The sequence below is a fragment of the Mizuhopecten yessoensis genome, unplaced genomic scaffold (assembly GCF_002113885.1).
Source record: "Mizuhopecten yessoensis strain PY_sf001 unplaced genomic scaffold, ASM211388v2 scaffold7283, whole genome shotgun sequence".
Classification (NCBI taxonomy): domain Eukaryota; kingdom Metazoa; phylum Mollusca; class Bivalvia; order Pectinida; family Pectinidae; genus Mizuhopecten; species Mizuhopecten yessoensis.
In genome coordinates this window covers 186,329-254,435 of record NW_018406970.1, presented here as the reverse complement: position 1 = coordinate 254,435, position 68,107 = coordinate 186,329, and the positions used below count along the sequence as shown (strand labels likewise).

General features: G+C 38.0%; 1 protein-coding gene across 1 annotated transcript; it reads left to right on the top strand.

Moving 5' to 3' along the window:
- The first annotated feature begins 8,268 nt into the window (after window positions 1–8,268).
- On the top strand, window positions 8,269–34,125 carry LOC110453418 (lens fiber major intrinsic protein-like). Its single transcript, XM_021502362.1, has 3 exons — window positions 8,269–9,863; window positions 29,380–29,460; window positions 33,416–34,125. Exons 1-3 carry the CDS (start codon window positions 9,294–9,296, stop codon window positions 33,626–33,628), a joined length of 864 nt encoding a protein of 287 aa, XP_021358037.1. The 5' UTR covers window positions 8,269–9,293; the 3' UTR covers window positions 33,629–34,125.
- The last annotated feature ends 33,982 nt before the right edge of the window (window positions 34,126–68,107 follow it).

Here is a 68,107-nt window from a genome sequence, read left to right as displayed (position 1 = left end):
TATATATATAACTACCAAATGGGACTGTAGCACGATCATTGACTCCCCTAGAGTATATATATATAACTACCACATGGGACTGTAGCACGATCATTGACTCCCCTAGAGTATATATATATAACTACCACATGGGACTGTAGCACGATCATTAACTCCCCTACAGTATATATATATATAACTACCACATGGGACTGGAGCACGATCACTGCCTCCCCTAGAGTATATATATATAACTACCACAGGGGACTTTAGCACGCTCTTTGCTTACCATAGAGTATATAGCTATCACAGGGGACTGTAGCACGATCCTTGTCTTCCTTATACTATAAAGCTACCACAGGGGACTGTTGCCCGAGCTAGCAGGAAACTGTAGTAGATCTTTGTTGCTTATATAGGGCATAACTAGCACAGGAAACTGTAGCGGGGAATTGTTTTCACATGACCTTGGACAGACGGACAAACGGACGTAGTGACGGACGATTGTGGATAATTATGATCGTTTCTTTAGGACCGTACTTATCTTCCAAATGCAGTCAAAAAGGTACACTAATAGAATACCAAAGAATGTCAAATAATGGCAACAAAATTATCAAAAAAAAACCAACAGTTCGGAGTTGGGACGACATATGGATACTAGACGCTCGAGAGTTGTGTTCATGAGCCATTTTATATTACTTCCTTGTGAGAAATTGCAGAGTAAGGCTATATAAAGTTCTTTACATTTACATAGCTTTCTGAAATCTTATTGAACTACCTTTTCGATAATTCAATGGGTTATTTATTTTTTCTCTCCATATTTTACCATAATGTTGACCATATTTTCAAGTTTTGGTACGTTACCCGACCATGATTATTTCGTCTTACTCTTTTATTTTTATCAGTGCATGTATATTTGCTTGAATATTCATAACACAGAGAATTTCGCAAATCCAATTACAAAAAGCCATATTGATATAATATGTTATACATGTCTCAATTAACAGAAAAGAAATATGTTGATAGAGGTAAATCAGGACTTATTATGAACAAACAAATTATTAACACGGAGACCCTTGAAAGTAGAACAGGAGGAAGACCAGGTGTTCCAGAAGGGTAAGCGTTCCCTGCTTCCATCAACGACACCAGGCATGTAAATAAAGGTCAAATCACAGGTATCTGCTTCAAAAATGTGTACATGTAAAGATATTTACTATATCCTCCCCGTTTTCGGGGCAGATACTATGGTCAAATCAAAGACATGTCATGTGAGAAACGGCAGAGTAGCGAGAATTTAAAAAAATAACGGTGATATCCATATTGCCCAAAAATATTATAAGTACCGATAGCCTTATTCTTTAAAATTTGTTAAAACCTACATTATAAATATATTCCCTTTGTTGTGGGGAAACAGAATTCTTTGTTTCTCTTCGATTGACCGTGTCTCACGAGGAATTTCGGAATCCAAGTGCACTATCATCGACGACCATTTCCGTCGAAGCAAATGCTTTACTGAACGTAATATGTTGTTTGACAATAGAATGTCTAAAACATTGCACCACCTTGCCCACCATCCTTGAGCAAGGAATTGCATTTTAGTCCGTATATTCCAAAAAAAAAAAAAAAAAGGGGGTTTTAAGTAAAAAAAGCATCGTGTTAACTTAAACGATTAAAACAGATACTTTCCTTGAGCTAGGAGTAAATGCCATTTTTTATTTGTAAGTTAACTTTTATAAGCAGGAAAACAAATCAGGACCCGGAACTCACTTCAGCCACAGGTGCTCAACACATATTATATGATATACATGATATTCAATATTTTAACTATTACTAGCAACTTCTGGCATATAAAGGGCGTCCTGCACCTTTAAATTCACGTAAGATAGAGAGGTATTTGAATTTACCAAGTTTGAAATGTGTCCAGAAACTATAACCAAGGGCGGGTCCAGGTGGGGGCGTAATGGGTGTACGCCGCCCCCCATTTAAACAAAAAACAAAAAACAAATATCGTAATTTGCTAATATTGTATTGAATATGGCAATTTATCATATTCAATCATGTATTCCACATTAAAGCCTACAATATTTTTAGAACGAAAGAACTTGTTTGTTTTGTATCATGTGTGTCGTTCAACGAAACCAGAACTTAATCTAAAATAGAGAGATATTTATCAGTCTGGCTACTTCATAATTTGATGCTAAATTGTTGAAATCCAGAAGCTTCTGAGCTTCCCCATGGACCCTCTACCAGGGCAACCGTAATTAGGCCTCCCGTTCATAAAATCCAGGCCTAGGACTATTGAAATGTTAAGTAACGCCTTATACCCTAGAATTTGGAATTTCTCGTTATTGGTCTACTGCTGTTAAGATCCATCCAATCATTTTAATATACCATTGACAATTAATGGAGAGAATTCGGCATTAAAAATGTCAAACCCTGACACTTTAGCTATAAAATATACATGCTCCGAGTCAGGAACCGTTACATTAGTGCATTTCACAATTATTTTATGTATTTTAGCAAAAAAAAGGTCCAATTTTTTTTTAGCCTCGCTCCGCTCACCGACAGATTTGATTATACGCCCCCTCTTTCAAATATCCTAGAAACGCCCCTGATAAGTGAACTCAAATGAGAACATTTGTAAATTTCAACTCAAATTATAAATTAGAAAGGAAATTATTGAGAAGACAAACCATTTTCCATTTGAAAATTAACTAAAAGCACCCCTGACTTGATACTCTGGAGGTTTTTTTTAAACGATTTAAAGTGACGATTGAATTTCTGTCATTTTTCATTCTTTTTTATTTGCCTGTTTAGTTTACACATGTTTTGAAAAACAGAAATGGAACTATTTTGGTTTTTAAGCTCATATTGAAAACAGCAAATTATATTTTTGATTTACCCTACCCCTTTTGGTACCCCCCAAAACTCACTTTTGATCAAATTTTTACCTTAGTTTTTTTTTGTGCATGTAATACAATAGGACAGCTTTGAGTAAATAAGGAGGGCAGAATTCGAATAAACAGGGGCCCGAAAAAGGGCCTTATAGACACTCATCCTTTTATACAAAATTAATGATTAAAAATTCATACTTTTAAAACAAGATTCTACGATCATGAAAGATTTTATGCTGTTATCCATTAAATGTCATCTAATATTTCAGTTAAAAGTCAAAATGTAAATATAGACTACATCGAAACATTTGACTGAATTCGAGTGAAATATTTATTTGAGTAACATTTTGGTCTTTAACGTTAGGTCAACGACTGTTTCATGATTCTTGGGCCAGAAGTCCAATTTCAGCTAAATGTGATGCGGATATTGAATGTTTATCCTTCCGCATTGACGGACTATCTTTCGTCAGTATCGCTTCCTGTCACCCGTACAGAGCCTGAATATTTAAACCTCCGGAAATTGATTTGGTTTTCCAAGACTATCGCATTTCGGATTAACCATATTTCCATGTTTTATTAACTGTTCATAGTTTCAACAGAGTATAAATGCACTGATTAGGGAATCGCTTGTCATATCACACTAAATTATATTAGTAATTTTAGAAGACAAATTGTACATGTTGTGAAAGACGTCTTCCTTATCGACGTTTTGGTAAAGTGTCTCCGATGGTTTGATATGTCTCCAATACGACTATTCAATAGAGCGTCTTAAATCGTTCGATAGTGTCTCCCTCTCCTTTCGGCCGTCAATAAAGTGTTAAATTGCACAAATGGGTTTCAGTAGCATGCTGAAAATACAACAAATGTAAGTAAACCGCAAATTGTTTTGAGAAAAAAAATCACAATTTTCAAAATAAGCGTTAAATGGAGAAAATTAAGGCCTCCTGTGCGCTACCATCCGGGCCAATAAAAGTGATCAGAAAAAAATTGATTGGTAGGTAGACAATTTATGTTTTGTTTTCAAAAATATTTTGACAATTGTTATATAGAGCAGGAGTTCCGACTTTAACAGTGCATATCACTAAATGCTCATAAAAAACCTCAGGCTAGACACAAAATTCTAGGGTAGGTAAGGTTAGTGGAAACACAAGATTTGTTTTTATTTGACCTAAGTTGATGGAACTTGTTTCACAATTACGTTGTAAAATATTTTTTTATGGATGTTAACATCGTAAGCTAAATACTACCTAGTATTTAAATCTTCAACAGGTTTAAAAATATGCATATTTACTCATATACCAGGTATTCAAATAGCAGGTTCGGATTCAATATTCGTCGAAGTAAAGCAAATCCATTACCTTAGGCAATGCATTCCTTACTCGGTTGTTACACCTTTTTTTATAATTATCTTTTTATTCAGATTTTTCATCAATGCAATGTACATGTACAATAAATAGCAAAACATTCACTCATTTGTATACTGGCACATACATACATAAACTTATATCTGTTATTTCCACATTTGTCATAGAGTACATACATTCTCAGGATGATATTTAACCACACTAGCATAAACTTACATACTCATTTCCGTCTATTTTTACATTTTAACATTTTATTACCCATATATATATATGCATCCATCCATGTGTCTTACATATATATGTCTCAACCATTCATTACTATGTCTTGTGTAAAAATAGAACACATATCAACCTTCATCACATATGGTATATATCTTTATGCTGGAAACAATATCTGCACTAAATTATGTATAACCGCACATACTGTATAACTCATGGCCATGTCAAAAACGCCCATGTCCATGCATAAAGATAATTAATATGATTTCACCATACTCACATGCGTTGCACTCACACAAACCCATATGCATGATATGAGACATTTTCAGACATTCCTGTATCTAATAGTACTGATTATTGACATATTAATTTATGCAAAGAGAAGAAATATCAGTCCCACACAAAAAGGTAAATGAGAAATTCGCACAGACTGACTACTGAGTACATTGCATTGTCTTTATAAGAAAGAGGAATTCAGATAGAGATTGAGAAAATAAAAAGAAAGGGAGAACAGAGAACATAAAAAAAGAGAGAAGGGTTGTTACACTTTTTAAACATAAGCTAGGGCGAAATATTTTCCAACCTTAACATTTGTTCCCGTATAAGAGAGACTTACTCAATGCTGAGAGCAATTAACACATAACGTATTCAATGTACATAGACTTAACACACCCGGCTGAAGATCGATTTTGGTTTACGGCACCAATACCTTTCTTTCTCTAAAACATCTTTAATTATACAAAGCCATTGGTTATAAACACGCCGAAAATAATTGAAAAAGACTAAAAATAGAACTGTCTCAGTATGTAGGTAATTGCATTCCTTACCGGGGAGCAAAGGTATTTACGTACGGAGATTTTCGGTGTAATTTTGGATGATAAATTCCCTAACAATTGACGTGGTTTTGCCAGAGCGCTGTATACTTCCTGGTTTAAGATTGAACTGGGAACGTTCAGAAACTTTTTTCTCTGAATGAAAACTGTTTGGAAGAACAAAATCTCTGGATTAATGGAATATTGTCTAGTTCAACGATGGAGCAGAATCAAAACTAGGTTTTGTTTATTCGGCGACGGCAGCGGCGGAGCCAAACAGTAACATTTATATCCTACGTTAAGGTTTTGTTTTTAGGCCACCTCTCAGAGGTAAATAAGGTATTCATTTAAGCATTGAACTGCTTTCAGTTGGCATCCACAGCCAATATGAATTACCATAGGACAACGGCAAACTCAATGAAGCACGTTGGATTTGCTTTCATACAGTTTGAATTCATATTGCCTATGAGTGTCAACTCAAGATAGTTCAAAACTTATTTTAGCCATTTTCGGAATCTGTTAATCTCATTGAAAATTCAATTACACTTATCATTTTACACCATTTAGTTCAAATAATGTACGTATCGTGTATGTTTGTTAAATGAATAGAACAGCCATCGCCTTGGGAGGGTTAGTGGTGTCCAACATAACATTGCGTTCATAGCCACTATGAATGCAAACTGAATTTGGTAGGGTTATATAGTGGCAATGCCATACGATGGTAAATATACCGGGATCGTTGTTACAGATGACACTCTGTATTACATTCTTAGATGCGGATGCTGAGCTTGACTTATATATTTCATGGGTCATTGACTATTGTTAATAGGTTTCCTCCCAAACAAAGACCCCCGCGCGCTAACATCCGGACCAACAAGAGTGATTAATATATGTTGAAATAACTTGTTTCATAATTGTTGTAAAATAAGTAAGCTTATAGATATAATAGGAAATTTTCCATATAACCCGTGTTTGATGTGGTTCCAAAAAGTGCTGGAGAGACTTAACTGGAACGTAACTAAACTCGGAATGCCTTTAAAGGTTTCTTTTGGACTTTGATATTAATTATATTATTTGTTTTAATTTGAATTGATATTGATTTGCTGACAAATTTTCTTTTCTAATTTGAGTCAAACGACTTCGGTTCTAATAACGCTGGTATTCACTACTATAAAATTCTAGATAACCTGAAATGATATTAACCGTGGCGAAACCGTTATTTCATAATATTTTCAATTAATAAAAAATCAATATATAATCAATAATCGTAAATTTTCAATCGTAGGTTTCTAGGCAAAGTTTTCTCCATCTTCGTGTTTTACATCGTACATCTTGGCTGGGAAACGTGAGCATGCTTACCAAAACTGTTATGTTAAAAGATAACAAAACACATCAAAAGTCTTTTAAATATTGATTTCTCTAACAAAAATCATCAGAAAACAAGCTTTCATGTGTTTTTCACAACTTGTCTCGTCTCGTGTATGTAATCCAGTCAATGGTATTTCCAGAAGTATTCTGACATATTTTATAACACAACTTGTGTAAACTTCTGCTCACCATCACTTGCAGAACACTCGGAGGTGTTTTAATAGACATTTACTATATATATTAAATTCATGGAATATATGTCTAACGGTACGCTGTAATTAAGATAGTTTGTCATCAAATGCACCGTAGAGAACTAATATTGTTTTCACAATTTGCGCGGTACAGAGAATCCGCGAATAAAACCCAGCAATAAACGTTCAATGACCTTTGCTGTTAATAGGACGTTAAAACAAAAGATTACCAATTCGAACCAAGAATCATTTGTCCTGTAATACTACATATACAATACCCTCTAAACCGGAAATAAAATCCATTTCTCGTAAATTAACATTAAATATGTCTGAAATAAAACCTGACAGCTTACACTTCTAGTAAAACAACACAACATAACCAACACTCTCTCAACCGGAAATAAATCCCGACGGCGTACACCTCTAGTAAAGCAACATTCTCCAAACCGGAAGAAAGATCGACCCGACAGAATACATCTCTGGTAAAGTAAAACAACAAACCAAATTCTCTCTAAACCGGAAACAGGACCCGACGGTGTACATATCTGATAAGGTAACACTACATACCAAAGTATACTCTTTAAACCGTGTAAAACACTTCGACAAATCTCTAGTTAAAAAAACCCCATACTAACTGATCTCTAAACCGGAAGTCAAACCCGCCTGCGTACGACTCCAATAAAGTAACATTATATTCCAAATGCTGTCTTAACTGGAAATAAAACTAGACGGCATACCGTTCTAATAAAAATTACATTACCCACCCCATACATTTTTAAAACGATTACACTGTGTCAAAAATACGTTCACTATGCGCTATTATATCATTGATATATATGTTTAATTTAAGCAAGATGGCTAACCATCATAATCAAAAACATACATTTAACCCTAAAAACGTAAATATCCAAAATAATATTACGAGAAATTAAATCTGTTAGTATTTTCATCCTCGCTAATACCTTTCGTCACAACTCCCTATTAACGAAAGGAAACGAAGCAGCGTACAATTTAACGAGAAAATCGCCAGACGTATGGTATACATGACGCCAATAGGACACATCAAGGCAGTGAGTCAGGTGTTTGTCGTGCCATTTTACAGCAAAACACCGTATTGACTTGAAGGTCGAAGGTAATAACGGCTTGCTGGTTTAGGTTCAGCCCGTTTCGTATATAAATCACCATTTCCAATAACTAGCAAGGTGATATGAAACGGGAGCCGACTAGAGGCCGCGTAATGTGTCAAGTCAACGACTATTTACATCGAGTAAGTTAAGAAGCCGGTTGATGATGATACCGTGGAGATATACACCGGTGTTGGTAATCGATTCCAGGAGTTCCAGGAACCGCAGTGATACACAGGACAAGCCCCTACCAAAGTTTGGCGCACCAACTTCAAGAGGTGCCAGCTATAGCTCTAGCGCTCCGGAGTACCAACATCATAGACAGTTTGGACACTGGTGAACGCGCATCCCATCCGTCGCAATGGGATACTGTGGAGCACGTGCTGTGATTTGGGGGACTATAGAGAAAACGGACACATCTAGCATTCTGTTTTCGTCTCAGCAACCAGTAACAGATAAACTTGATACAGCTGCTGCATCGATTGATTGACACCTTCCGTTACTGGACCAATTCGTTTTTGATAGAGCGTTCTTCACAAGTTAAAAGCTAAGCAGGGGGTCACGAAATTACCGAGTTTTGTAAATCTGTCTGATGCAAAGTGAGAATTACAGTCATTTGCTTGTATCATTTTCAATATCGCTCAACAACGTGTCAGATTCGAACGTTTTGTAAGACATTTTGGTAATTTTGAGATCAATGGAATAGTTTTAGGATGGTGGTAAGAAAAGGCGTTCTTCTTTCGTAACATCAATCGATGGTTCGCTGACATTCCCCTTGTAATCAGCCTGTTGCTTATGGAATATTTATCGATATGTCTAACAGTAGGAAAACCAGTCATGTTTTTATTGCATAACAACAATGCGTTGATGAATTAACTGGATCACAAATGTCTAGTATCGCCGATCTCTCAGGACCTCTGGAATTAGCCTCTCTTCCGCGGTGTCGTTAATGACGCATGTTCGACCTTGTGGGGCAGGCCAGGAGATACATTGGATCTATAGGCTAATAACATTTCGCATATAGACAATGGTAAATGGAATGAATACACACTGCCATCCTCCGGTAGTAGTTTGATAAATAAAACCGTTCAGGGGACATATATATATATCTATACATAACAATTTACAAATTTTAAATGGATTTTATTCAATTTCCTCAGCCAGCTTAACGTTAACCTCACTAGGATTTAGTCCCTAGAGTACCGAAACACAGGTACGGTACCAGGCGCGTTTGACGTGAATTCTTGGCACAAAGTTTGCGCCCGTGTAGACTCTAACTTCGGACGTGCATTCCCGGTCAAAGGTGTACCATTCTGCACTTGCATTTCAGGAAGAATTGTGTAATATGGGCTTAAAGGAACAATGGGAGAAGACAAAAGCCGAGGTACAGACAAAGGGTTTCTGGAAGGGTGTAAGATGTGAGTTTCTTGGAACTCTTTTGTACGTTGTGTTCGGTTGTGGGGCCGCCATTCTCCGGAATCACCCTATCGAAGCTGACTACTACTATTCGTACGAAACTAAGACTGCTGTTTCTTTCGGACTGTCCGAATCTGTTCTTGTCCAGTCCTTTGGCCACGGAAGTGGCGGTCATTTTAATCCCTCTATCACAATCGCCATGCTGTGTGCACGCTACATAACCATCGTGAAGGCCTTGACCTATCTTCTGGTCCAGATGATCGGGGCATTGGCAGGGGCCGGAATCTTGTACGGACTGACCCCGGCCAAGTACCAAGGGACCCTCGGGGTGACAGTGCCACACAGAGACGTCGATAAGGGGCAGGCCTTCGGGTTCGAATTTCTAGCTACCTTCGTCGTGGTGTTTTGTTATTTTTCTACACTGGAACTTAAAAAGGATGTACTTGTGCCGAAGGCGCTCACGTGCGGACTAGCAGTGTGCCTTTCTCAGATATTTGCAGTAGGTATACTTTTTTCTCTTTCATTATAATCTGTAGCAATTTGGAAATTAACTGAAGATTACTAAAATTGAGCTTTTTTATTTTTTTATTTATTTAAGGTAAATATCTGTAAGTATTGTATGTTTACACCAGTGGTACAAACGAACACGTTTAAATGTTTGCGAAACATCAAGTATCTTGTTGCAGCGACTAATTTGTAAAAAGCCTGATTAAGTTAAAGATTCGTTAACGCAAACTTTAATTATGCGATTGAGAAATAACTGAAATTTTACCAATACGTTTTGTTTCCTGTTTTTAGATGATCTATTTGAATCCGTATTCTTATAATTAAGATTTGAACTTTATTTATTTATTTATTCCAAAAAGTTGTATTTGTCGTTGAGCTGAACAGACATTTTGGTACAATATGTAATTAGTCATTACTTATGTTTCGGATCTTAATTATTATGTTCTGTATAAAGCATAACATTCGTTCTCAATTTCTTTGATTAAGGATCCCCGTACCACTGCCAAAAACTATATCTATAAGAACTGGAAATGAAAACTCGTTTACCGACATGACAATAATTTAAAAAATACATTTTTGAAAACAAACCCATACCTCGCAGAATCTTTTATGAAAAGATAATGAAGACGAAATACTGATCTTAAACAAATCTACAACAGTGTTCGGAGAATAAAATGCATTTAGGTCATGCTCGAATTTGAACCTATGACCTCCAATTTATGAATTAGAAATATAAACTTGTTTACCGACCTGACAATAGATTTAATAGGTCATTTCCAAATAGAAATACATACCGTACGGAACCCGTTTGAAAAAAAACCTGAAGATGAAAAATAGTTTTTAAAAAAAATCAACACTAGTGTTCTGAGAGTAAAATGCATTAAAGCCATGTTGGTATTCAAAACCCTGATCTGACAGTTACGGTTCGCACGGTGCCACAAACCAAATGACCTAAGTGATCAGCGGTAGATCCCTGGCCATTTCCCAGTACAGTTATTCAAGAGGATATTATTGCATGTAAAAAAAACAATGGAATTATCTTGTGTCTTTCCTGCATTAGAACAAAGATGCTTAAAGGACACCTTAAAGCGAAGACTACATTTGTAAATACCTTAAATGTTTTGAATACATTTCTAAACGAAATGTAATCACTGCATCTCTCCGTCGAAATGCTGTCTGTTATCACTTTGGTGAAACAAAACACATTATAAATACCCTACATAACTACCGTTAACTGTTACTGTGTACATCACTGCTCCCGCTAATCAAACGATGTTCAGCGACTTTTACGACAATCTCCATACCGTCCGATCGCCCGAGTGTAACAAGGACTTTCGTCGATAACCCAAGATAGTAGTTTGCTGTTTAGACCTCGGCTCAAAGTTTGTCTTAAATGTTTCCGATCCAATGTGGGATCGTGTCAAAACCATTAACCCAAAAAACATTGTATTGACCGTATTCCCATGTAGAATGTACTGTGGCGTTGTTTCATATATCCAACGAAGAAGAGTTCCAATATTTTTCGGTTGTTCATGGTTAAATCCTTTTTTTTCAACCAGAACAAATTAATTCGATCTACGGATATCTTAATTATAAAGCAGGACGTTTTCTGAACAAATTACTGGGAATAATTTCAAAATGTTTTGTTAAATTTCTTACAATGGATATAGAAGGAGAAATTACACAAAATAACAGGAAAATAACTTTTCAATGCCGGGAGATAGCGGAAAATGTGTGGGCTGTACGCCTTAATTAACATATAGTCATAAATCCGATGAGTGTAATTACTGTTTAAGTATGAAGACTAGAACACAATTTTCTAACTTTATAACTCAAAACAAGGTGTATTGGGAATCAAAATGATATCTGAAATCGGTAAAATGAAATACGTGTACATTTCAATGTGATTTTCATTCGAGACCAAATCCAATGTTGCAGAAACACACTTCAGTAAATCCAACAGTGTGAATTTATATCTAAAAAGAGATATATGCAAATATTTATAAAGATAAAAAACACCAAATTAATGAGTATCAGTCTTTTGATTTAAACACATTTTATGCCGTTAATAGGTAAAAGTTATTTCAAAGGCCCGCTCTACAAAAGATTTACATAAATTGAAAAATAGCATTAAATGAATTACTACATAAACAAAGCGAAAGAACAAAAGGAAATAAAAAGGAAACACCACATGTTATGTAAATGTAATATACAAAAGACTTCAAAAGAAATTACAATATTACGAAAGATAAAAGATTGAATGAAAAGTGAAATTTACGATCACTTTTCAAAACTTTTCCTCGATTTTGATGCAATTGCACATTTCAGAAATATTGATTTCAAAAGGCCTTCGTTGTGCCGACCTCCTCAATACTATACAAGATACGTGTAGGCCACATACATGTGTGATTACACCTTTCAAATTTTATAATAGTTACTGTTTGACAAAAATGAATTATATTTACCTTGCACCATACCGCTGTTTCGTCCTTCTAGGTTCTAGGACTCATCGGCGATGCCCAGGTCCTAAACGTGGGAATTCAAACTTGTCTTAACTCCTGTTGAAACAGAAAAGTAGGTGATTCAATTCTTTTAATAGTGTGAATTTCAAAAAATAAGACAGCTGGTTAATTTAAAATTACTCGAAGTAATACTGTTCTCCTCCCAAAACTTCATATAGTCGGTTGATCGCAACGATAATAATCACGCGCAATGGAGGAACATTTAAAGAAATGTTTTAAACGTTCAACATTTTTGTTTACATTACTTTTTGAATAATTTATATTAATAAACTTTATCTATTTCATTTTCAATGATTTTGAAACAAATTCAATCACTCTTGTTGTCCCGGATGTAAGCGCGGATGGGGTCTTAATGCGAGTGAAAACCGGAGTACCCACAGAAAACCCATGTAAACGGGCAGGTGACCCCATGCCTTTTCACGTCCAATCAGGGAGTCGAACCCCGGTCGTCTTAATAAAAGTCGATTTCACTTTCCACTGCTTGTTTTGTTTTTGTATTGTTTAACGGCCCATCGACAATGTAAGTCATGTAGGGCCAACAATACTCTAAAAAGAGACATTCGCTTTCCACTGCACCACCCGACTGCCCGCTTGGAGTTGATTCAGCATATATCCTTAAAGTTTAGAAATAATGAACAAACAACATTATGTATTGTAATAATCATTACTCAAAAATTAGTTTAAACAGTATGCTATTCAATATATGGCAGTGACAAAATAATAATACAAAATCAATAAAGAGGATTCGAAAACAAGTACATAAGTACTTATATTGATTCGTCTCCTTCAAATAAACCTGGCAGTAGGACGGCACTCATACATATTTTGATAGTATAACAGACAAAGAGAAGAAGAAGAAATCAGGGAGGGGAGGATGGAAGGGGTGCATCAGGAAATGAAAGAAAGTGGTTATGAAGAGAATAACGAGAAGAACTGCATTACTTAATTGAATGTGGTTGGAATGTGATTCATGAAAAGGTAACCCTAATGAGCTCTATATAAGGATGCATTAAATACATGTACATTGGACATCTCTAAATTGCCTTACGTTGATTCCAAAGAAAAAGTTTACTGATATCCTGCAAAATGCAAGAGTGTTGTAGTCTGTATTAATTCCAGTATCAACAAAACTCATTTAGTCTAAATATCATACTGGCATGTCACAAGTGTTGTCGAACAACATAGGTTTCAAAGTTAATGTACATTGTTTAAACAAACGCAAAAAATACATAAAAATAAAATAAAATGAATAAATCTTGCACTAAAATCGTTTCTACTTACAGATACATTTTTCGACAGAGTCAAACATATTTAAGTTATATTGATCTGGCATATCAGGATTTCCATACAGCAGCAGATTTAAATTATACCCATGAGGAAGATTTCTAAAACATTGTAATCTTAATTGTTCGAAGTTAGGACAAAAGAGGAGAAAGTATTCAGTAGTTTCAGCAGAACGATTACAAGAACACATCGGACTTTCAACTAAGTTACGTAAAAATAAGGGATTTTTAAGGGAACTACAGTTCATCCACAGTCGAGCGTGGTGAATTTGGCCAAATCTACCTTTGCAGTAGTAGTAATAGGACGGAACACGATTACTGTGATGATAGTCGACATTCACGGACTTCTTAAGGTTAGTGAGTGATGGGTTATGCTTAACGTCGTCCGGAAGAGCATTCCATAAGTCAACAGAGGAAGGTAGAAAAGAATCTTTATAGAGTTTAGTACGACATCTGATTTGACAGAATTTATTCGCGTTTCTAGTATCGTGAGAATGAATATCAGAACGAGAGCGGGAAGTATGTTAGTTAAATAGGAGGGACACTGACCATGAACAATCTTATGAAGTCGTGTTATTTTATGTTTTCGTCTTCTTTCAATAAGACGGTCCCAACTAGTTTCTAAATACAATCTCTCACGACTTGTTAATTTAGTAGCCCCAATTACATTCCTGGCTGCTTCGAGTTGAATATTTTCTAACAGTTGGCTTTGGCCTATCGTTATATTGTCCCATATCACGTCACCATATTCTTACAAATTTAAAGGTCGAATAAAAGTAAAATAAATAGTTTGAAGCGTTTTTCTGTCAATAATAAATTTCAGTTATCTTAAAAGGCCTATTTTTTGAAGCTTTGTAAATTATATACTGAACATGATCAGTCCACCCTCCATTAGACGAAATAAAGACAACAAGGTGTGTGTGGCATGTTACCACTGTTAGTGGGTTGTAGTTCATAGACAAAAGGGGATGAAGTAAATTTCAAAAATGGTATGACATTCGCGTTGTGACATATTTGTTTACAAAGTTATGAGGCATTTAGTGTGACTATCGCAGGTCGGTGGTTTTTCCCTGGAAACTCCGGTTTTCCTCCACCGCCAAAACCTGGTACGTCCTTAAATGACCCTAGCTGTTAATAGGACGCAAAACACAAACAAACAAGCAATTCAGCGTTAGCCCATCATTCATAATTCAACCCCATTTACAAAGGGGGAAAAGTGTAAAGCGAAGAAGGTTTTTAGAGTATATTGCCAATGTGTTAATAACTTTATCTTAATTTTGGAAAATATAAAACATTAAAATCGATTTCAAGTGTAAATTACAACTGTTAATTAAAAAAACAACGATCTAAACAAAAGTGAGCACAGTTGATTAGAATTATCATGCTATGTCTCCTTTACTCTAAAAATGTGCATGGAAATATCAAATCGCCCCTTTCTGCCCTTTCTATGTATAAATAAATAAATACCAATGTAAAAAACGAATCGTTGAATGTCTTTATTTCCTTCTTTCTAAAATCTCGTTTAAATATTAAGTGTCTTGGAGAGTATGTAACGTGCCCATGTTTCCTTGAGCTTGAAAATGTTAACTTATCTACGGCAACAAAACAGGAAGAAATTCCGATAAGGTAAAATCTATTCCTCCTGTATGCTACTAAAATGACACATTTTGGCACCAAGCCCGCGATCTCGGTACCGATACGCTGCAGTCTTGTTGTAGCTCCTCTGGCACCATGGAAAACACCGCTCTCTCTGATCTAGACTGTACACAGCAACGCAGCCATCTCCAAGCCTTTGCCTTAAGAGAAGATGCCGTCTGATGATAAGAAAGTAACTTTTAGTCGAGTTTCCAGTTTTGTGTCAACCATGTCGAGGTTCGAGTTTCGCGTCAACATTTAAGAGTTTCGTGACAACAGTTTCGAGTTTTGAGTAACATTTTTGCGCTTCTAGCCAACGTTGTTTTGGTTTCGAGTTACGAAAAAGTCAACTCAAAAATGTTCACATGAAATTCGAAAAAAATCACTCGAAAAAAGAAAATGTTCACTCGAAGTTCGAAACTCAACAAAAAGAAATCCTACTTATAATATTGTAGTGTATTGTGGTCTCATTCCCCTTCCGAGACAGGGGTTACTAAACGATCGTAAAATTATGATGTGCCGCAGTTATATTTCCCCCGCGAGACGGGAAAAGACGAGAACCGTAATATCGTAATGTATTACAGTCTCCTTCTCCTTCAGAGACAGAGTTTCAGAAGGATCGTGTTATCTATTGGGATCTGTTTCCCTTAAAATTACTGTCGTTATCGCGATGCAAGGACTATCTTCCGATCTGAAATTGTATTGAAGTGTATTACAGTATGATATCACAGTGAATTGTAATGTTTTTTAAAACTCACATTGTTTTGAAGTGTATCGCGATATCTCATTGTATCGTAGTGTATTGCAATCTTAGTGTATTGTACATGTATTGTCTTGCGATCTCAGTGAATTCTGGTGTTTTAGGATTTCAAACGGTTTTTGAAGTGTATTGCAATCTGAGTGTATTGTAGTGTATTGCGATCTCAGTGTTTTGCAGTGTATTGTAATCTTAGTGTATTGCGATATCTCAGTGTATTACGGTGTTTTTTGTCACTGAGGTATCATAGCGTATTGTAGTTTTACGATATCATAATTATTATTGTGAATCCCATCTCATTTAATATTGTATAGTTTTTTGGTCCAGATGGTGAATGTAGTGTATTGTGATGTCGCATTGTTGGAAGGGAGAACACGCTGTGCTGTGATTAGTTACCGTTAACCCATGCCAGTCGCTGAGCCAGAAGATAACAACAGTGTGTTTGTTTTATACTGCAGAATTTTTATGACCAGTCACTTATCATAACGGCTCCGTCAACCCCTGGGAAGCGCACGAAACGTAACGTTTCAGGAAATGATATATTTTATGCTTGAAATCTGCTTATTTTTTTAGTTATTATTATCACTTTTTTGAATTTTAACGTTAGAATTGATCGATTTGGCATCGCAAAGTGCACACAGCAGCCTATCAGTAAAAGTCTGTTCTGTTTCAAAAGTCACGATAAATAAAAATAAAACTTTTGAAAGCATTACTCAATAAATTTCATTTTTTACATTCATCTGTGCATGGCAACAATGATTTGTCACACATACAGGCAAAAGCTCGAACCTAACATTATTAAACAATGGGAACATTGTTTTTACAAGAAACAATACTATATTACACAGAATCGATACTTTATTGTACAGAAACAACACTGTACAGGTATACATGGAAACAACACTTTATACACGGAAACAACACTTATTTCATCAGAAACAACACTTTAAACACGGAAACAACACTTATTTCACTAGAAACAACACTTTATACACAGAAACAACACTTATTTTACCAGAAACAATCCTATATTACACAGAAACAATAATTTATAATACATAATACATGAAACAACACTATTCATCGAAATAATGGTATATTACACAGAAACAATGTTTTTACCATGAGCAACACTTAAACACACGGAAACAACACTTTATTACTAGAAACTATTCTAAATTACACAGGCGATACCTTATTCTATACCTTAGACTATATATTACACAGAAAAAAACACACACTTTATGTTCAGAAATCACCCTCAATGACACAGAAACACCACTGTATTATACGGAAAAAAACCTTTATGTTCAGTAAGAACACTTTATTACACAGAAACAACACTTTCTTATACAGAAACAATACTGTATTACAGGAAAAAACACCTTAGGTTCAGACGCACCACTTTATCATACGGAAACAACACTTTGTTGTAAAGAAACAACACTTTATTACTAGAAACAATAATATGTTACATATAAACGATATTTTATTACACAGAAACAACACTTTATCATACGGAAACAACACTTTATTGCTAGAAACAATAATAAATTACATATAAACGATATTTAATTATACAGAAACAACACTTTATCATACGGAACCAACACTTTTATTCTAGAATCAATAATATAATAGAATATAATTTAGGACCTGCATTTTAATACAGAAAAAAGACTTGATAACATAGGAACAGCATTTTAATGGACAAAACCAGCATAGTTTTACACGGAAACAACAGTTTATTGTACATTAACAAAATTTTAAAGAGGCAACACATTGTTACAGATAAACTACACTTCATAGTACAAAAATAAACCTTTATTGTACACAATTTATTACACAGAAACAACGCGCTATATCACAGAAACAACACTTATTTACACAGAAACAACACTTAAATACACAAAAACAGCATATTATGGAGGGTAAAAGATAAGGAGGAGGGTAAATTTAAGGAGGAGGGTAAAAGTTCAGGAGGGGAGTAAAAATTGAGGAGGAAGGTAAAAGCTTATGAGGAGGGTAAAGTTAAGGAGGAGGGTAAAAATTAAGGATGAGGTAGAAGTTCAGGAAGTGGGTTAAATCAGAATAATCCGGAGGGACTGCGCATGAAGAATCACACAAAGTGCACTAACGCTAACCGGAAATTACAGTCGTTAACGTTATTGATAAGTTATTTATTGTGACCGCCCACAAAGAAACCCACCTCTCACACACACATTAAAAAGTGTTCCAATTTGCTGGGTCTACAAATTGCTGAGTCTATCTTAAAGGGGCTGGTCAGGGGAAAAAATACAAAATAAATTGGTCTAAATGCGTTCTCTGGCCTTCAAAAAGTTATATCACGGCAATATGATGGTCCAGTTCTGCTTGCAATGTCCAGTTTTGACCACAGAAATATCGGGGAAGCCCCGCGTAAATTTAGCGCAGATCAATTTATATATGTCACGTGGTTGTTTCGAAAGTGAGCCAGTGACGATAACAACAATAGCCCGCCGTCATGTGCCATGTCGGACTCAACTAGCGGACAAGACAGCAATACTATACGTAAAGAATTGTTTTCAAAGGTCATTTATGATGCAAGTGTAGTATTCCTACCTATATGTTGTTGTTATATATAACGGTATTGATACCTCGTGCCTGTCATGACTTTTGCATGCATCTTTTTCTTTCGCCGCGATGTTTACATTTGGCCTTGTTGATGTCGCACGTGCGGTAAAATTACATCACTGATCTTGGTCAATTGAGAGTTTTAGACTGTCAGGTGACGATTTAGGATTTCTTTAATATCATTATAATTTTTACTCTTAGGGAGTGAATTTCAGCAAAAGTTGTATCGGAATTCTTCATAAGAAGGTATTTTAAACATGTGTATGCCATTTTAGCAAATATGACATTTTTTCCCCAACCAGCCCCTTTAATTTATAACAACATAACATATTGTCCACCCCTACTCTAAATCCTTGACCCACCGCTGGATGACTGGTAACGATACAGTATCTATAATAGCTAAGCCCCCACATATAGAGACATGTATATAAGATCTGTCTATAGTTATGGTAGAAGTTGTGATTTAGTATTCTTACGTCTGTGTGTTTCACGCAATCCCACAATAAACAACCGTCAATAACCAAACGTCTATCTGACGCCGGGGGCACATCGATTTCTCATCAGTGTCCATACTCATATCTACATCTCCATATTTATACGTCCCTGTCTACTTACATTATTGTATATTACAATAACAGCATAGGGTACCGTTTATGCATGTAACAACAGTGTAAGGAATGCATTTTTTAACATTATACCGGTGGTAGGGAATGTATTGATACACATATCTCAGTGTAGGGAATTATTCATGTATATTCTACACGTGTAGGGAATGTGTGTGCATTAGAATATTGTAGAGAATATATTTATGTAAATTATACCAGAGGTAGCGAATGTATTAATACACATACACTGTATATCGTTATAGGAAATTATCCATGTGTATTCTATACGTGACCATTATAATATTTATGTATTTATGCAAATTATACAAATGGTAGGGAATGTAGGCTCCGCGAAAGAGGAGGGGGTGTTGGCCTGTTGCACTGTACACCTGAGACATGATCGAATGAGGCGGTAATTGTGGGGTTCCTTCCGCGTCCTATTATTTGAGAAAAAGTCGAGAGGGCATATTGAACCTCTTGCCCCATATCCCCGCCCCTGGACCACTTATTATTTTCCTCTTCTCTTTTCTTTTCTTTCTTTGATAGTTTCCTATTAACATTCAAGTTTTGTGTCATACGTACTTGGGACATTAAGATTTACGTATACAGGTGTGTTCCACTTTTAACGCCCTTGCAACAACTACGGATATACGACGACGGGTGCCTGGGGAGACATCTACACAAAATACGGAAGACAGAGAAAAGCAATATAGATCTCATGTGATACAGAGGGGGAAGTAGACCAATTTGGTTAAAACAAATCGCCGATTCCTGCCTGTAGTATGCCCCATATTAGTCGCCTCTAACGCTAACCCGCAGAAGGATATATCAGGTATATTCCCCCCTCAAACCTGCAGGAGTTAACAATGAAGTAAAACGGTCATTGAGTGGCACATCTTGCATTTCTGAATAACATGGTCAAATAATCTAATAGCTGTTACAAATATGTGACCCCATAAACATTCATTCGTATCTATGTGAATAGGTTATATCGATTGTGGACTAGTCTCTTCGACCAAGTGAAACTTTCATTATATCCATCGCAACCGTGCGTGACTTGCTCATTTATGCATCCTCCCCTCGGACCCGAGCCTATTTTCTATTTTTCGCTTACGCTTCTAATAGTTACTTCCCGTTCCGGTTACGCATGCGCCGAGCGTCAACGTCAAGTTTAGTTATATACATTAATATCAGACACGTCGAAGTTGACACAATGTTTTTTGGTAGTTTCAGCCAAAGTTTGTTTTTAATATAGTATATATTTAAATATGAATAATTGACTTTTTTTGATATTTTGCGATTTGTTTTGACAATTGTATGAATAAATCATCTAAGCGAAATCCTCCCTCAAATATTGTTTAAATGCACTTAACTTCATTTGAATGCAATAACATCCCGACAGTCGCATTCACGACTTTTCTCATGGGTTTGATAAGAAGAAGGTGAACGGAAACTGATAACCTATATCTCTTGCGTTCCGAGAACATATAAGCATTTCTGTCAACTGTATAGTGAATAGTAAAACAATTAAATTTGTGATGCTACATGTAAAAAGCACAACTTAATATCATTACGAGAGAATCGGTGTGGGATTCCAAACGATACTGTATAACCTCTGTGAGAGGTGACATTTACGAAATATACGCCACACAGCCTCTGATCCCAAGACGAAACAGCCCCCACGCATTCTCTCCGAGATTATATATAGCACTTCACGAAACTCCAGCATCCGGGGAAATCAAGACATTTTTGTAATCTCGTGGTAACGACAACCGCAACGAGATTTGAGTTATTGTCAACAACGCTCGCATTTCACATCCAGGCGTAGCTGATATAGATGGTGATGTACAAATACATTTACCTCGCATAAAATTTCATATGCTATGAAAATGGCGATGGTGGAAAAAATGTTACAAGTTTATTATAGAATTTTGTTTTCAAAGGAATCAATAACATGAAGTTATGCAAACGATTCATATTTTGGAATCTTTCTTTTCATTCCGTATCAATTTTGCGACATCGCTGTTTTGTTTCTGCCACTTCTCGTTATGTCGAAGTAACGGTGATTGCAATTTAGCCCTAACAAGAATTCATAGACGACTTTTATTTTTGGGCATCAAAACGCTGAAAATATTCAATGCTTACAAGCAGTATTTTATTGACGCGTATATGTATCATATACGCTTCCACACACTAGTGCTGATAATCACCACCTTAAAACGGCAATGTGCATTTGAACTTTATATAAAAAGGAAATCAGAACTGCTATTTAAACACTTACATCCAAGTCGATGAGAGGCTTGTAATATATGTCTTTTGTCACAAGTTAAGTATACTTAAGTCCTCACAGCGAATGTCGGACACATAAAGACATATCGACTGCAGACGTATCTACCATTCCTTTGATAAGTGGCATATGAGTGTCAGTTGGGTCGCATTTTTAAACATTTGTCTGATAAAAGCAATTATCTATGTCAGTACTGTAACGTCGTAATAGCCAGTCCCGCGGAATTGACTTCCGGTAACGCGCGCCTCGATACTTCACTCCAGACTTGTTTTCGATAATAACAATTTCTTCTATACATATATAAAAACGAATGGATCAAAAAAGACAAACAAACCTGATGTAGTGGTATCATCTTTATTTGCACGCTTCGTGGATAGCGATTACAGCTATCTCAGACTGTCAGACTAAAAGGGTTCCCGACATTAGTCCTGTCTAATAAACATGAGAGACCGCTGGTTATGACACGGAGGTTACCGACCCGCTGACAGCATACAGCCAGATATATTATAACTTACGTGCACCCTTGTGACAATTATACCATTACGCCCACCTCAGAACCAGTAAAAAATGAGTGGTTTATATTTCCGAAATAGTATCTGAAAAGACATAATTATCCTTGCGGCAATACAGGAATATATAATTAGAGCACGTTGTTACCATAAGGACATTGGTCGGTCCAGCGTAATAGATCGATCACTTTACTGTTTGTCGTTTTCGAGAATGATTTTTTCTTCCTTAATTAGGTCGGGTTTTAAATACGTGATAGGCACAGGTCTACTTCCGGTAAATACCGGTTTTCTGACAACAATTACAACAATGAGTCAAATAAATCAAAGCATTGATGTACAAATGCATAGTAGTTCTTCCTTTCACGAAAGATGCGCAAAACAGTTTCAATATAAACATATTGACGTCAAATATGCCACATAAACTTTATCAACAATGTAAGCCTGCGCAATGTATAAAAAAAACAACGTAAGAGACGATTGAATTTCATATGTGGCGTATTGACATTATTTAAAGCCTGAACGCATTTTCATATTTAGCATTGTGAACTTAAGAGACACTCTGAATATCGCAACACAAGGCAATGTGAAATGAGAGTCATGCTTACATAAATTATTGGTCATGTGTATTTATGAGTTATTGAGCTTTTGTACGTTGTTAAATAAGTCTCGTTGTGATGTCGGTGGTCTGGTGTTTGCATTGACCTTTGTGCTTTGTATTGTTATAGCCGTTGATTGAAGCTGTCATTCTAGTTTTTAGACCGTTCCGTAGGTTTTTCATTTTTCAAGAATTCCTTATTGTAAGTGAATTGTTATTTTTCTTGGTATTGGTATTTCTCGACAGTCTACTATACTACTTTTTAGTAGAATCGTCTCTTCTAAATACCATTTTATATGTAACAGGAGAACGAGAAATGCAGCGGCTATGCCGAGATTCGAACCCGTTACCCTCCGAACTCTAGACGGACGCTTTACCAATTGAGCTTACTGGTCATAGTCGATCGACCCAGTAACATATTATGTTTTACAAATATAAACTAAATGATGACACGGACTTTTATTTACACCTTTCTTTCTCGAGCTTAGTACACTCAGATTGCGTATTAATGATCGTTTATGCAGTGAAAAAAAGATACGGCGGATTGAGACATATTTCTGGTGTCTGACTACTTCTATGTTTACTCCACGGTTAAACGTGATAGCAGACCGATGACAGCCCTTGCTTGGTTCCTCAGAGATCTATCATCTCTAATTATACAAACAACGGAGCGCTAGGAAATGCGCATTCAAGTGTACTTGTCCGTAACGTTAGCAATGGCGGTTTCGTTCTTGAACATTCGACCGCATCACTTCCCGTGCAGTGTGACAATGCGCGTACATAATGTGTATAGGGTAGTATGAACGCAGTTGACAAATAGTATATTGTTTATAGAGCGCATGTATGAACGCAGTTTGCAACGGACCGGAGCGGAGCGCTTAAGGTCCAGGGCACGTGGAATCCATAATTGTAGTTAGCCGCGGTGGCAGAGTGGTTAAGGCATCTGACATAATTATATAATCACTAGATCTCTACTGCTAGGTTACGGGTTAGACGCTTACGCCGGGTAGTCGCGAGGTGCTGGTCGCAGGTCAGTGGTATTTCTCCGGGTACTCCGGTTTTCCTCCATCGCCAAAACCTGGAACGTCCTTAAATGACCATAGCTGGTAATACGACATAAGAAAAGTACAAACGAACAAAAACAAATCCATTATTGTATATATTTACCTCCCGCAGTTATCGCAATTTATTTAAGACCTACTGTTCCCCACATTTACCAAATTTGTAAATAACCAATTAAAATGTATTGGTATCATCGACAACTTGTCGCGCTCAATAGATTTATTTCCAACATTAAAGTTTCATCAGTACAAAAATGTTCCTAACGTACATGGCTCACAGTCTTGTGTAGGACATGCACACCCTGCCCAATTCTGCTGATTCTAGCTGAAATCGATCAATATGCTTTAATTGCTTCTTACACGGAAAACTAATTTACTCCAAAAAGGTTCTTGAGCATTGGATGAAATAAATATTTCATTTAAGTTATCTTAAGTAATTACGGTAAAAGTACAACTAATTAAACCGTTTTCGCCGTGAAAAGCCCGGAGCGCGTGCTTCTTATGCATCGATATAGAATATGTACGGTACACATTACACCGCAAGGTGGCGCTACTATGACATCGCTTTAACGGAAGGTTCGTATAGTTTCATTACTTTCTTTGGAGACGATGATACAGAAAATGTATGAAGATATAGATTATCTTATAATACGTATTCGAAAACAACTATTAAGCATTCGTTTGCCCCACATGGCCCTTGTAAAGTATTTGATTACTTTAACTTCGTTTAGCGCACAGTGCCCATGAATTGTCGTAGAGGGTAATTTTTATGGTGTTTAGTGACTTTAACTTTCGTTTTGCGCTAAGGAGCCCATGCATGGTGCTTGGTGACTTTAACTTTCGATTGGCCCGGAGGGGCCCATGTATTGCCGAACAGGGTTATATTTATGGTGTTTGGTGACTTTAACTTTCGATTGGCCCGGAGGGGCCCATGTATTGCCGAACAGGGTTATATTTATGGTGTTTGGTGACTTTAACTTTCGTTTCGCGCACAGGTCCCATATATTGCCGAAGGGGGTTATATATAGTGTGTTTAGTGACTTTAACTTTCGTTTTGCGCTCAGGAGCCAATGCATGGTGCTTGGTGACTTTAACTTTCGATTGGCCCGGAGGGGCCCATGTATTGCCGAACAGAGTTATATTTATGGTGTTTGGTAACTTTAACTTGTGTGTGGTGTTTGATGACTCCTGAAATACAATCAGCATTCATAATTCGTATTAATATTTCATGCATGGCATATGCATAATCAATTGATGTTAAATACTCTCGATGGTGAGCGAGAGGCAATGTTCACTGTATCGAGTTTGTTACGTGATGTATTTTCTAAGTGATGGTATAAATTAATATTGACTTCTGAAAGACGTCCGCTGATTACATAATTTTCAGGTTGAGGTTCATTATTGATGAATCTCTTTTTAAATTGACTGACAGACATTCAGTGTTTTTAATATGATCTTTTGTTTTGAACATATTTTATTGTAATCTCTATACAATGGGAGTTGGGCACAAGTTTAACCACTTATATAGCGTGATCTATTATGGAAGTTCAAAGTCATGTCTGATAAAAAAAGTTCATTGTTTATAAAAATGTTAAATAAATGTTAAGTGTTATCTATGTTTTCTGATGACGCTTTAACCATTTATATTTTTTTTTTTATTATTTGACGGAAATCCAATATTTCCGAAGTTGTCAGTACATGGTTAGTGGCTATTGACACTTGCGGTATACTGGAACATGTATAAGCAAAGATGGTATGCCGGGAGCCGGATTCCGGAAAGTTTTCATGCGGCGATAGTATTTGTATGTGTGACGGTTGTGCATATTATCCAGAAGGGACTTACAACATTTAATTAGATATACATGTAACAAAATGTACCTATATATATGTAATTTTTATTTTTAGTATTTTGTGGTTCACAAAAATATACCTGATTAAAGATCAAGTTTTACATTTGAACTCTATTGTTTGCAAAAGTATACGATAAACCTAGTCTATTTGTTAGAGTTGTTTTCTTAAAAATGCCTTCATTGTGGTTTTTGAACACCATTGGAAAGTGTGCAAAGTTTGAGAACCAATTTTGCAAGTAGAGTAGCCGTACTTTTAAATTAAGGATCCCTGTTCCACTGCACTTTGGGTTTCTGTATAAACAGTCTTTTGGCGTTCATTAAGCTCCTTTTGGATATAACGGTAGCACTGTACAGCCAGGACACTTCCGTTAACCAAGTAGTCTCATTCAACCAGACTCTTGTTGTCTTCGCAAGCTACGCCGAACAGAGAATTACAAGTGATCAAGCGTCTGGTTGAACGAGACTATTGTCCAGTTACAGCGAAAGCATAACAATGTGAATTCCAGGTTCAAATCTCGGTATAGCCACGCTGGAATTTTACACAAAGAACACTGTTGTTGAATATATTATGTTTCTTTCATCGTTATTATGTTTTCATTTTCAAAAGTCCAGTAAGTTATGGATTTTTTTTCAGACATGAATTATCAAAGCTATAGTCGCGCCAGAAAAAACCCATAATTTCTAATATGTATTTGCAGTGTTTAGCTGAGGTATGGGGATCCTTAAATTTCATTTGTAAGAGTACATGTAGTGTATAGTGTTTGAACTTCAGTCTATATCTAGTAAGTGTACTTCACATGGTGTTTACAGTTTTTTTCTAGTCTCACGAGAGGATGTATCTGTCTCTGTAATAGACGTAATGTGAGTTGTAATTATCACTTCTTTTTCTAGGCAGCGCGCGACAATTCGATTACCGCCCCTAACACCGCCATGCGAGTAAAACCTGTCTTGTGTTAGACTTTGACACTTTTACGGCAGAAACTCGAAACACGAAAGTCGATAACTGTAAACACTCATAATGAAGCCAAACTTACACGAGAGATTATTTTCGTGTTTTCCTAGTATCAGTCAATTTTTTTTATTCCGCCGATAATATAATTATGTATAAATGAAAACCGTTGGACCTTATCAATTTATAAGGATAATGGAAACATTAGATTATTGTGTCAAACAAAGGGATAATAGCGACATCGACAAAAAACTTTAAGGGCATTATCGATTATTTTTTTGTTTGAGAAACATTGTTTATCTGGACCAAATAAATGAATACTGCTATCAAAACATTCCTGCTGTTTTTGTATCAGACACTTTCCATTGATCCACTCAGAATGTATATTTATCATCAAACATGGCGTCTCACAATCCGTTCCTCAAATATACTTTCAGTGATATCAACATAAAAGCCAAAACCAGAAGAATTATCAGTAATGTAACAAATATTGTATAGTATTGATCTTACTGTATGTCAATACTTTAAGGATCCCTGTTCCACTACAGACAAAACACGAGAGAGCTCCAGTTTTTTCCGTATATACAGTAGCCTCCCCTTAATCCGAATTCGAATCCTTGCCCGTATTCTTGAGACCGTGTTCGTTCTCGAACTTAGAGTATGTGCCTAAGCCCAATTTATGTTTCCGACGATAAACTAATAAAAAAAACAGGTTTCGTCATTATGATTCGTAAAAAATGTAGATAAAAGCCGAAAACTGTTTTAAATGTTTACACATGACTGAATGTCCGTGTCACATGATTTAAGCGAGTAACAAGCAAGTTGGTTCGAGCATAGGATCCATGATAAAGCAGGAGAAAGGTTCAATGAATACAGGCCCTTGTCTGATCCCGTATCAGTTTTAAACTCAGAACAAATAGTGTTTCTATCTTTATTATTGTTTTATAGAAAGACTCGCAAGATATGGATTATATTTTCAGCAATTATTTACCAATTATATTACAGACATGCAGAAAAAAAATGTCAATGCTTAGATGATCCTGAGATGAATCGCCGACACACTCCTTGTTGCATAATACAATAACATTTTAATTTCATTTTCTTTTATTTAATTACTTCACGAACCTACTTTACAAAGTGATATTATTTAACATTGAACTGCATTCAGTTTGCGTTTATAAGGCTATGAATGACGTCGGGTTACATGAATGTGGCATGTAGTGTGTTAAATGCTTGTACACACTTAATGCCGTCTTCAATGATCGCGTTTTAATGCAAAGTAGAAATGAATTAAATTCCTGACTAAAACACTTTTGCAATGTTTAAAAGATTGAATAGCATATCTAATACGTATTGTTTTAACCATGAAGTCTATCACCGGCTTGTGTAAGGACTAAATATTCAACAATCTATTATAGGTATTTTGTTGTTTGCGGATGGTAATAAAATAAAATGAATTTGTTGATCATACAAAACATGTTCACGTGATCATGATAATGACGTCATTTTATACCACTTAATTTGATGTTTGACGCTCTGCCTCAAGCAACGTTGCGTTTGGCTTAAAAATAAATCGCTCAAATGACGAGGATTTTTGAAGTGTTGCACAATCAATATATTTCATTGGCAATAAGCAAACCCAATACTCATTGATTGTCTACGAACAATTTCTTTTAATCCATCACATGTGGCTATGGTTTCATCATATGGATATCCAGATTGGACTCTTATCAATTTTTTATTACTGCCTTCTCGGTTTAAGCTGTCTCAACTTTAAATTATTAAAAATATGCAGAGCTTGGCATATGCAGAATATTTATATAAATGACACGAAAATACTGTTACTTTTTGTTTTAAGAAACAACAGGTCAATATTCACGTTATGACGTCAGTTCAATTTTAGCTTCACAAGGCTCCCTGCCAAATATATTGACTTTGTAGTACTTTTCTCTGTTCAATGGTTATACGTTTTACAGATGTATCTTGTTTAATGATTAAAACATTATTAAGCGTCCAATATATACCAATTATGGATTTTTAATTTGGTGAATATGTGATTATGTGATTAGGAGGCACGGTAGTCTAGTGGTTGGACGCCGGGCTCGTGACCGAAGGGTTGCGGGTTCGCGTCACGGCACGTCACTGTGTTGTATCTTTGAGCAGGATACTTTACTCCGCTTGTTCCAGTCTTCTCAGCTGTAAATGAGTGCGTGGTTGGGCAGTGCTAGAATTGTTGAATGCTAGCAGTGAGCGCCGAAATGGCAGCACCGGCTGTATGCTCCCCATGGAGTTGAGAAAGATATTGGCTGGTTGCAAAGGCCCTATAACCACGGATAATAATGTGCTGAACCGCTTTGAGACGACCTACGAACTATGTTGTGATAAAGCTGCATATAAGAACCTCGAATCATTATTATTATTTATTATTATATGAATCAGAAAAAGTGACATTGACTTCGACACCGCAACAAAACTCCATATAAACCATGAAAGTTCATACCGGATTAAAACTTTAAAAAAAAGTACAGTTATAAAAAAACTTATGATCGATAACACCTTTGATATAAGAAAAGTGCAATGATACATGGATAATAAAACGACTGTATCATATTATGTACAAAAAATTCAATTAAGAAAGTTAAGTAGGACAAGCGGCTTAATGAATTAAAAAGGATATGAAATAACATTTCAATAATTATTTGTATTTCAAATTTTTAGTTGCAGCGTCGTCTTTATCGTCGGTCCAATTCAGATTCGATGCCTTCATTGTTATCCTGTTTAATTTTGGCGGTGTTTTTATTTTGAAACTGTTTGACCTTTTGACCTTATTGTATTTTAACAGATAAGATATACCGGGGCTAGCATCAATCCTGCTCGGTCACTGGGTCCCGCCCTCATCATGAACATTTGGACGGACCACTGGGTAGGTATATCATGTCATGGAGTCTTTTCGTGGATTTACCGTTTATAAAGTGTCATGTATAAATCCGGAGTAGCCCTGACTCCCCTTTTACTATGTTCCAGCGCAATAATGCCACCTGAAGAGCCGACAATAAATAGATAGACAATGGCGTTTACAGTGTTGGGTTACCGCAATACAAACTAATTCGCTCATATAAATGTAATTTAAATATGCATGAATTCGCAATTGTGATATTCACATTCCCAATGGTCGCCAAGGAGTCTGACATTCTGCTACTACAAGCACCACAGGGTCGCGGGTTCGAGGCCTACGTGGGGCAGTCGCCAGGTACTGGCCGTCGGTCGGTGGTTTTTCTCCGGGAACTCTGGCTTTCATCTACCACCAAAACTGACACTTCCTTAAATGACAATAGCTGTTAATAGGACGTAAAACACAAACAAACCTAAACCAAACCAACGTGAAAAAAAATAATTTACAGTGAAACTTTCGTATTATAAAATACCCTAAGAGTTAATCTATGGTGTATGGTAGTAAAAATCACACTAAAGCTATTCTCATTTAAGTTAAACGGACAGTGATATGTTTGCTTGTTTTAAATTTTCGTTTTTCATAAGAATTTGAGACAGGAAACCCCGGCTACACCGGTCTTCGCAAGTCACACAAACGTCTTTAAGAGAGTTTGAACACAGTAAAGAGTCGAAACAATTGTATTGCTTATCCGGATCGTACTTATGTTTAACCTCTCCGCAAAGATTAAACGTCATTTACTCATTCACCCCTGAAATTTTATAATGAACTATTTCAACCTTTGAATTGGAGGAGTTCAAATGTGTCTTCAGGGGTGAATGAGTTAATACATACTGTGTATAAGGCAGATAAATTTATACCACCTAAAAGTCAGCTTGGTACATACTTTCATAAACGATGTTAATGGGTGGAACTCTTCCATACAGGCCGGGGATCGAGAAAAGAATACACCTGCTGTTACCCACTGCATGTATTGTAGGAGGCGACTAATGTGTGAACCCCTGCATAATTGGGGAATCACCATGTCTCGAGGTCGCGATCATGTTTCCCTCTCTTTTCCTCCTCTGCCTCTCTTCCTCCTCATACTACCCTCTACCTCTTTTTCCTCCTCCATGTAGCCTCTTACTTTACTCCCCCGCCTTCTAATCACGCGTCCGTGCTTCCCTTCTTTGATTTATAATTCACTTCCTTCGCCGCCCCCCCCCCTCCTTTCTCAATTTACTTGACACGAATAACCAGTTACTCTGTTTACACCTCATAATCATCCCTTGGTAATCCTTCATTGATGTGGCTGCCATTCATCAATGGTTCGTTTAAACGTGCCTTTCCTGAAGGAAATGGTTCAATCACAACGCATTTTAGTTTTTAGCCATCGATTTCCTGTTGAAATGCTTGGCCTTTTTTTTAAAATTAAATCTACATTTCCTTTAGCTAAATATCAAAACATTCCAATTACGATTTTCTTGAAATCGAAAGTTGTAATTAAACTCTTAAAGACCAAAGCTGGTGCTGTCATGGACAATTTCTGTCAAAAAAGCAAATTGTAATTGTTTGAGGGAAAAACGTATAATTATTGCTAGAAATTAGTGCTTTGATACAATTGTAGTGGAACTGGACTAGATCGATCGTCGGCGACTAGATAGCTCAATTAGTTGAGCGTCCGTCTAGAGTTCGGAGGGTCCCGGGTTCGAATCCCGGTCTTACCGTTGCATTTCCCTTTATCCTGTTACACAATTATATGTTTGTATGGGATTATAGGTAATTCGTGATTGTCTTGAATTTATCAAATAACTACCACTATACAACTCTTAAACTCTCAGCAGGCATTCATATAAGCTTTGAACGCAATAGGTGGTTTGTTGACGTAATCACTGCTATTTCCGGTTCGGCTTTTGAGTGTTCCAAAAATTCGAAATGATATACGCGGGAAATTTTAATTATGATAATAGAAACGGAACCATAATAGCAAATGATAAATATAAGCGTGAGATGTTTTTATTATAATTCATAGGTTATATGAATGCCAACTGGGAAAAGGTTAGTTCAACATAAAGCGCCGATACGCTAGATTGACTTTGCCTTAGTCCAGATGACATTTATACTGCCGTGGATGCCATGTGTAAGCAGCTACGTATACATGCCTAACATGCGGGCGTTTGCGCTCATTCTTGTGCGAGTGAAAATAAACATACACATGTATGAACAATCAGTATTAATTATCTCCTTAGTTTGCATAGCAAATATTCAAATCCAATTCTCCTGTTTATTTGGTTTTCATACCACTAAACCAAAGCCCCGGAACTGCTTTTTGATCGCGCAAATTAACGTGCCACTACCGCAGCAGTTTAAACAGAGTTATAATTTATTTGCACATGATTTGCATTGTTTCACACAGTTTTCAATATATCGCAGCGTGAAAACAATCCTGGACTGCATGAATAATAACATTTCAGTTTGTTAATAATACCGTCAGAAAAATCTAATGCGGTGAAGTGAGGTTGAAATACCGCTGTGGTTTTATTGATTGATGTGCACGAATGTATTGGTTTTAATTTCAGTGTATCGATATCGTATTAAATCGATTCAACAAGGTTTATATCAATACGCCTTTGTTCAACATACTACCAAAGCCTAAATTATCATATCTAAACAATAACGTTTGTACTATTTTATTCGAGGTTATGCGTCGCTGAGGCGGATTGTACTTAATTGATCCTTTAAATTGTTCTTGCTGATCAAACGTGCTATTTATATATTTACTTGTTAACGGTCGATGTCAATTAATCTAAGCCGAGGAGCGGCATGATGCTGTTACAAATTTGAATCGAGTCGCGAGTCAGAATTATTATCGGGATGTTGCAACGTCCTGCAATGAAATAGTTTCGATCATCGTTTAATATTTTTCTCACATTTCTACAATGTTAACTTGCACAAAACATAAAAACATTATTTTGACACTTCTTTTCCACTCCTGACACAATATGGCATGTCGTCACGATCGCAAAGGATGTCAATTTCATTGCAACGTCCTGATCCCTACCCGCAGTGAACAAGATAAAAAAAGTCGAGGAATGAGATTTTGATGATCTTAATATCATCAATGGTACAAGAACAAAATATGGTGTCACGAAGTAACTCGTATGGATTTAGGGAGGAGACGCAATATCCTTCTCAAAAGTTAAGATTTGTAAATATCCAACTCTAAGATGAAACGCAAAATGACCTTGCCCTGGACCAAGTTCGTACCATGCCGGATATTACCCCGTAAAGGCCGGATCCTCTTATGAGATAATTATGCAATTTAAGAGTCCCATTTTATGGGTTTCGTTTAGTTTAAGCTGGCAAATAAAGTATTAAAGGTACAAATGAAGTATCATTTTACATTGTAACATTCTTTACAGAAACAATTTCAATGTCAAAATTTCATTTCTAGGCTGTGATTATTATTTGCAGGTTTCTATTTCATAATTTGCATCAGTCACGAGTAAACAACTGTTTGCACGCGAAAAAGGATAGCCTTATTTAAATAATTAGATTATTTAGGGCACCTTGCTTATCATGGGCGTATGGACACTGAGGTAAACGTGAAAAAGACCTTATTTACATATTACTAGTATGAATAGTTACACTCACCAACTGTTTGTATATTATGGTGAACTCGGTATTTGAAAATGATAGGAAAGTTATAAACTTCGTTATTTTTTTCCAACATTTCCTCACCCTCGTTAAATATTCCACCATGATACACGCATATACATATTTGAAGAAATCTTTACATCGTTGTATACACATATTAACGGATTTGAACATACGCATATTTAATATGAGCTCTGTGATGGAGAACATGCAGATTTATTAGCAAACAGATGAAAATACCAAAACAAATGCCGATTGTAAATATTTTTGTTTTTAATTAATTTCGTTACAGGTTTATTGGGTGGGCCCGATACTTGGCGGAATGCTCGGAGGATTTACTTTCGAATATACCAAAGATTCGTCCAAACAATTCCAAAGTTTTAAGTTTTCATTGAAACAGAAAGTATTCAGCCTACAGCGAAAAGAGGAATGCGCCAGCACAAATTCCATAGCAACGGAACTTGCATGTGATCATGACACGGCAACGGAGGAACTACAGATATGACGTCATTTCCGCAACAGTTATACTTTTTATTGGTCAATAACCTCTTCAGAATCAAATGACATTTACCGTCTATCATGTGTTGACATTGAATAGTGAACAATGTACAACGAAACGGATTACTTCGCCAATTTTAATGACGAACATTATTTTGATCCATACTTCATCGACTAGCAATGAGTTCATGACTCTTGAATATTTGTTTCATGCAGTGACGATTTCGGATCCTTTTCGTCCGATTATGGAGCGTTATTTGTTAAGTAAATTGGCTGCAGTTAAACAAAACCCCACAAATAATGACGTAATGACGCAACTAGATAGCTACACCATTCATTATTTTAAAATCTTATCCTTTTCGGTTCGCTCCATCACCATTTAAAGTGGTAAATCCGCCGTTTCGTAGTTCGGCAAATGTGTGGCCTCCTACATATGCATATGTTTATACAAATTCATAGCCTAACAAATGGAAATAACTTTCGTAGAACGATGAATACTATACAATTATGGACTTTTGTGCTGGTGAATATGATGTGATATGAACCTGAAAGAGTGATATTAACTGAGGCGAAGCCGAGGTCAATATCACTCTTTCAGGTTCATATCACATCATATTTACCAACACAAAAATCCATAACTGTTTTATTATATGCTTCAACAATAAAATAAAACAAAAAAAAACTAAAGGTTCTGATTTTTGTACGCGAGCATCCGTGTAAAATTTAGCCAGGTTTGAATACAACAGTTCATCATTGTAGCTTTCGAAGGTATCGTCTAGATTCTTTTTCTTAAGATAAGCATGGAGGACATGCACTGCTTGTTCAATGGCCNATTTCTAGCTATTTGATTGGTTTGGAGAAAATTAAACAAAAATCTCTGTCACCCTCCGAAAATACATTGGTTTTAAGGGGCGCGGGTGATATTGCCATGAGACAGTGAAAAATATCACATGCGCAAAAAATATGCGTGCACCGCTTCGTTTCCCAACCGTGATGTTCACAAGAACGTTTGACGGCAACAGCCAATTTCATCAAGCGCCGGTGCGATAACGATTGTAAACAGCAGACTATCAACAAATAAGATGTCATTATCGAAGTTTGCTGCTGTTTCTGAGCTACAAAGACTTTTGGTGTAACAAAATAGATATGACATTCATTAGCAGGGGACAGTGAATATTGTCAACCCTCATTACCCATTGTCCCCCTCGGCTTCGCCTTGGGTGACAATGGTCTTCTCGGGTTGACAATATTCACTGTCACCTGCTAATGAATGTCATATTTATATAATATCGTCTGACAGATCGCGTTCCAGTCTAACTGCGCAAGCGCTACGAGAGTTTCCGGGGAATTTCTATACAGGCTATATTTAGAAATCGATATTCACCGGATAACCAGTCTACATGAGTTTTTGAGGACTAATCACGTGTATAGGATCCGACTAATGTGATTGCGAGAAATGTCCATGCATATAATAAAACATATTAAAACGTGGATTCCTCTATGACACCATTTTAACATTTGTCAATGTGACGCTTGGCAGACCGCTTCAAATAACACAGTAAATAGCTTTGAATCAATCGCTCAGTTGACTAATATTGCTTGCTTGCTGCTCCGTCATGATCGTCTCATTGACGATATGCAAAGTAGTTGTCAGAGAAAAACGCTTTTTTGATAACTTATGACACTTCAGAATGTAACAGAGGTCAATATGTTTTCAATGCCTCCGCCAGGAGTCGAACCCGGGACCTTTGGCTTACTAGTCTAACGCTCTATAGAATGAGCTAAAGAGAAATTCCCTCTAGCTGAGTCGGTAGGAAGAGGCTAGTCTTTTTACCAGGGTGACAAGAATGCTGAATGCAGATTTAAAGGTGGCACTTCATGGGATACGTACAGGAAACATTCGGCCGTATTTATCTGTATGACAATATCGTTTGATTCACTGTATAAAGAATAACATTCCATATACTTGTGTACAACGTGTGATTAAAAATGGACTGATATCAAGTAATAAGGAAGTAAATTGATAGCGTGCAATTTTATTACATACGGAAACCGACATTTTATTTTTACATGAAAGGTTTCTGATGTTGAATTAACATCAATGTTTTCTGGTGTTTATTGTCACAGCAATAATACTGGTATAAGTGGACACGTTTGTAAGTATATTATGTTGTTGACAAGGGTGGTCACGTGATGTGTGTATAATACAATCAAGACATGCGTTTTGTGTATAGGAAATTATAAACAATGCTTGTTGATTGTTATTCCGAACAATAAAATAAAATATGTATAATATGTAATATATATATAAGATGTAGTTTGTTCGTTTGTTATCGCGGAAAGCGATTGTCACCATGGTTTTTTTTTCAAATTTAACCACGGAACACCTTAAAGGACATTCTACATAATTATGTTCCGGAACATCGCTCTCATGCAAGTTACATTTTAATTGGTGACAGTGGGGCTTTCGGAAATAAACCAAAGACTACCGTATGTATTTTCACTTCACTTCACTTAACTTCACTTCACTCACTCACTCACTCACTCACTCATACATTGTACAGTCATTCACTCACTCATACATTGTACAGTCACTCACACACTCATACACTGTACAGTCACTTACTCACTCAAACATTGTACAGTCACTCACACCCTCATACATTGTACGTTCACTCGCTCACTCACTCATACATTGAACAGTCACTCACACACTCAAACATTGTACGTTCACTCACTCACTCAAACACTCATGCATTGTTCACTCACTCACTAAATCAAACACTCATACATTGTACACTCACTCACTCACTCACTAACTCACTCACTCACTCACTAACTCACTCACTCACTCACTAACTCACTCACTCACTCACTCATACACTGTACAGTCACTTACTCACTCAAACATTGTACAGTCTCTCACACACTCATACATTGTTCACTCCCTCACTCACTCACTCACTCCAACACTCATACATTGTTCAGTCACTCACTCACTCATCCATTGTACAGTCACTCACTCCCTCATACATTGTACAGTCACGCACACACTCATACATTGTACATTCACTCACTCACTCATACATCGTACAGTCACTCACACACTCATACACTGTACAGTCACTTACTCACTCAAACATTGTACAGTCTCTCACACACTCATACATTGAACATTCACTCACACTCCTACATTGTACAGTCACTCATTCACTCATACATTGTACGTGCACTCATACACTCATACATTGTATGTTCACTCATACACTCATACATTGTATGTTCACTCATACACTCATACATTGTACGTTCTCTCACTCACTCATACATTGTTCAGTCACTCACTCACTCATTCATTCATTTATTCATTTATTCATTCATTGTACAAGCTCTTAATAAGTCTACATTCCGTGATGAATATGTAAAATGTCATCTCACTCTCATACATTGTACAGTCATTCACTCACTCATCCATTGTACAGTCACTCACTCCCTCATACATTGTACAGTCACTAACTCACTCAAACATTGTACAGTCACCCACTCACTCATACATTGTACGGTCACTCATACACTCATACATTGAACGTTCACTCACTCACTCAATCACTCATACATTGTTCACTCACTCCCCCACTCAAACACTCATACATTGTACACTCACTCACTCACTCAACCATTGAACAGTCATTCACTCACTCATCCATTGTACAGTCACTCACTCAATCATACATTGTACAGTCACGCACACACTCATACATTGTACAGTCATTCACTCACTCATACATTGTACAGTCAGTCACTCACTCATACATTGTACACTCACTCACTCACTCACACATTCATCGCTCACTCACTCACTCACTCAACCATTGAACAGTCATTCACTCACTCATACATTGTACCATCACTCCCACACTCATACCTTGTACATTCACTCAAACTCATACATTGTACAGTCCCTCACACACTCATACATTGAACGTTCACTCACTCACTCAATCACTCATGCATTGTACAGTCACTCTCTCACTCATACGTTGTACAGTCACTCAGACACTCATACATTGTACAGTCAATCATACACTCATACATTGTACGTTCACTCATTCGCTCATACATTGTACGTTCACTCGCTCACTCACTCATACATTGAACAGTCACTCACACACTCAAACATTGTACGTTCACTCACACACTCATACATTTTACAGTCACTCACACACTCATTCATTGTTCACTCACTCCCTCACTCACTCACTCAAACACTCATACATTGATCACTCACTCACTCACTCAAACATACATTGTACAGTCACTGACTCACTCATACATTGTACACTCACTCACTCACTCAACCATTGAACAGTCATTCACTCACTCATCCATTGTACAGTCCCTCACACACTCATACATTGAACATTCACTCACACTCCTACATTGTACAGTCACTCACACACTTATGCATTGTACAGTCACTCTCTCACTCATACGTTGTACAGTCACTCATACACTCACTCATACATTGTACCATCACTCCCACACTCATACCTTGTACATTCACTCACACTGATACATTGTACAGTCACTCCCTCACTCATACATTGTACACTCACTCACTCACTCAACCATTGAACAGTCATTCACTCACTCATACATTGTACACTCACTCACTCACTCACTAACTCACTCACTCACTCACTAACTCACTCACTCACTCACTAACTCACTCACTCACTCACTAACTCACTCACTCACTCACTCCCTCACTCCCTCACTCACTCACTCAAACACTCATGCATTGTTCACTCACTCACTCACTCAACCATTGAACAGTCATTCACTCACTCATCCATTGTACAGTCCCTCACACACTCATACATTGAACGTTCACTCACTCACTCAAACATACATTGTACAGTCACTCCCACACTCATACATTGTACATTCACTCTCACTCATACATTGTACACTCACTCACTCACTCACCCACTCACTCATTCATTCATTTATTCATTTATTCATTCATTGTACAAGCTCTTAATAAGTCTACATTCCGTGATGAATATGTAAAATGTCATCTCACTCTCATACATTGTACGTTCACTCATACACTCATACATTGAACGTTCACTCACTCACTCATACATCGTACAGTCACTCACACACTTATACATTGTATAGTCACTCACACACTCATACGTTGTACAGTCACTTACACACTCATACATTGAACATTCACTCACACTCCTACATTGTACAGTCACTCACACTCATACATTGTACATTCCCTCACACTCATACATTGTACATTCACTCACACTCATACATTGTACATTCCCTCACACTCATACATTGCACAGTCACTCACTCACTCAAACACTCATACATTGTTCCCTCACTCACTCACTCAAACATTGTACAGTCACTCACACCCTCATACATTGTACGTTCACTCGCTCACTCACTCATACATTGTTCAGTCACTCACTCACTCATGCATTGTACAGTCACTCTCTCACTCATACGTTGTACAGTCACTCAGACACTCATACATTGTACAGTCACTCACACACTCATACATTGTACAGTCACTCACACACTTATACATTGTACAGTCACTCACACACTCATACATTGTTCACTCACTCACTCACTCAAACACTCATACATTGTTCACTCACTCACTCACTCACTCACTCACTCACTCACTCACTCACTCATTCATTCATTTATTCATTTATTCATTCATTGTACAAGCTCTTAATAATTCTACATTCCGTGATGAATATGTAAAATGTCATCTCACTATTATATCGATGTGAACGACTGGGAGGAATAAATAGAACAAATCATTATTTACAAATATTCAAACTAAAAGCTTCAAGGCACATAAAAGGTTCCGATACACGTTCACCATTACCGGCAGAGACTCTTGGGGTTTTGAGAATATTATAAAACAGTCCTTTTATATTGAAATAAACTCGGAAATGGCAACATTTGGAAAACGATTTCAGTTAATGAGGAATATCAATCTCTACAATTAAACCTTGATGACTTCCTTATCACGTATTTTTGCAGCATTAAAAGCTTCACCAAGATCTATTGGGAAAAGCTTCAATATATACAATCGAAATGTTGATTGAAAGTCTATGTAAATAAGAAAAAAACGGAAGTGACGTCACAGGAACGAGATGCTATCTTCTCGGAACAAACTTGAAACATTTGCTGATGAAGACACAATAGCACAAAGTTAAATCCTCTTTAGACACTTATTATGCACAGTCAGTAGAAAATTTGCTTAATTAAAATGTCATATGGATACGAAATTGAAAACGTTGGAAATGTAATTGTAGAGCCACATACATAGGTGTTCATCTGACATTTCAGATTGCAAGAGCGCATTGCGCGCATGGATCTATTTTACGAATGAAATATATATCTTTATGCAGTCAATGAGTGTAAGCTGAGACGTTAGATGAGCGCGTAGATGAGGTATTGCTTTTATTACAAACCTAAAATTGTTGTTTAAATGCATTTTTATATATTCTGCAAAATGTTATCCATCTTTCCAGGGTGGTAAACACAAACAAAAAATTAAACATTTCATATCATAAATATGTTTAGAAGTTGCAAGGTAATGTGTTACACTGTCTTTAATGTTATATTGTCAACTTCATGTTCCAAAGGCCGCTGCTGCGACCAAACGATCTATTCATACCATGATGCAATGACTTAAAATGATACAACGGTACAACATCAAACTCCTGCAAATCTTATTTTTAACATGTACCTATTGGCGTTAACCGTATACGCTTCCCTCATATATAATACTTTAGCTGAGCTAAATATTTGCATATTTTGATTTAATGCCAATCCAAAATCGTACAGCAAGGACATATGGTACAGAGTATGATGCACCTTAACAGAAACTATTTCTCCAATAACCTGAAACCTGCACGATATCGACTGATGTCTTGTACTTTCCTAGGATAACAAATTTCTCGGTCTCTGTATGAATAACGGCTTTGTAATACGACAGGAATCAGTGGAGAGATACAGACAGTGTAAGTGTCCGCGGGTATTTTTGAGCCACTTATGACGCGTCTGCGAAATTTCTCTAGAATTACTACTCCTAAACAGGAACAAATCTAGTTTACGGTATACCGAGCGTCGATTTTTCCGACTGATTAGTCGAGAAAGAGGTGATAACAAATATCCCTTAAAGGCCTGGAACCTTTATTTTCCGCGAGAGTGTGCCGATATCATTAGCGTTCTTTTCAAGACGTGAATTAATTGTTCACTTCGCCATGCCCTTAAGGTGGCTCCACACTTTCGTAATTAACCAGCGAAATTCGTTGAAACTTTCATATAATGGTTATGCAACTATGTAGAGTTGATTTTATGAAAATCTAAACACTCCGATAGTTAGGGGACTTTTTTGGAAAAAATACCAAAAAATTGAGTTTTCGTCAATTTTAATATTTTCCGGGTTTTTTTTGGGTGTGACATTGTTCGGAACAATAACAACAATAATAAAATGAAAAGAAGCATTTCTAATTAACCCTACAAATATTTTATTTATCGCAAAATATGTAACACATGTTACACAAAGTGTTTTTTATTGAATTTGAACGGATAAAAGTGATTATCTACAAGCTAAAAGCCAACAGGACACAAAGATCTATACATATAGAATGGGAAATTGAACAAAATATACACAATGGCTTTATAATTAATTTATTTTACATTTTACAATCACTTCGATCCGGGTAAGAGTTATCTTCCTTGAAAAAAATCGGAACTTTTTGCAGAGGGGTGACATTTACACAATGACAGTTGTCCCTGTTTACATATAACAAAAATGATGGAAATAAATCAAAAATATGATATCAAAATTATCAATTTATTGTTCTTTAATGGAACCAAATTACCCTCAGTCATGTACACTTTGGACATCATTCCACAGTCCGCTAACTCACGGTATGTTTATAATTACATGTCAGGTACATATGTGACCAGAGGCTATCGCATGGTATGCCGTTCTCACGTGCACTCACACATGCATTTTATAGGTATCTTGATATTTTACAAAACATTATTTTCACAGAGTAAGTAGACTACATTTGTAAACACGATTTAATCGACAGAGCGAAACTTCCTCAACAGCGAAAATCGTAACGACCTCGAGCTTATGAACTCGTGTTGCACATGTGAGGTCGGTACGTCCGCATTCCATGCGTTTCCTATATGACCTTCTTGAGGTCGTTTGGTCTCATGTCACTATCTTCCCGTGAGTCTGTTTATGTCTATGAATTTGAAAGCTTTATTCCTGAAATACGTGTGATTATACATTTCCCGGTAAAATCTCGATATCGGGTGTTGACATATCATCGGCACGCACGTGTACTATTGTTTACCAGGGGCCTGTTCGTGTATGCGGAGCAACCGGTTTGACCGTTTATAAATGTAACAATTTCGGGTATAAATCCTGGCGGACCTGCAAATGTATATGCAGGCCTTGCAAGGCTTTCTCACGGCTCGCCTGAAAGCAGCATCAGATTACTAGGTCCGACCTTATTTAATGAACGAACAACAGTGGTCCGATCGGTTTGACCGTTTAAACGAAAACGGTCAAGGTGTAACTATAATTTGCACAACGACATTGAATGCCCGATACGCAGTACGGAAATGACGACACGGTGTACATGCACATTTCGATCAAGATAATTGAGTCCGAGCTGTACTTTTTCCGGAAGTACGTCACGAAAATGGACGCTGATGACGATGTGTGGAGCCACCTTAAGGCAGATGTGTGGAGAGACAGAAAGGGAGCGTCGGAAACAAAGGTTCATATTTTGTACAAGATTTGGAAAAGTACACGGAATATTGTTTATTAAGAAAAATTGGCGTCCAAAATAGAGCTAATTAGAATTATTCAGACGAAAAACCTTTATCAAGAGAAGCTGAACAAATATATTTCCGTTCGCCTGCCTTACATACATGTCATAGACAATAAGACTGGCATCCCTCCTTAGGTACACTTATATATTAAAATCTTTATATATATAGTTGTAGTTATCTACACAATCTTAGCGGAACCATACCAGACACATAACAGACGCGTCCAATATGTAATATTTGTGTTAACAAGATCAGACAGAGGTATTCTTTTCTCCTTCTGCTTCCTTTATAATACCTGCGAAGTCAGTCGGAACAAAATGTGCATATATGTTGTTTTAAATTTCAAATTAAGGGTCCTCGTGCCACTGCCAAAAACTGTAACTTCACATTGGAAACTTTTAATTCCGGAATAAATCTATTTTTGTCTAATCATTTCTGAATAGAAAACCATACGTCGCCAGACTTTTATGAAGAATATTAAAGATGAAATAAACAAAATATAATCATCAAACGTAAGTGTTCCGAGTGTTAAAATTCAGCAAGGATGGATCGGCATTCGAACCCTGCAATTTGGATTGTTACGCTATCGCTCTAACCTACTGCGCTACCCGATTAACGGAACAGTTCTGGTTCAACTATGCTACATTCATATTCAAAACGATATTAAGGGGAGGTTAATTCATATCCGGAAAGAAACAGTCCACTAGGACAGGGATCCTTAAGTTATCTCCACCTTTGACCTGTAGCATTTCAACGTTCATGTTGTTTCCGGTTGAACAGCTCAAAATATGACGTTTTAAACAAACAGTAACGTCGTGTCAAGGCCACATTGTCAAGTGACACTATGACCTTGACGTTTTACCTTTGACCTTCATCAAATGTATACTTTGAACGTTCAACAAAATGTATCGTCCTGTCAAGCTGACATTGACATTGTCAGGTGATATTGTGACCTTGACATCGTGATGATCTTCAACATCTGTAGCCTCCCAACGTTCACGTGGTGTCTTGTTTAACATCTAAAATATGACGTTTCTAACACATTTTGACATTGTGACATTGTGAAGTGACTTAGAACCTTGACGTTTGACCTTTATCCTCAAAATTGCACGTGTTTTTTCACACGTCTACATGGATCATCAGAGCCAGTTACGTCATTTTTTATACTCATTTTCGTTCATGCATTAGCCTCCCCTTGATTTTCTTTTTAATGTCTGTACCATGTTTGGTCATTTTAGGAATCACTTTCCTTTTGTCGGCAAAACACAAGATAATTCCACTGTAATTTTTCGTTCAAGCATATTAACCTCCCATTATTTTTTTTAATATATCTGTAGCATGTTTGGCCAAGATACTACCACTGACCAGATAGTTAATTTGTTTAAAGCAATAGTCAACAATCTGAAGTCCAAGGTTCGAAGCTAGATTCATTTACAGATAAGGCAACTATCATGTTGGATTTTTAGAGGCGTTTGCATCGCTTTACGCGTGAACTTTAGGCTTTGCAAGCCCCGGTGTTCCATACAAATATAACTACCGAAAGAAAATAAGCCTTATAACACATCCCGATCGTCTTTTAAGTTAGTTGATTGTATCATGGTTGCTCTGTTAATTCTTGAACCTTTCCTTTCTCGGGGATAAATAGTTTATGATACAAGATAGCCTTTAACGTTCCATCTGACCACTAAGGCCATACAGAACTGCACAGAGGTTTAAATGTTCGTTCAACACAATAAGGTCATACGGGGCCACACGGTAGTCTTAATGGCGTATCAACACAATAAGGTCATACAGGGCGTCACAGTAGTCTTAATGGCGCATCAACACAATAAGGCCATACAGGTTAACAAGGCAGTCTATAACGGCCTACCAACCCAATAAGGTCATACAGGGCCACACGGCAGTCTTTAACGGCCCACCAACACAATAAGGTCACACAGGGCCGCACGGTAGGCTTAAAAGCGCATCAATCGAATAAGCCACTCGGTATTCTGCACATTCTATGATGAGAATAAGATACCTTCTTTACAATCCTCAGATTATCCCATAATAGGTTTGGAAATGGTGTGCACTGTTCTGGCTGTCTGGAGCGCCGTGTGATCGTGGAATATTGGGACTACTTACAATTTGCCTTTTCTCAATTAAGATAAAATATCCAGACTTTTGTCGCATAGACGCTGCTACCTGAGAGACCGCATATATGTAAATGACCTTTTATAGTAAGTTTTAGATCGTCATACAAAACCCAAGCCGTACATTTTGTGGTAAAACGTTACATTACAGCGAAAAACGTTATGTCCAGCATTTAGCTTCAGACAATTCATATAAGTTTACACTCGTTACGGGATTTCCGCGTGAATTACCGTTAGTTTGAGTGACACCATGTAGATGCAAAATACGGATTATTGCATAAAAAAACCGGAACGATTCCGAAAGTATAGATCGAGGGTACGTACACCACTCATGTTTATTATTTCCAATAAAACACGGGAGGAATAATTACAAAGATTTGGACAATCTTTTAGTCGCAAATAATCTGATGTGTCGCTAGCGCTCCTCTTTTTCCCGTGGCTAAATCTCGCGTAATCTTGCGTGGTAGTGCTGTTTAGACGTTTAGCCGACACAAACAGTGGCGCCGGATAGATATTGTCAAGGTTGTTTTTAAAGATAAATTCCCACTTGGTGATATGTGGCAAAAAACGCGTGAGGCGTGCGAATCGCTTGACCGGTCCCTTGTGACGGTAAAATACATTTCCTGATGATTGTCATTAGACAGTCTAGACACAGTATTAAACACCGCCGTATCATCGAAGCTGTTGGGCCTTGGAGACCAAAGCATGACCGTCTCTAATTTACAAAGTAAACCCGGACCGCATAGTACGGAAAACACATTGCGTACACCTAGTGTTTTGGAAATTGGCCAAAGTGTTACTCTAAGTGATGTTTACAGTAGTTCATAGGCCATGCATCATATATCAGACACATAACGAATGGTAAAGCAGTAGTATAATCGAACAAATATGCAAACCTCATCCTCAACGATTCACGCACACATGGCGACGTCCATCACCAAGGACTACGGAAGTGATGTCACAGTCGCTAGTACCCCCGCGAGGGCCACCATAGGTACCTTACTTACTATAACCATATTATCCTCAAATGCATGATATCAAGGATATCACAAATCCATTATTCTGCCGGAAAGCATCAGACTTACCACACCCCCATGCCTGAAAGCGCGATAATTCCTGCAAATAACCGCCGTAGATAACCCCTGTTAATATCTGTCAATAAACCACCAGACGTAATCCCAGCTAATTTCCTGTCTGTATAACCGACATAGGTAACCACTACTGATGTCCTGTCTGTATAACCGACATAGGTAACCACTACTAATGTCCTGTCTGTATAACCGACATAGGTAACCACTACTGATGTCATGTCTGTATAACCGACATAGGTAACCACTACTGATGTCATGTCTGTATAACCGACATAGGTAACCACTACTGATGTCATGTCTGTATAACCGACATAGGTAACCACTACTGATGTCATGTCTGTATAACCGACATAGGTAACCACTACTGATGTCATGTCTGTATAACCGACATAGGTAACCACTACTGATGTCATGTCTGTATAACCGACATAGGTAACCACTACTGATGTCATGTCTGTATAACCGACATAGGTAACCACTACTGATGTCATGTCTGTATAACCGACATAGGTAACCACTACTGATGTCATGTCTGTATAACCGACATAGGTAACCACTACTGATGTCCTGTCTGTATAACCGACATAGGTAACCACTACTGATGTCCTGTCTGTATAACCGACATAGGTAACCACTACTGATGTCCTGTCTGTATAACCGACATAGGTAACCACTACTGATGTCCTGTCTGTATAACCGACATAGGTAACCACTACTGATGTCCTGTCTGTATAACCGACATAGGTAACCACTACTGATGTCCTGTCTGTATAACCGACATAGGTAACCACTACTGATGTCCTGTCTGTATAACCGACATAGGTAACCACTACTGATGTCCTGTCTGTATAACCGACATAGGTAACCACTACTGATGTCCTGTCTGTATAACCGACATAGGTAACCACTACTGATGTTCTGTCTGTATAACCGACATAGGTAACCACTACTGATGTCCTGTCTGTATAACCGACATAGGTAACCACTACTGATGTCCTGTCTGTATAACCGACATAGGTAACCACTACTGATGTCCTGTCTGTATAACCGACATAGGTAACCACTACTGATGTTCTGTCTGTATAACCGACATAGGTAACCACTACTGATGTCCTGTCTGTATAACCGACATAGGTAACCACTACTGATGTCCTGTCTGTATAACCGACATAGGTAACCACTACTGATGTTCTGTCTGTATAACCGACATAGGTAACCACTACTGATGTTCTGTCTGTATAACCGACATAGGTAACCACTACTGATGTTCTGTCTGTATAACCGACATAGGTAACCACTACTGATGTTCTGTCTGTATAACCGACATAGGTAACCACTACTGATGTCCTGTCTGTATAACCGACATAGGTAACCACTACTGATGTTCTGTCTGTATAACCGACATAGGTAACCACTACTGATGTTCTGTCTGTATAACCGACATAGGTAACCACTACTGATGTTCTGTCTGTATAACCGACATAGGTAACCACTACTGATGTTCTGTCTGTATAACCGACATAGGTAACCACTACTGATGTTCTGTCTGTATAACCGACATAGGTAACCACTACTGATGTTCTGTCTGTATAACCGACATAGGTAACCACTACTGATGTTCTGTCTGTATAACCGACATAGGTAACCACTACTGATGTCCTGTCTGTATAACCGACATAGGTAACCACTACTGATGTCCTGTCTGTATAACCGACATAGGTATCCACTACTGATGTTCTGTCTGTATAACCGACATAGGTAACCACTACTGATGTTCTGTCTGTATAACCGACATAGGTAACCACTACTGATGTCCTGTCTGTATAACCGACATAGGTAACCACTACTGATGTCCTGTCTGTATAACCGACATAGGTAACCACTACTGATGTTCTGTCTGTATAACCGACATAGGTAACCACTACTGATGTTCTGTCTGTATAACCGACATAGGTAACCACTACTGATGTCCTGTCTGTATAACCGACATAGGTAACCACTACTGATGTCCTGTCTGTATAACCGACATAGGTAACCACTACTGATGTTCTGTCTGTATAACCGACATAGGTAACCACTACTGATGTTCTGTCTGTATAACCGACATAGGTAACCACTACTGATGTCCTGTCTGTATAACCGACATAGGTAACCACTACTGATGTTCTGTCTGTATAACCGACATAGGTAACCACTACTGATGTTCTGTCTGTATAACCGACATAGGTAACCACTACTGATGTCCTGTCTGTATAACCGACATAGGTAACCACTACTGATGTTCTGTCTGTATAACCGACATAGGTAACCACTACTGATGTTCTGTCTGTATAACCGACATAGGTAACCACTACTGATGTCCTGTCTGTATAACCGACATAGGTAACCACTACTGATGTTCTGTCTGTATAACCGACATAGGTAACCACTACTGATGTTCTGTCTGTATAACCGACATAGGTAACCACTACTGATGTTCTGTCTGTATAACCGACATAGGTAACCACTACTGATGTTCTGTCTGTATAACCGACATAGGTAACCACTACTGATGTTCTGTCTGTATAACCGACATAGGTAACCACTACTGATGTTCTGTCTGTATAACCGACATAGGTAACCACTACTGATGTTCTGTCTGTATAACCGACATAGGTAACCACTACTGATGTTCTGTCTGTATAACCGACATAGGTAACCACTACTGATGTTCTGTCTGTATAACCGACATAGGTAACCACTACTGATGTTCTGTCTGTATAACCGACATAGGTAACCACTACTGATGTCCTGTCTGTATAACCGACATAGGTAACCACTACTGATGTTCTGTCTGTATAACCGACATAGGTAACCACTACTGATGTTCTGTCTGTATAACCGACATAGGTAACCACTACTGATGTTCTGTCTGTATAACCGACATAGGTAACCACTACTGATGTTCTGTCTGTATAACCGACATAGGTAACCACTACTGATGTTCTGTCTGTATAACCGACATAGGTAACCACTACTGATGTTCTGTCTGTATAACCGACATAGGTAACCACTACTGATGTCCTGTCTGTATAACCGACATAGGTAACCACTACTGATGTTCTGTCTGTATAACCGACATAGGTAACCACTACTGATGTTCTGTCTGTATAACCGACATAGGTAACCACTACTGATGTTCTGTCTGTATAACCGACATAGGTAACCACTACTGATGTTCTGTCTGTATAACCGACATAGGTAACCACTACTGATGTTCTGTCTGTATAACCGACATAGGTAACCACTACTGATGTTCTGTCTGTATAACCGACATAGGTAACCACTACTGATGTTCTGTCTGTATAACCGACATAGGTAACCACTACTGATGTTCTGTCTGTATAACCGACATAGGTAACCACTACTGATGTTCTGTCTGTATAACCGACATAGGTAACCACTACTGATGTTCTGTCTGTATAACCGACATAGGTAACCACTACTGATGTTCTGTCTGTATAACCGACATAGGTAACCACTACTGATGTTCTGTCTGTATAACCGACATAGGTAACCACTACTGATGTTCTGTCTGTATAACCGACATAGGTAACCACTACTGATGTCCTGTCTGTATAACCGACATAGGTAACCACTACTGATGTCCTGTCTGTATAACCGACATAGGTAACCACTACTGATGTCCTGTCTGTATAACCGACATAGGTAACCACTACTGATGTCCTGTCTGTATAACCGACATAGGTAACCACTACTGATGTCCTGTCTGTATAACCGACATAGGTAACCACTACTGATGTCCTGTCTGTATAACCGACATAGGTAACCACTACTGATGTTCTGTCTGTATAACCGACATAGGTAACCACTACTGATGTCCTGTCTGTATAACCGACATAGGTAACCACTACTGATGTCCTGTCTGTATAACCGACATAGGTAACCACTACTGATGTTCTGTCTGTATAACCGACATAGGTAACCACTACTGATGTCCTGTCTGTATAACCGACATAGGTAACCACTACTGATGTCCTGTCTGTATAACCGACATAGGTAACCACTACTGATGTTCTGTCTGTATAACCGACATAGGTAACCACTACTGATGTTCTGTCTGTATAACCGACATAGGTAACCACTACTGATGTCCTGTCTGTATAACCGACATAGGTAACCACTACTGATGTTCTGTCTGTATAACCGACATAGGTAACCACTACTGATGTTCTGTCTGTATAACCGACATAGGTAACCACTACTGATGTCCTGTCTGTATAACCGACATAGGTAACCACTACTGATGTTCTGTCTGTATAACCGACATAGGTAACCACTACTGATGTTCTGTCTGTATAACCGACATAGGTAACCACTACTGATGTCCTGTCTGTATAACCGACATAGGTAACCACTACTGATGTTCTGTCTGTATAACCGACATAGGTAACCACTACTGATGTTCTGTCTGTATAACCGACATAGGTAACCACTACTGATGTTCTGTCTGTATAACCGACATAGGTAACCACTACTGATGTTCTGTCTGTATAACCGACATAGGTAACCACTACTGATGTTCTGTCTGTATAACCGACATAGGTAACCACTACTGATGTTCTGTCTGTATAACCGACATAGGTAACCACTACTGATGTTCTGTCTGTATAACCGACATAGGTAACCACTACTGATGTTCTGTCTGTATAACCGACATAGGTAACCACTACTGATGTTCTGTCTGTATAACCGACATAGGTAACCACTACTGATGTTCTGTCTGTATAACCGACATAGGTAACCACTACTGATGTTCTGTCTGTATAACCGACATAGGTAACCACTACTGATGTTCTGTCTGTATAACCGACATAGGTAACCACTACTGATGTCCTGTCTGTATAACCGACATAGGTAACCACTACTGATGTTCTGTCTGTATAACCGACATAGGTAACCACTACTGATGTTCTGTCTGTATAACCGACATAGGTAACCACTACTGATGTTCTGTCTGTATAACCGACATAGGTAACCACTACTGATGTTCTGTCTGTATAACCGACATAGGTAACCACTACTGATGTTCTGTCTGTATAACCGACATAGGTAACCACTACTGATGTTCTGTCTGTATAACCGACATAGGTAACCACTACTGATGTTCTGTCTGTATAACCGACATAGGTAACCACTACTGATGTTCTGTCTGTATAACCGACATAGGTAACCACTACTGATGTTCTGTCTGTATAACCGCCATAGGTACCCACTACTGATGTCCTGTCTGTATAACCGACATAGGTAACCACTACGGATGTTCTGTCTGTATAACCGACATCGGTAACCACTACTGATGTTCTGTCTGTATAACCGACATAGGTAACCACTACTGATGTCCTGTCTATATAACCGACATAGGTAACCACTACCAATGTTCCGTCTGTATAACCGACATAGGTAACCACTACTAATGTCCTGTCTGTATAACCGACATTGGTAACCACTACTGATGTCCTGTCTGTATAACCGACATAGGTAACAACTACTAATGTCCTGTCTGTATAACCGACATTGGTATCCACTACTGATGTCCTGTCTGTATAACCGACATAGGTATCCACTACTGATGTCCTGTCTGTATAACCGACATTGGTAACCACTACTGATGTCCTGTCTGTATAACCGACATAGGTAACCATTACTTATGTCATGTTTGTGTAACCGTCATAGTTAACCACTACCAATGTTCCGTCTGTATAACCGCTATTGGAAACAAGTGCTTATGTCCTGTGTGTACACGTGTAACCGCCATAGGTAACAAGTGCTTATGTCCTTTGTGTACACGTGTAGCCGCCATAGGTAACAAGTGCTTACGTCCATTGCGCACACGTGTAATTGCATAGGTAACAAGTGCTCATGTCATGTGTGTACACGTGTAGCCGCCATAGGTAACAAGTGCTTATGTCCTGTGTGTACACGTGTAACCGCCATAGGTAACAAGTGGTTATGTCCAGTGTGTACACATGTATTCGCCATAGGTAACAATTGCGTATGTCCTTTGTGTATACGTGTAACCGCCATAGGTAACACGTGCTTATGTCCTTTGTGCACACGTGTAATTGCATAGTAACAAGTGCTTATGTACTTTGTGCACACGTGTAATTGCATAGGTAACAAATGCTTATGTACTTTGTGCATACGTGTAATTGCATAGGTAACAGGTGCTTATGTCCTGTGTGTACACGTGTAATTGCATAGGTAACAAGTGCTTATGTGCTTTGTGCATACGTGTAATTGCATAGGTAACAAGTGCTTATGTCCTCTGTGTACACGTGTAATTGCATAGGTAACAAGTGCTTATACTTTGTGCACACGTGTAACCGCCATAGGTAACAGGTGCTTATGTACTTTGTGCATACGTGTAATTGCATAGGTAACAAGTGCTTATGTAATTTGTGTACACGTGTAATTGCATAGGTAACAAGTGCCTATGTCCTTTGTGCACACGTGTAATTGCATAGGTAACAAGTGCTTATACTTTGTGCACACGTGTAACCGCCATAGGTAACAGGCGCTTATGTACTTTGTGCATACGTGTAATTGCATAGGTAACAAGTGCTTATGTCCTCTGTGTACACGTGTAATTGCATAGGTAACAAGTGCTTATGTACTTTGTTCACACGTGTAATTGCATAGGTAACAAGTGCTTATGTACTTTGTGTACACGTGTAATTGCATAGGTAACAAGTGCTTATGTCCTTTGCGCACACGTGTAATTGCATATGTAACAAGTGCTTATGTCCAGTTTGTACACGTGTAATTGCATAGGTAACAAGTGCTTATGTCATGTGTGTACACGTGTAACCGCCATAGGTAACAAGTGCTTATGTCCTTTGTGTACACGTGTAGCCGCCATAGGTAACAAGTGCTTACGTCCATTGCGCACACGTGTAATTGCATAGGTAACAAGTGCTCATGTCATGTGTGTACACGTGTAGCCGCCATAGGTAACAAGTGCTTATGTCCTGTGTGTACACGTGTAACCGCCATGGGTAGCACGTGCTTCTGTCCTTTGTGCACGCTTGTAATTGCATAGGTAACAAGTGCTTATGTCCTTTGTGCATACGTGTAATTGCATAGTAACAAGTGTTTATGTACTTTGTGCATACGTGTAATTGCATAGGTAACAAGTTCTTATGTACTTTGTGCATATGTGTAATTGCATAGTAACAAGTGCTTATGTCCTTTGTGTACACGTGTAATTGCATAGGTTACAAGTGCTCATGTCCTGTGTGTACACGTGTAACCGCCATAGGTAACAAGTGTTTATGTCCAGTGTGTACACGTGTAACCGCCATAGGTAACAAGTCATGAGTCATGATTATAATCCTGAAAAGTGACAAAACAAATTTGATAAATTTGCAGACAGTTTTGCTTCTTTTTTATATTTATACTTCAGTCGTTAAAACTGCGACACGTTGTGTTATAAATTTTGTCGCTGACCTTTGGATGATGTATTGCTTTGAGGCTAATTTAGTTAGATTCGACTTGTTTCGGTAATAAAGGTAAAGTTTCTATGTATTCCGCTCAGAGAAGGCAATAAAATCCTTCTAATGGAATTTACTAGACAGGTTTAATCTAAAAGACTCCGAAATAATTACATCGGAAGCTTCTAGACGTGTCTAGAATAGCTGTGGTTTGAAAGCAAGAGATGTGGATCACAGAACACGACTGAATTATTAAGGTTACGTAGAAAACAAATTAAAAAACTTCGGTTTACAAGCGGCATATTTTCTAAAATATGCCTTTTTTATCATGTTCCGTGAAGCCTTATTTTTGCATTTCATAATTTATTCATTTCGTTGTGTTAATCGCTATATTAAAACAGTATATAAACTCTATTATTTTTAACGATAATTTATTTTCGTTTCGTTCTATTTTTTTTATTTTTTTTTGTGATTTTTTTTTCATACTTTTATAAAAAAAAATCGTGTGTGTGTTTGTGTGTGTGTTTGTGTGTGTGTGTGTGTGCGTGTGTGTGTGTGTGTGTGTGTGTGTGTGTGTGTGTGTGTGTGTGTGTGTGTGTGTGTGTGTGTGTGTGTGTGTGTGTGTGTGTGTGTGTGTGTGTGTGTGTGTGTGTGTGTGTGTGTGTGTGTGTGTGTGTGTGTGTGTGTGTGTGTGTGTGTGTGTGTGTGTGTGTGTGTGTGTGTGTGTGTGTGTGTGTGTGTGTGTGTGTGTGTGTGTGTGTGTGTGTGTGTGTGTGTGTGTGTGTGTGTGTGTGTGTGTGTGTGTGTGTGTGTGTGTGTGTGTGTGTGTGTGTGTGTGTGTGTGTGTGTGTGTGTGTGTGTGTGTGTGTGTGTGTGTGTGTGTGTGTGTGTGTTACATTTAGTATTCCAATAATCCAGAGACGGAGGTCCCTAGGACCATGATCCATTTTTTATAAGTCATATTGATTTTTTTTTATGAAAATGACTTCTCTCCAATATTTTTTTTCAAATTTTTCCCATTTCCTAGAGAAAGTTTAGCATTCTCATTAAAATCATCCCGGATAATCGATCGTATAAACAATTAACATGTATATAAGTCGACATACATTCCGCGAGCTCTCCCCTTCCTCTGAAGAACCGTATTTGGAAATCCTCATAAAAATTTAAACGAAAAATACAAAAATCTAGTCTTTCTGCAAGTCTGATTGATTGCAAATGGAAGGAAAATGGTGACCTCAGATAACGATACAGCAATATTCATGCGTTTTCTTTTAACTATTCACATTCATATGAAGTGTTCTGCACGTATTTCGTGCTTCCTAGGAACTACAGACGGAAACATTTATTATTGGATGACCCGCGCGCACGTGCTATATGGCAAATAAAGCAAATTTGATTCATTAAATGGTACTTATAAAATAAATAATGGTGTAAGGTGTTCTATCGTAAATTATTGATTAATCTCTTCCAAGTTTGCCCGGGCGTTGAACAGCTGAACTGAGACGACAATGAATTAAGTCAGTAGAAAGAATGAGAGCATATGAACCAAAGGACGGGGAGTAGTGTGCGAGTGTTTACAGAGAACTTGTATCCATAATTCATAAATATTTGTATATATTCACAATACTGTTTAAGTAAGAAATCAATCAATAAATATCTCCTCAACGACGTGAAGAAACAACCCCCTCCACATCAGTTTTAAAAGGTTAATAACCCGGAGTATCACACCATACCATCCGACACTGAATTATTCATTCTGTGTTTGCAAGTCAGGCTTCAAAGCCTGTTACACAACCCTGGGAAAACTGTTACAAACAAGCATCCTGCCAGTGGTACAGGCCGGTGTTAGAACTTGGTTAGTTTCAAAATAATTCCTTAACTTTTGTTTACCAAGGAAAGCCTTATTGGCGTTGAGGAAAAATCCCTCTGTTAACGATGTTTGAACCACTGCCAAAAATAATGTGACCAAATTGGAACTTGTGTACTGTCAATCAATAATCCGTTTCATCAGAGTTCTTCACATTCTTTATTCATAATCTCCTCAATGTAAGATGGATTGCCGTTAGTCATTGTCTTCGAACTATCGTAAACCATACCATTGACACTGTCGTGAGTCATACAATTGACACTGTCGTTAATCATAGCATTGACACTGTCGCTAGTCATACCATTGACACTGTCGTTAGTCATACAGTTGACACTGTCGTTAGTCATACCATTGACACTATCGTTAGTCATACCATTGACACTGTTGTTAATCATACCATTGATACTGTCGTTAGTCATACCATTGACACTGTCGTTAGTCATAACATTGACACGGTCGTTAGTCATACCATTGACACTGTCGTTAGCCACACCATTAACACTGTCGTTAGTCATACCATTGACTCTATCGTTAGTCAAACCATTGACACTATCGTTAGTCATACCCATTGTCACTGTCGTTAGTCATACAGTTGACACTATCGTTAGTCATACAGTTGTCACTATCGTTAGTCATACCATTGACACGGTCGTTAGACATACCATTGACACTATCGTTAGTCATTCCATTGTCACTGTCGTTAGTCATACAGTTGACACTATCGTTAGTCATACCGTTGTCACTATCGTTAGTCATACCATTGACACTATCGTTTGTCATACCATTGACACGGTCGTTAGACATACCATTGACACTGTCGTTAGTCATACCATTGACACTATCGTTAGTCATACCATTGACACTGTCGTTAATCATACAATTGACACTATCGTTAGTCATACCATTGACACTGTCGTTAGTCATACCATTGACACTATCGTTAGTCAAACCATTGACACTATCGTTAGTCATACCATCGTCACTGTCGTTAGTCATACCATTGTCACTGTCGTTAATCATACCATTGACACTATCGTTAGTCATACCATTGACACTGTCGTTAGTCATACCATTGACATGGTCGTTAGTCATACCATTGACACTATCGTTAGTCATACCATTGTCACTGTCGCTAATCATACCATTACCACTGTCGTTAGTCATACCATTGACACGGTCGTTAGTCATACCATTGTCGCTGTCGTTAGTCATACCATTGTCACTGTCGTTAGTCATACCGTTGTCACTATCGTTAGTCATACCATTGTCACTGTCGCTAATCACACCATTACCACTGTCGTTAGTCATACCATTGACATGGTCGTTAGTCATACCATTGACACTATCGTTAGTCATACCATTGTCACTGTCTTTAATCATACCATTGACACTATCGTTAGTCATACAATTGACACTATCGTTAGTCAAACCATTGACACTATCGTTAGTCATACCATTGACTCATACCATTGTCACTGTCGCTAATCATACCATTACCACTGTCGTTAGTCATACCATTGACACGGTCGTTAGTCATACCATTGACACTATCGTTAGTCATACCATTGACACTGTTGTTAATCATACCATTGACACTTTCGTTTGTCACACCATTGACCCTGTCGTTAGTCATACCATTGACACGGTCGTTAGTCACACCATTGACACTGACGTTAGTCATACCATTGACACTGTCGTTAGTCATATCATTAACACTGTCGTTAATCATACCATTGACACGGTCGTTAGTCATACCATTGACACTGTCGTTAGTCATATCATTAACACTGTCGTTAATCATACCATTGACACTATCGTTAGTAATACCATTGTCACTGTCGTTAATCATACCATCGACACTGTCGTTAATCATACCATTGACACTATCGTTAGTAATACCATTGTCACTGTCGTTAATCATACCATCGACACTGTCGTTAATCATACCATTGACACTATCGTTAGTCATACCATTGACACTATCGTTAGTCAAACCATTGACACTGTCGTTAGTCATACCATTGACATGGTCGTTAGTCATACCATTGACACTATCGTTAGTCAAACCATTGACACTATCGTTAGTCATACCATTGACACTATCGTAAGTCATACCATTGTCACTGTCGTTAATCATACCATTGACGCTATCGTTAGTCATACAATTGACACTGTCGTTAGTCATACCATTGACACTATCGTAAGTCATACCATTGTCACTGTCGTTAATCATACCATCGACACTGTCGTTAATCATACCATTGACACTATCGTTAGTCATACCATTGACACTATCGTTAGTCAAACCATTGACACTGTCGTTAGTCATACCATTGACATGGTCGTTAGTCATACCATTGACACTATCGTTAGTCAAACCATTGACACTATCGTTAGTCATACCATTGACACTATCGTAAGTCATACCATTGTCACTGTCGTTAATCATACCATTGACGCTATCGTTAGTCATACAATTGACACTGTCGTTAGTCATACCATTGACACTGTCGTTGTCATAACATTGACACGGTCGTTAGTCATACCATTGACACGGTCGCTAGTCATACCAATGACACGGTCGTTAGTCATACCATCGACACGGTCGTTAGTCATACCATTGACACGGTCGTTATTCATACCATTGACACGGTCGTTAGTCATACCATTGACACTGTCGTTAGTTAGTCATACCATTGACACTGTCGTTAGTCATAGCATTGACACGGTCGTTAGTCATACCATTGACACTGTTGTTAATCATACCATTGACACTGTCGTTAGTCACACCATTGACACTGTCGTTAGTCATACTATTGACACGGTCGTTAGTCACACCATTGACACTGACGTTAGTCATACCATTGACACTGTCGTTAGTCATACCATTAACACTGTCGTTAATCATACCATTGACACTATCGTTAGTCATACCATTGTCACTGTCGTTAATCATACCATCGACACTGTCGTTAGTCATACCATTGACACTATCGTTAGTCATACCATTGACAATGTCGTTAATCAAACAATTGACACTATCGTTAGTCATACCATTGTCATTGTCGTTAATCATACAATTGACACTATCGTTAGTCATACCATTGTCACTGTCGTTAGTCATTCCGTTGTCACTATCGTTAGTCATACCATTGTCACTGTCGTTAATCATACCATTGACACTATCGTTAGTCATACCATTGACACTGTCGCCGGATTTGCGGTTGACACTGTCGTTAGTCATAACATTGACACTGTCGTTAGCCATACCATTGTCACTGTCGTTAGTCATACAGTTGACACTATCGTTAGTCATACCATTGACACTGTCGTTAGTCATACCATTGACATGGTCGTTAGTCATACCATTGACACTATCGTTAGTCATACCATTGTCACTGTCGTTAATCATACCATTGACACTGTCGTTAGTCATACCATTGACACTGTCGTTAGTCATACCATTGACACTGTCGTTAGTCATACCATTGACACTGTCGTTAGTCATACCATTGACACTGTCGTTAGTCATACCATTGACACTGTCGTTAGTCATACCATTGACACTGTCGTTAGTCATACCATTGACACTGTCGTTAGTCATACCATTGACACTGTCGTTAGTCATACCATTGACACTGTCGTTAGTCATACCATTGACACTGTCGTTAGTCATACCATTGACACTGTCGTTAGTCATACCATTGACACTGTCGTTAGTCATACCATTGACACTGTCGTTAGTCATACCATTGACACTGTCGTTAGTCATACCATTGACACTGTCGTTAGTCATACCATTGACACTGTCGTTAGTCATACCATTGACACTGTCGTTAGTCATACCATTGACACTGTCGTTAGTCATACCATTGACACTGTCGTTAGTCATACCATTGACACTGTCGTTAGTCATACCATTGACACTGTCGTTAGTCATACCATTGACACTGTCGTTAGTCATACCATTGACACTGTCGTTAGTCATACCATTGACACTGTCGTTAGTCATACCATTGACACTGTCGTTAGTCATACCATTGACACTGTCGTTAGTCATACCATTGACACTGTCGTTAGTCATACCATTGACACTGTCGTTAGTCATACCATTGACACTGTCGTTAGTCATACCATTGACACTGTCGTTAGTCATACCATTGACACTGTCGTTAGTCATACCATTGACACTGTCGTTAGTCATACCATTGACACTGTCGTTAGTCATACCATTGACACTGTCGTTAGTCATACCATTGACACTGTCGTTAGTCATACCATTGACACTGTCGTTAGTCATACCATTGACACTGTCGTTAGTCATACCATTGACACTGTCGTTAGTCATACCATTGACACTGTCGTTAGTCATACCATTGACACTGTCGTTAGTCATACCATTGACACTGTCGTTAGTCATACCATTGACACTGTCGTTAGTCATACCATTGACACTGTCGTTAGTCATACCATTGACACTGTCGTTAGTCATACCATTGACACTGTCGTTAGTCATACCATTGACACTGTCGTTAGTCATACCATTGACACTGTCGTTAGTCATACCATTGACACTGTCGTTAGTCATACCATTGACACTGTCGTTAGTCATACCATTGACACTGTCGTTAGTCATACCATTGACACTGTCGTTAGTCATACCATTGACACTGTCGTTAGTCATACCATTGACACTGTCGTTAGTCATACCATTGACACTGTCGTTAGTCATACCATTGACACTGTCGTTAGTCATACCATTGACACTGTCGTTAGTCATACCATTGACACTGTCGTTAGTCATACCATTGACACTGTCGTTAGTCATACCATTGACACTGTCGTTAGTCATACCATTGACACTGTCGTTAGTCATACCATTGACACTGTCGTTAGTCATACCATTGACACTGTCGTTAGTCATACCATTGACACTGTCGTTAGTCATACCATTGACACTGTCGTTAGTCATACCATTGACACTGTCGTTAGTCATACCATTGACACTGTCGTTAGTCATACCATTGACACTGTCGTTAGTCATACCATTGACACTGTCGTTAGTCATACCATTGACACTGTCGTTAGTCATACCATTGACACTGTCGTTAGTCATACCATTGACACGGTCGTTAGTCATACCATTGACACTGTCGTTAGTCATACCATTGACACTGTCGTTAGTCATACCATTGACACTGTCGTTAGTCATACCATTGACACTGTCGTTAGTCATACCATTGACACTGTCGTTAGTCATACCATTGACACTGTCGTTAGTCATACCATTGACACTGTCGTTAGTCATACCATTGACACTGTCGTTAGTCATACCATTGACACTGTCGTTAGTCATACCATTGACACTGTCGTTAGTCATACCATTGACACTGTCGTTAGTCATACCATTGACACTGTCGTTAGTCATACCATTGACACTGTCGTTAATCATACCATTGACACGGTCGTTAGTCATACCATTGACACTGTCGTTAGTCATACCATCGACACTGTCGTTAGTCATACCATTGACACTGTCGTTAGTCATACCATTGACACTGTCGTTAGTCATACCATTGACACTGTCGTTAGTCATACTATTGACACGGTCGTTAGTCATACCATTGACACGGTCGTAAGTCATCCCATTGACACGGTCGTTAGTCATGCCATTGACACGGTCGTTATTCATGACCTTGAAACTGTCGTTAGTCATACCATTGACACGGTCGTTAGTCATACCATTGAAATTGTCGTTAATCATACCATCGACACTGTCGTTAGTCATACCATTGACACTGTCGTTAGTCATACCATTGACACTGTCGTTAGTCATACCTTTGACACGGTCGTTAGTCATACCATTGACACGGTCGTAAGTCATCCCATTGACACGGTCGTTAGTCATACCACTGACACGGTCGTTAGTCATACCATTGAAACTGTCGTTAGTCATACCATTGACACGGTCGTTAGTCATACAATTGAAACTGTCGTTAATCATACCATCGACACTGTCGTTAATCATACCATTGACACTATCGTTAGTCATACCATTGACACTATCGTTAATCATACCATTGACACGGTCGTTAGTCATACCATTGAAACTGTCGTTAGTCATACCATTGACACTGTCGTTAGTCACACCATTGACATGGTCGTTAGTCATACCATTGACACGGTCTTAAGTCATCCCATTGGCACGGTCGTTAGTCATGCCATTGACACGGTCGTTATTCATGACCTTGTATTTGGTAGTCGTAACCTTGACCCTTTCGAATTCGTTAGTCTTATATTTACGTTCCTGTGAGTCATGACCTTGACAATATCGTTTGTATGAATTTAATTATAATATCGATCGTTTCTAGGAAAGGACCAAAAATTGTACTTTTATGCTGCGGTTCGACTTGCTAAGTGACACATTATACATCATTCACCGTATCATCTCCAATATACATCGACACGCGACGACTGCAAACCTCGCTAGAACGAATACTTTGAGATCCTTGCATTACAAACAGTCGTAAAGTTGCGCTGTGTGGCTTCTACAGGCAGACAGATATTGCGGATGTTGACCTGCCTCTGGGGATTGCTCTTTGCAAAAAAAGTCAGCTTGCCTCCTTAACCCTATGTAGTCAGGCTGACTTTGTAATACAAGTGATGAGTTTTTAGCAGAGCTTTAAAGCTGGATTTTCCACTGTTTATTGTTGAAACAGAATACAGAGCAAGCACATTAAAACGTCGGACAAACGCAATTGACACGGCACACAGTCGAACTGTAATCATGTTTACATTTCGCGTCGTAGATACAGCGATATTAGATCTGCAAACCCTGTGAGTTAAGGGCTCATGCTAGCTGTACAATTTAGTTAAACGTAATTGAAAACGGAAACGCTATACCTCAGAGCTTATGGGGTTATAAGCCAATTTTACTTTTAGTTAACCTTTTCTTTCAATCTGAAGCATTGCTGATTTGTTTTGTTTTTGTTTTTGTTTTCTTCCTTTCCTTCCTGTTTCCTTTTTTGTGATGATTTGTTTACATGTAAGACGAAGAAGGTGTAAACAGTTTATGTATTTATCTTAATTTATTCATTTATCTATTTATTAACTATTTCATTTATTTTTTGGGATGATTTCTTTAAGGATGAAGGTGTCGAAAGTTTCTCTGGGATAAACGTCTTGCGTCCGTACTTTCCCGTCCGGAACTCCGCGTGTTATGAAACTCCGTTTTTTCTGACCTGGTCGATCCTCCAATCATCAAAAGACTGTACTACCTCTGACAAGCATAGCTGTTGGTCAAAATCCTTCATAGTTGTCGGCGAAATTTGTGAACCTTGACGGTCAAATAAGTTGAATCTGTAAGCGGCTTCGTTATTTATCTCCTCTAGCATTTCATACACGTGTCCCGTTCAACAAATGACCATTCAGGACGAAATGTATCGATGTCCTTAATACCAATGGACTCATTAGTGACATTCAGAATAGGGATTGCCCTATTGTTGGTCAAATGTAATGTGCTTGCCGAATGCCTATGGAAATATTTACACTTAATTAGAAAGCATACACAACGGAAAGATATAAATAAGGTTACTGAAGCGTACACATGAAAATGACTAATGTGTTAAGTGTATAAGTGCACCTGAATAAAGCAGTGCGTGGAAATATCTTGACTTCAATTCCCGTGAGTATAACTCAATTGTACACTAGAATGCGATACAAGCGAAGATATGTATGTGAATCGAGCTTCTTCTAAAGACTCAATCTGACACGTACACGTGATGGCGCCTCAATATGACAAGTGTAGTGGAACTGGACTGAGTTGATCGTCGGCGATCAGGTAGTTCAATTGGTAAAGCGTTCATCTGTTGTTCAGAGGGGCCCTGGTTCAAATCTCGGTCTGTCCGTGCATTTTTCTTTTCCTGTTAACCAGGTGAGAGGAACTTGGGCTTGTAAGTGTGACTTTGTCTTATATGTGAAGAGGATTCAAGCTTGAAATCGGAGGTAACTCTAACTGACACGTACAAGTAACACAATGCTACCGTGTGGGAAGGTGATAAAAGCTTATACGTGAACGTAACCCAAGCATACACACTGATATGACTCAAGCTGTAAAACGATATGTGACTCAAAATTAAAGTTGACCCAAACTGACACATGAATGTGAATTAATCGTGTACGTGAAGTCCACTCAAGCTATAACGTGACAATGACTTGTGCTTATACCTGATGGTTATTCAAGTATACTCGTGAAAGAGATTCAAGCTTGTACATGAAGGTGATTCCTACGAGTACGTGAAAGTGTTTTAAGCTTGTACATGATTTGGTTTGGTTTATTGGTGTTTTGCGTCCTATCAACAGCTATGGACAGTTAAGGACGTGTCAAATTTTGGTGGTGGAAGAAAGTCGGAGTTCCCCGGATAATAAGCATCGACCTACGGCCAGTACCTGGCTACTGCCCCACGTAGGCCTCGAACCCGCAATCCAGCGATGGAAGGCTAGTTGTAGCAGAATGTTAGCTGCCTTAACCAGTTAGCCACCATAGCCCCCGCTTGTACATGAGGGTGATTCGAACTAAATATGGCAATATATGACCCAATATTACATGTGACGTTGATATAAGTACACAGATACTTATCTCTCTTCAAACAAACACCAACAACGAGAGTCTATTATAAACACTGTATCATTGTCACGTATATTGTCTGTATATCTCAACAACACACACGTAAGTCCCATTGTCACAGCTGGGTCAAACAGTCAGCAACCGACTGACGTCACAAGACAAAAAATTTGATTGTCGTGACCTTTAGCTGTTATTACCGATTCATCTATCTGAAGACGGTAAAGGAAAACATTTAACGTCAGATGATTGTCTAACCAGAACGCAAATAGAAATGAGAAGTCAACGTTAGGTCACTATTGATCACCATGGGTCATACCGTCTCGGGAAAGACGTCCATCACTGGTGACGGTACCTGTTCCACTTCTGGTCCACAGATGTTCCGTTACATCTTTTACGCACACAAACTAGTATTTCAGTGTGGTTTCACGAAGTGGCTGTCTTAGAGTATGTCTGTCTGGGTGTGTAGTAGCTAAGGAAAAGGGGTTTACTATTAGTCTAAACAATTTCATCAAACCGCAAAGATTTTTCCTACAAAGGAACAAAAATAGAAACTTCGGGGGGAAATATTTTAATAATCTTAAATCGTGTTTCCTAATTCTTCTATTTGAAAATGTTGAACACACAAAAGTAATAAATTAATTTATCGGGGACCCCGTCCATCCAATGCCGACTAGATACTATCCGTGATTGAAATAAAATTGGAGTCTAACATGTCAGATTTAACTTGTTTAGTTTTATGTCTCCGTAACAAATATAAGCATTGACTCCGGTGTCTACAAATGACTGAGAAACGCCAAATTAACACCAACGCTCAACATAAGAGATATCTAACTCAGAGATAATGTGATTTTGAAGAAACTTCGGTCATCGTGTAAATATGTGCCGTTATGTATATTGGCACATACATACCTATACAAATGTTGTCTTTCTTTCTTTCAGTTCAGAAAAGTATTATAAGTCACCAATTCAAATGTTTTAACATGATTAATGTAAATTATTCAATTCAAAAATTAATGTAAGGTAGACATCGCAAAGGTATTACTAAATAGAAACGAAATGGAATGGTGTTCATTTCGTTTTGCTCATTTCGTTTCGTTTCTCTTTCGTTTCTGCTTTTAGTAATACCCTTATCAAATTTGGGGGAAACTCTTTCTGAACGGTCAAGTCCCTTTGTTATTTTGCTTTATCAAAACAGCGTATGGGTTAGCAAAACGAAATAGAAACGAAACATAATCAGAGATACGAAATAGAAACGAAACGGAATGCTGTTCATTTCGATTCGCTTTGCTATTTTTTTATTATTTGTCTTTAGTTTCTTTTCCGTTTCAAATTTTAGCGATACCCAACAACACAACAGGTCAAGCTGTACAATACGCTATCTACTACAAATAACTAATATAGATACTGTAGACAGTTTTTTCTAGTTGAACTTATCTGGAGCTTTACGCCCATAGAGCGTGAGTTCGATAGAGCCCCGAGCGCCGATACCTCGTAAACACATTGAGTTATCTTTAAAGTCTCATGCCGCGGTAGCATTAGGCTACACAGTGTGGTAGACACTTTAACTGCTCGACCTGACACTGACATTTCTGACGGGTCATGCGATAAAAATGTCTGAAGCGTTGTGATGGATTTTTAACACGAATTTACACGTTTTCGTCATTTTCTTCCACACCATATCAGATGGTGAATCTTCTACATATTCAGGGAATTTCCAAAAGGATTTACTTGTTGTATACTACTGCAAGGTCGTATGATGGAGGTTCCCTGTATATGATTGATGTTTTTGGTTTGTTGGGCAGTGAAACCAAGTTTGATATGTTACCCCTATTGCAAACTCTTCAGGTTTGGAAAAAGAAAAGGATAGATGCATGCCATTGCATGATTTCACCAGAGGTAGCTCATGCGGGACCCCCTGAAGAATCGAAGGCTTCCTCTGCGTCTTTTGATCAAGCCCAAGCTTGATCTGTCGCACCTATTGCAAACCTCTGCAGGTTCCGTAAAACAAAATGCCAGCCGTTTCCCACTGCGTGATATAGTAAGTGGCGACAAGCAGAACCATGGGGTTTCTTCTGTATCTTCAGCTCAGAGGAGCGACAAGCAGAACCAGGGGGTTTCTTCTGTATCTTCAGCTAAGAGGACATTAAAGAAACCAAATTAGATTTACTGCGCCATTCGGAACACTTTCTCATTTTCCTTCTGTTTCTCCCCGGTGGTATCTCCCTGAGCACCCATGTTCATATGAACATAGCTGTTGCGAGGACATTGAACCAAAACAAAAAAATCATGTTTCAACAAATTGGACTTCAATCATTTCTGTGCTCATTAACCTTCTCTTTCTTTGCGTTGTCAGTTGCATATGACCAGGTGGAACGCCATGCTACCGTGCCCAGTTTATGAAGTTTCAGTGATATGATCATTTAAATAAAGTGATCTTTGAGTGTCTCTATCATCAGTGAACACCGAGTAGATCGAATTGTGCTGCAAAAATAAATGTACGGAAATATGTGTAATTTTTCTTCTTCTTCTTCTTCTTTTATTAGGTAAGTTACCAGGTACATCATCTTCACCGCCCTACAATCTTCTCTCTACATTAGCCTTTTGTCCCACCGGTAGAGCCAACTCACTTAAGCGTTTTCTTGCCTAGCCTTAAATTCCCTTTTCGAGTTTGTGTAAGCAAACAGTCCGTTCTTCTTACATCACCATACCCGCTACGATATAGCTAACAATTCCTCCTCTGAAAGCTTCCTTAACGTTAGCCCGTAGTCTTAACGAACAAAACCTTCGAGGTTCTAAGAAAGGATAGACCTGCTGTATTCGATTGCTGGATCATAGAATGGATAAGCTGTCCCCGATACAACATTTTAATATTGTTCCTTCTCCCGAGGTACCTCTGGTTAGCCATTTTATGTAACATGGTGGAGAATGAAGCTTTGACATTTCACGGAGACGAAACTTTATAGTGACCCTTGAATGGACCCAATTATGTAGTGATTACCGTTTTATATAACTTCGAAGAAGAAAAGAAAGAAAAAAAGAAACTCTCCCTCTCTCGTCCTGGTTCTCCAACAGATCTTTATTTATCTTTCCCTAATGACCTCTTTCTACGATAGTGTATATCCATACCCATATTGGTATGCGTTCCGTCTGTTTTACTTACCAGTATTCCATAAATTGTATCAACCGTGTGCGGATTATATAACCAAGTAGCTGGCGGGAATAGTCGTTCTCCTACCATGTACCAGACAGGTGAGGTTTTCCCTGTAAATCCGTCATCTGTTCAAGTTCGTTACAATAGTTCTCGGTCCTCCGAAAGAACTTCTCTCCGCGCTACCATCTGGTTCTCCCAGGAAAGCTTTCTCCATGTCGCCCTTTGACTTCCTCAAAGACACATTCTACAGCACCCACTGTCGTGGTTTCTTTGATCGTAAAGAACCATTCTCTACGATACCCTTGATCCTCACAGAAAACCTTTCTCCATGTTCGTCCTTTGTTCTCTTCAAAAACACATTCTACAGCACCCATTGCCGTGCAGTTATCACAAAACGGATTGATTTCTAATAAAACCGCATAGAAAAAATAATTTAAACGGAAATAAGTGGCATCCTTATTTTTTAAGATAGCTTAATTCAATGTTTTCTCAAAGTACGCGAATGTAGCCCGACAATCAATGATAATTATAGTATTGTGATTGTATTATGTCATTTCGCCTTGAAGAAGAGATATTTGTGTGCTAAGCGCACGCATGGTTATTGCACCTTGTCCCAGAAAGTAGGACTTATTGTCTAAATAATGAAACATTACCGTATTTCGAGGCAGCAATGGGAAGGTGTCGCTGGCAACGTGGCAATTAAGATTAATTAAACATGACATCCTGACATTGAGGAATTGCTGCACATGCATTTTGTGTTTGTCATAGATCTGTTTTACGAGGAATTCATGTCTCTCGGTCCTAATTGATTTTCAATATAGATTAGAGCACTACCCTCACGCTAACAGTGTTGCAGGATGAAAGGGCAACGTTGGAATAATCTGTTTAAAATCCTGTTGCAGGCAGCCAACGATGGTGAAGAGAGTTTCTGAATAAAAGTGGGATATGTGTATGCAGCAACAGTGATAAGAGTATAGGTCAGGTATGTAAAAGTTAATAAATTATGGATCTGATTAAAGGTCATAATAAGTATGACAATATTTGAGATAATTTCAAGTGTAAGAATGGTGAACTTTACATCTGAACTATACACACTACAATGACAAACATGGTTATCTTTAAAACGAATCTAACAGTTGCCGAAACACAACTATTTGTATAAAATTGAGGTGTAAAGGTTGCCCATAGCGACTATGAAAACGTATAACGGTTACCATGGCGA

Excerpts from the sequence above, each read along its gene's own strand:
- LOC110453418 (XM_021502362.1), top strand. The coding sequence starts at position 9,294 with ATGGGCTTAAAGGAACAATGGGAGAAGACAAAAGCCGAGGTACAGACA. Across the intron at positions 9,864-29,379 it reads GCCTTTCTCAGATATTTGCA|ATAAGATATACCGGGGCTAG; the intron begins GTAGGTATACTT and ends GTATTTTAACAG. Across the intron at positions 29,461-33,415 it reads ACATTTGGACGGACCACTGG|GTTTATTGGGTGGGCCCGAT; the intron begins GTAGGTATATCA and ends ATTTCGTTACAG.